Source organism: Telmatherina bonti, assembly GCF_933228915.1.
Source record: "Telmatherina bonti genome assembly, chromosome: 3".
Lineage (NCBI taxonomy): Eukaryota > Metazoa > Chordata > Actinopteri > Atheriniformes > Telmatherinidae > Telmatherina > Telmatherina bonti.
This window is the reverse complement of record NC_136621.1, coordinates 36,043,568-36,104,515: the sequence shown is the minus strand read 5'-3', so window position 1 is coordinate 36,104,515 and position 60,948 is coordinate 36,043,568. Positions and strand designations below refer to the sequence as shown.

General features: G+C 41.2%; 2 protein-coding genes across 3 annotated transcripts; both read left to right on the top strand.

Annotated features, from left to right (window-relative positions):
* Positions 1-851: 851 nt before the first annotated feature.
* On the top strand, positions 852-30,390 carry atf7ip (activating transcription factor 7 interacting protein). 2 transcript variants are annotated; one of them, XM_079238153.1, is made up of 14 exons: positions 852-1,187; positions 20,514-20,566; positions 21,430-21,924; positions 22,044-22,473; positions 22,930-23,105; positions 23,217-23,354; positions 23,480-23,551; positions 23,662-23,741; positions 25,277-25,338; positions 28,028-28,696; positions 28,784-28,885; positions 29,007-29,084; positions 29,227-29,315; positions 29,429-30,390. In XM_079238153.1, the coding sequence occupies exons 3-14, from the start codon at positions 21,436-21,438 to the stop codon at positions 29,885-29,887; spliced, it is 2,844 nt and encodes a 947-aa protein (XP_079094279.1). In that variant the 5' UTR covers positions 852-1,187; positions 20,514-20,566; positions 21,430-21,435; the 3' UTR covers positions 29,888-30,390. The 2 variants fall into 2 exon arrangements, with proteins under 2 accessions (XP_079094279.1, XP_079094280.1); XM_079238154.1 differs by having other exon boundaries at positions 852-1,197.
* LOC306774803 (uncharacterized protein) lies at positions 25,881-27,063 on the top strand (the record flags this gene model as incomplete). The annotated part of the gene is made up of 2 exons (XM_079264976.1): positions 25,881-26,726; positions 26,818-27,063. 2 exons carry the CDS (start codon positions 25,881-25,883, stop codon positions 27,061-27,063), a joined length of 1,092 nt encoding a protein of 363 aa, XP_079121102.1.
* Positions 30,391-60,948: the final 30,558 nt, after the last annotated feature.

Below are 60,948 nucleotides of genomic sequence, written 5' to 3'. Positions count from 1 at the left end.
ATAATGTCAGAGGAAAGTTAAAAGTAAGGCATAAAAACAACAAAAAACCTGCTATTCATTACCAAGATGAATCAGAACGTTAAAGTTAATAAAAACTTATTCTTGTCCTCTTGTTTTGCTGGAACAATAATTAAAATCAGAGCGTGATCACATGGTATTAACCTATATCCTGTGCTTTAATGAATAATCTTTGCAGTTTACTACATTTGCTGATTTACTAATCCCCCTCTGTGAGTTTTATGTGTCCTTAAGTCATCTGTCCCTTGACTCTGAAAAACAAAGTTTGTGTTAAACAAATGCAGCCTTCTTAAAACTCAAATGTTGAGTATGTGACCACAGATGGGACAACTCAAACTTCTATCATAACAACAAGGCATAACCTATAACTCTTTAATAACAAACTACAGATACATTCTAAGGCTGTTGTTTTTCTGACTCCTCCTCCTCGATATAATCCCTCCCACTTCAGCCCGGGTTTTAGTCTGTCGTGGCCAAATCACACGCACCACCCCTCCCTTTCCATGCTAATGTGCAGCTCTACTGTTGTCTGTACTTGCAGCTGGGCTCTGCGTGGCTGCTTCCACCATACTGCAGCGCGGCTGCCTCCAAGCTCAGGTGCTGCTGCCAGACCATCCATACAAACCGAATTGCCGCGTCCAGGAGCCGCTCACACGCACACTGCCGGCTTGGTGTACGGACCCCCAACAACGCCACCACAAGGGGAGCCTGAAAAAAATAGCGGAAAAAAAAAAACTAAAGAAAAAGTAAAATTCGCGACTGGCGATCAACGCAGCGACGACTTGGCGTCACCTAACCAACAACCCCCCCAACCGCGACGGACGGCTGACGTCACCATAGCCGTTGGAGCTTTTTTTTTTTTTTTTTTTTTTTTTTTTTTTTTTAAGCGGTCGAAAAGAGGCGGAGCCTATCAGCGAGTCAACCGTCGGGTTTTAGTCCAACACAGCAACACACACAGTTGTGGCACAACTTGGTCATCCCGCTGCATGCTAAAGCCGGTGGGCTGCTGCAGCTCCCTCATCCCAGACGCAACATAAAGCTGTGTTTGAAAAGAACCGGGCAGTGTGGCAGCAGCTGGAGGAGAGAGAATCTGAAGCAGACGGAGGAAGAAAGAGAAGAAAAAGGGGGATCGAAAAAGCGGGAACATCGTCGGCGAACGCAGACAAGCGGTGAGTTGAGGTACTGCATGTAGCATGCTAGGTTAGCTTTTTTCCCCTCTTGCTCTCTTGAATGCAGATAGAAAGCTAGACTTTATTATTATTATTATTATTATTATTATTATTATTATTATGTACTCAAGATTGAGACATGCAGTGATGGTTTTGAATGATACTGTAAATTTATATATATATGCTAACTTGACGCAGTGAGTTAACCAAGTTGTGGTTGCAGCATGCAGAAAGAATTGCACGGATAGCTAAAGGAAATTGCAACGATGCTTAAATATTTTTTCTTTTATTCTGTTATGTTGGAGCTTCAAACTCAATCAGTTGGTTTCCTAATATAGGCTATGATGAATTGGCTTTCATTATGTTTTCTTTTTTTTCCCCTGTGTGTAAAGCATCTTAACATGGCATTACCATAATTTGACGCTACATAAATAAAGTTGAATGGAATTGAATTACGTATTATTAATAATAGTTTTACAAGCTGGTTTTTTTTTTTGTTTTTTTTTTTTATGAATAATGCAGTGTGGGTTGCTATTCTGGAGGTTTGAAAGATTTTGTGTTTCATGATGTTTTGATTTCGGATCATCCGCCAAATCTTCTGAAAACAATTTCAGTCACAAGCTGCTGCGCATCGTTACATTTTTTAAATATAAACCTTTGATTAAAGTTAGTTTAGCATAGTCTGATCTTGTGTTAGCAGCCACGTACAGCATGGTGAATCATAATTTGATCGCCATCGCTGAAATTCGCTAGCTACTTCTGATTTTGTACTTGATTTTAGAAAGTGACTCTTTTAAAACTGGTAATGTTAGCATCTGAGTCCAAAAAGTTCGCGATTTACAATTCCGATATTTAAGTTTTATGTATTTAAGTCCAGATTTTAAAAAATTACATTTTAACATGGAAAGATGTTTTTATTTCACTTTTTTTTTTTCAAACCCCCCCCCCCCCCCCCCCCCCCAACCCTAACCCCCCCCCCATTACTCAAATTGTACATGCAAATCTTCTTCAAGGCATCAAATGCGTTGTTTTTCTTGTCTAAATTGCGACAACCTGATTAATAAATACAGTTGCAGATTGCATACATAATCATATTGACAATGATGTAATTTCAGTCATTTCTTTAAAAAAAAGAAAAGAAATCTCTTTGCCATTAAATGAATGCTATACCTTTAACACACAACTTCATAACATCACCATTTAGCAACTGAAAATATAGAATCAGCTTAAATGTAGTTGTGCCTCACTTTGGTGTTTTTAACAAGTTGGCATAGCGAGTATTTTGTTGGTACTAAAAGGGTTTTAAGCTTAATCAACACATTCCAAAGGTGACAGTATGGAGAGTTGGCAAGGAAGGCTAGACATACACAAGCATACACTATATATGTGTGTGTGTGTGTATATATATATATATATATATATATATATATATATATATATATATATATATATATATATATACACACATATATGTTTGTGTGTGTGTGTAAACTGTGTTGTCCATCAAAATGTTGTCCATTTTGAAAGATTTATGGCAATCTGTGCCTTTTATAAAAAATACTGATACAGGAACTCCACCAACATTAAATGGAGGCATGAACGTGACTGAGAAGAAAAAATGAGCCATGGAGGTAACTGAATTCCTCACATTGTGTAGCTAAACCCCCTTCTGGTCAACAGTGGTACAGTCCAGTAATTTTCCATGAAGCACACAGCCCTAGAATGTGGGTGTGGCCTAATGTGAGTGGAAAAACAAGAGCTGTGCTCTTATTGTCATCTGGTAGGGTTATAAACTAGAAAAAGTAAGTTTTTTTTAAAAAAAATTAATTTAACTGAACTTATGTGATGGCAAGTAGACAGGGGAGTGCTGAGTGAAAAGCAGAGCTACAGGAACTGCAGAGCCATAAATAACCCACACTTGATGGGAGAATTTCAGTTTGAAGAATTATATTTATTTGTTTATAGTTATGTTTGATTGTTTTTGAGAGTGCCCTCACATGAATCAATTTAAAAATGAACCTGGTCAGGTTTGGTTTTTATCTCTGTAGAAGATGGTACAGCCCTGTTCCTACTTACACCTCCCCCACACCTCTCAGTTGCAGCGCTCACATGACGCGCCTGTAATTGATTGCACATCCCCCTTTTTCCCTGTAGAGGAGGAAGCAGCCTTTAAAAGCACCGCCCACACTTGCTCTGTTTTTTGTTTTTTTTAAACGTACTTTGTTTGGACTAGTTAACCTCTTACTAAACACATATTATCAGAATTTCCTAAAAACCTCTGAAGAGATTTTGGAAGTTTTTTTTTTTTAATAGAAATGAATATTAAATTATAACATATTAAGATGAATTTCTTCCTAGATATCTAGCAGATTTACAGATGTTCTTTAAGTAGAGAAAAGTAAAGCTTGTGTTGCTAGCAGTGGTATCTCTCTGTTCAGGTTCATGCGTCCTTGTTCTGACATGCAAGTGGGTGCTGAGCAGCTGTTGGCCAATGGCCACCATTTGCATGTGGACATCTTTAGTCCTTAGCATTACTTGTCAGGGGTTTATTAAGTCACATGATAAAAATGCTTGTAACTGTTGAATGTATATGTTCTATGTGTAAATGCTTAAATAATGAACTTGGATTGATTGCTATGTTATTTAGATTTTTTGGTTATAGAGTTTTGGTAGAATATAAACAAATCATAACCTTGCAGGGTGTTCTGTGACATGAAGCTTTTTTTTTGTCAAAAGAGAAGTGTCAATAAAAGGATAACTTGGCAAGAATGATCTGTTTGCATGTAGTATCCAATGCATTTTTGCAAGAGGCATTTGGAGGCTTAAATATATTAGGATGTTTACTCTTCAACATTATTCATTAATTTTACAGAATAAATTTATTCATAAATACATGTATAATACAGCGGAAACATGTGGATTTTTAATTTAAACACAAGTGTTAAGCATGGTATATTTTGGAAATGCGCATCTTTCAGCTTGCACGTGGTCTTTGAAATGCTATACGATGCAGATTTATTTTTTTCACATATCGATATGACTTAATATACAGACAGAATTTCTTGGTGTTCAGTTGAAACATTTGTGGTCTGTAATGTCTTTTTTCCATCTAGTAATAAAAAATTCTGCATTTAAATGTTATTTGCCCAAAAAGTTCTGATATCAATTTAGTTAAGTTTAGCTGTGATACCAGGTTTTAAACTAGTATTATCAAGGTTTTATTGTGGAAATCTCTTGATTTTTGCTCAGTTGAAACCATGCCAAGGCTGGTTTCAACCGGTTACAGCTGGTTTTTTGCTTCAAGCCAAATACGGGATAAGGTGGAAAAATCTCAATGTGCCCACACTCATTATCATGCTTTCTCATCATTTATCATTTTTATGTTACCATGCACTTATTTAGCAGGACTGGCTTTTATTTAATTAGTTTTTGCATTTCACACATGAACCCAAAAAAACCTGTCAGACTTTCAGCTTTATGTTGATTCAGGGGGACATTTTACCTACATTTTTATCTTAATATTTCTTTTAGGTATTAGATCTGTGCATATCAACTACCATTAACTACCATGACAAATCAGCAATGTAGGTAAACACTCTATAAACCTATGGAAAACTATTATCTTTTGGAAGAGATTACACTGAAAGGTATATTAAAAAAGCAATAAACAAGACATATCTTCAGTCACGCTAAAACATACATGTATCCTTCCACTCCATCGCTCTGTCTGTAATGCTATAGTGCATTGGTACTCCCACTGATTTAATCATGGGAGATGTCACTAGTGTTTGTACTGAAGGTATTGCTGTGCGCAACATTACCCATTTTGCAGCCACTTATTTCCTTCCAGGCTTGTAGATTTTTGTAAACATGATGTAAATTGATTATGTCCCATATCTGGACTTACCAAGTCAAGGAGGCAGGTTTTACTGGTTTGATGCGGTAGCCTTAGCAGGTCATTTCATTGATGACTCATGTTTGAATTGGTGTTAAATGAATGAAAATCCTCATCTTGCTTGTTTCCTCTTTTTTGCTTCTAGTTGTAAACCATGTGTAATTTTATCAACACGCTGGTTTCCTTTTTCAAACTTACTCTTAAAATATTCTTAGATTTTCCCAGCTAAATAAACTGAAATGAACATACATGAGCCCAACACCATGTGCTACAACCATTGCACACAATAGTTCCAGTAAATGTTTTTTTTTTATGTTTAAGAAAATCACTAAATCACTGGTTAAAAGCTTTTTAAAATAAATTCTGTAACTAATTTAGTAGTTTGAAATCCATTCAAATAACCTAAAAAAAAAAAAAAAAGACATTATCCAAGAGGAAAAAAGACAAAGAAAGTGTTCCCAGAAAAAGATAGTCAGTTGTAAGCTTGGGTAACAATTGTCCAAAACAGCAAAATATTAGTTGCTGTGGTTAAAAGCTCTTCATTTGTCAGGTCTGATGAAGCATGCTGAAGGGTTTTTGTATTCCAAGCAGATATTAAGTAACAATTACGAACGTATTATTGAATGATTGTCACATTATCAGCCTGCTTCAATGCCATTTTCCGACTACTGTATTTTCCAGACCATAAGGTGCACTTAAAATCCTTAAATTTTCCCAAAAATTGACAGTGCACCTTATGGATAAATTAATTCTGTTTGTAAATAGTATACAGCGCTCACAAATCTGTCTAAATGTCTTTGTACGACTTTGGTAAACTATGAAGCCGCATAGCTTGTTAATGCCATAATCTGAGTGTTTTCTGGCTAAACTGTTCATCTCTGTAGAGCTAACTTTTCCTGAAAACCAGATGCCTCTGTACCATGGTTAAGAGCATCAGCTCTGCAAGGTAATAATACAGACGCATACTTTCCATGCATTAAAACCGCTGTGTACCATGGTGCTCTAGATTTGAGTTGTTTAATCCGCTTATTCCATGGTCCCACACAGTAAACATTTTATTGCAAATATTTATTTCGCTTTTACTAAACATGGTAAGTGTATATGAACTATTATGTTGGCCTTGATTTACTTTTTATGCTAAATATTCCACTGTAATAAAATTCTCTTTATGGAACTCAGATTATGTGTCAAACACCGGGGCCAGTTTGAGTCTAGCTGAACAAACAGGACTGATTTGACCTCCTCTGCCATATCTTGCTTTGTTATTTAGTCTGGATAAATTATATTTTGAAAACTCAACATGCATCTTGAAATGTTGGTTTTTGCCGGGCTACACAACCTTTAGTGTCTTCAGGTATGTTAAGGAGCTTTGTTTCCATATTAACTGCCTGGTGACAACTCAGGTTGGCTGGCCTGAAGCAAACTTTTGACAAAAGAAAACAAGCCTACACACCTACATCAACAAAATGGGGCATCTATATTGGGGGTGACTGGAACAGCCCTGTGGATAGACAAATCAAGGTTGGGTTTCGACTGTCTTGTTTATGTTTATCATTAAAGGGATAATTTTTGGATCTATTAGTACATTTGGAATGTATTGTTTCAACATTTGCGACAATTTTTTTTTCTTATTTGCACCAAGTTGGCATTGGCCAGACTTCTCATTTTCAGTGTTTACTTGGAGTTTTAGATCAAGGGGGTGGCATCGCTCAGGTGGTAGACCCGCTTGTCTTGTAATCTGACGTTGCCGGTTCAAGTCCTACTGTTGCAGCCCGGAAGTGGATTGTTCTCTGCGAGTCTAAGCATGGATTAATGTGGAGGGTGGGGTCAGGAAGGGCATCCGGCCTAAAACGTACCAGTTTAACCAAGTGATGATTTGCTATGGCAACCCCTTTATTGGGACAAGCTGAAATGGACAAACAACTTGGAGTTTTGGTTCTCACTTAAACCCACATGCTGTCCAAGTGTTGAAGGAAAAGATGATTTATTCGAGTTCAACTTGTGTTCCATTTTAGAAACTTTCACCAGTTGTCCATTGTCTTTTTTACTTTGGTTCCTTTGGACTACATACACAACTGAGGGGGAGAAAAAATGAACAAAAAAACTTTTTACGCCTTGTATGGTCCAAGTCATGCACATAGTACAAGTATATTGTTTTTGGACTAAACCGAAGACCAACAAGTTTGTAATCCTTTTGCTATGCTGCATCATCTTTCTACTGAGACTGCACAATGTACCACTTCTGTATGAATACTGTGACCTTGTAATGTTAAGCAATGGGAGAAAAATTATCTTTATTGCACTAAAGCATGATTTCTTTGAAATAGTCTTCCGCACAACGTTTCAGTAGCTATTACGTAGCTTTGTAAGCTGGTTACTTTCTTGGAGATAGTACTCAAAGTTAATATGGTATTTTTTATTGGAAGAGAGGTCTGTTTTTTGTATGCAATGAACAATTGTGGTTTCATACTGGACGAGGAACTTAGTTTGTGGCAAGGCAGGAGTGTGGACCCAGTTTTGTCCATGTCCATATACCACATGTGTTGTATTTATTTTATGTACTCTCACCACTTTAATAAGCTGTTATTTAAAGCTATTTGTTTAAACTTGCTTCAGAAATACAGAAGTTCCAACTTTCTGCTTCAGACTTATAAGCATTGAACATGGCCGCCTCAAATGTCCAACCAATCACACAATACTTTTCATAGCCTCATGAAAAATAAAATTCAGCATTTAATAATTAATAATAATATTTTGTTCTGATGGCCTCAATAACAAGAAACTGGTTATTGCTTCTTGAGGAGTATGTAAAAACGGCTTATGTGGGCTTAGTGGGCTGAGAAGGAGAAGAAAGATAGACCACCGAACACAGTAGGCAAAATAACGCGTGTCATCAGGACAGGACAAGGTAACAAGCATGCGCATAACGACCGGAATTAACTTGGAGCGGAATTAAGGTTTACATGACAGATGAATTAAAAAGATCAGAATTATAATGCGAATAAATCAGCCACTTAAATTGGGATTAAGTTTAATTCCGAATAAAAATGTGTATTAGGAATTAAGTGTTTACATGGTCGTTGTGTCCACCCGAGTGTCCAAGGCCACATGCCTTGGACACTCAGGTGAAGAGGGGGGCGGAGCTGTCAACTGATCACCACCTGGTGGTGAGTTGGCTCAGATGGTGGGGGAGGAAGCCGGTCAGAGCTGGCAGGCCCAAACGTGTTGTGAGGGTCTGCTGGGAACGTCTGGCTGAGTCCCCTGTCAGAGCGAGCTTCAACTCCCACCTTCAGCAGAGCTTCGAACATGTCCCGAGTGAGGCGGGGGAGATTGAGTCCGAATGGGCTGTGTTCCGTGCCTCTATTGCTGAGGCGGCCAGCCGGAGCTGTGGCTGTAAGGTAGTTGGTGCCTGTCGTGGCGGTAATCCCAGGACTCGTTGGTGGACACCAGCAGTGAGGGATGCCGTCAAGCTGAAGAAGGAGTCCTATCGAGCCTTCTTGGCCTGTGGGACTCTGGAGGCAGCTGATGGGTACCGGCGGGCTAAGCGGCATGCAGCTTCGGCTGTTGCCGAGGCAAAAATTCGGGCATGGGAGGAGTTCGGCGGGGCCATGGAGAAAGACTTCCGGACGGCTTCGAGGAGATTCTGGTCCACCATCCGGCGGCTCAGGAGGGGGAAACAGTGCTCCATCAATACTGTGTACAGTGGAGGTGGGGAGCTGCTGACCTCAACTCGGGACGTTGTGGGTCGGTGGAGGGAATACTTCGAAGACCTCCTCAATCCTACCAACACGTCTTCCCATGAGGGAGCAGAGCTGGTGGACTCAGGGGTGGACTCTCCTATCTCTGGGGCTGAAGTCGCTGAGGTGGTCAAAAAGCTCCTTGGCGGCAAGGCCCCGGGGGTGGATGAGATCCGCCCGGAGTTCCTTAAGGCTCTGGATGCTGTGGGGCTGTCCTGGCTGACACGCCTCTGCAGCATCGCGTGGACATCGGGGGCAGTACCGCTGGATTGGCAGACTGGGGTGGTGGTCCCCCTTTTTAAGAAGGGGGACCGGAGGGTGTTTTCCAATTACAGGGGAATCACACTCCTTAGCCTCCCTGGTAAGGTCTATTCAGGGGTCCTGGAGAGGAGGGTCCGCCGGATTGTCGAATCCCGGATTGAGGAGGAGCAGTGTGGTTTTCGTCCTGGTCGCGGAACAGTGGACCAGCTCTATACCCTCTCTGGGGTCCTGGAGGGGGCATGGGAGTTTGCCCAACCAGTCTACATGTGCTTTGTGGACCTGGAGAAGGCATTCGACCGTGTCCCCCGGGGGCTCCTGTGGGGGGTACTCCGGGAGTATGGGGTACCGGACCACCTTGTACGAGCTGTCCGGTCCCTGTACGACAGGTGTCAGAGCTTGGTCCGCATTGCCGGTAGTAAGTCGGATCCGTTTCCGGTGAGGGTTGGACTCCGCCAAGGCTGCCCTTTATCACCGATTCTGTTCATAACTTATATGGACAGAATTTCTAGGCGCAGCCGAGGTGTTGAGGGGATCCGACTTGGTGGCCTCAGGATTGGGTCCCTGCTTTTTGCGGATGACGTGGTCCTGTTGGCTTCATCTGGTCGTGATCTCCAGCTCTTGCTTGAGCGATTCGCGGCCGAGTGTGAAGCGGCTGGGATGAGAATCAGCTCCTCAAAATCTGAGACCATGGTCCTCAGCCGGAATAGGGTGGATTGCCCTCTCCGGGTCGGGAGTGAGGTCCTGCCTCAAGTGGAGGAGTTTAAATATCTCGGGGTCTTGTTCACGAGTGAGGGAAGGATGGAGCGCGAGATCGACAGATGGATCGGTGCGGCGTCTGCAGTAATGCGGACTCTGCGCCGGTCTGTCGTGGTGAAGAAGGAGCTGAGCCAGAAGGTGAAGCTCTCGATTTACCAGTCGATCTACGTTCCTACCCTCACCTATGGTCATGAGCTGTGGGTCGTGACCGAAAGAACGAGATCTCGTATACAGGCGGCTGAAATGAGTTTCCTCCGCAGGGTGGCCGGGCTCTCCCTTAGAGATAGGGTGAGGAGCTCGGTCATCCGGGAGGGGCTCAGAGTAGAGCCGCTGCTCCTTCGCATCGAGAGGAACCAGTTGAGGTGGCTCGGGCATCTGGTCAGGATGCCTCCTGGACGCCTCCCTGGTGAGGTGTTCCAGGCACGTCCCTCTGGGAGGAGACCCCGGGGAAGACCCAGGACACGCTGGAGGGATTACATCTCTCGGCTGGCCTGGGAACGCCTCGGGATCCCCCCCGCAGAGTTGGCAAATGTGGCTGGGGAGAGGGAAGTCTGGGCTTCCCTGCTTAGGCTGCTGCCCCCGCGACCCGACCCCGGATAAGCGGCAGAAGATGGATGGATGGATGGATGGTCGTTTTTCATCAGTTTAAAGCGGAATTAACTTTTATTCGGAATTAAATGGTAATTAAAACTCCCTAGTAAACGCATGGATTGCGATACAAGATGCATATTATAGATGTCACTGTGTCATCAAACAAGTCCAGTAGTTTTAGGGCACATTCACATCAGCCTTTTTGATTTGAAGACTAGTCTGCTCGAAAAGTTTGCTCCGTTTAGGGAACAAGCAAAGAAGCAGACTTGGTTCACTAACAAACACTGGTCTCAGTCCCCTACTAGCGGAACAAATACAGGAAGCAGACTAAAACAAAAAACAAACAAAAAAAATTACTTCCTGCATTTGGTGTATCTTTGCATTGTGGGTAAATACATAGCAATCGTCTTAAGAGTCCTCTGCCTCGTCTGTTGTTCATACATGCTTGCTATGGAGTTTTCTTCTTCACGTGGGTTTTGTCCTCTCTTTTGTTAGATATTAGTGCAGAATCATTTTTGGTGAAAATAAAGTTTTAATATTGTAATGGTTTGGCTCGTTTGACCAAAGTGCAGCATGAATGCAATCTCTTTCCACACGGATACACCCTGTTACAACTGAGCCGAGTCCCCAACTGGACCGAGTGTAGCGGATTGTCCTGATGTGAATGCACCATTAAGGTCAAAAAGTTACATAATGCGTCTTTAATGTGTGTTATTTGGTCCAATTTAGTAAGACCTTGCAGATGTTAGCTCAACGCAGCAAATGTAGCTGTATCATTTACCCGAGAGTGAGGGGTCGGTATTGTGCAGTACAGCAGACATTTGACTAGCTAAAGAAACAAAGAAGAAGAAAAGGCAACACTCTATTTAATGGCTGATTTAATCTCATTAACATTTATCTATGTAACGGACACCCTCCATCTACTGCGCTGCCTCTTTTGTGTTTCATTCTGAAAATGTTCATTATTATAATCTTTATCTATGTTGACATGTTTACATGAAGGGTAAAAAGATTAATGATAAGGACCAAGACTTCAAATGTGACTGCAGTAAGGTGTTCTGTTAGACATTACTATCACGACTTGATAACTGGGAGTAATTCACACATCTACGGCCATGTCGGACATGTGTCATTCAAAAAATCGCAAGTTACATCCAGTCTATTGTCAGATTTCTTTTGGGGTATATACTGTAGGTGTAGAGTGACCTTACCTTCTATTATCCTAACATCCGATCTTTGTTGATCATGTTGGCATCCACAGCCTTGGACTTGGCTGCATTAAAGTTTAAGTTAGTTTATAATCCTGCTGCACGGCATCGTGTTTTTCATTCGTGTTCTACTCATGCTGACTACGTCATTTCCCTTTTTTCTTACAGTAGCAACAAAATTCTTTTGCACATGCGCTGCAGATCTTTACAAAAATGCAAGAAAAATCTAAATATATCTAGGTCTACTCAATTAAACTTGTATTGTATAGTGCTACCACACAACAAAGTAATCTCCGAACTAAACATCAATTTGAGCAAATTCATAATAAATAGCTCAGAAAAACAACTTTTAAGTCAAATCTTGACTTCGATCCAATCCCTCTTCGTGAGAGTGTTTGACCCAAGTGTGCAAAACCCCTTTCAGGACGGGCAGCCATCTGCCTCAACCAGTTGGGGTGGAGAGGACAAAGACATCTGACATACTTTTCTGTATTCATTTTTAATTCTGAATTAAAGGGGAAAGAAAACATATCTATACGTGACCAATAATTGGTGCAGTATAAAATAGTTTGTTTAAAATGGATCCAAGTATTCAAATAGTGGTTTGTTTGTTTTTTTAAGTAGTAAACATGGTCACCGAAAAAAAGAAATCAATGAAAAATACAAAGCTTTTGAATAAGGGAAAAGACAGACAGCCACAAGTGGTTATGGTACTGTTTAGTTACCATAGCAGAGAAGCCTCTGTAGCTGCGGCAGCCATTTTGTGCTGTAGCTTTCACTGCAAGCAATCAATCAAAATGAGAAGTGGGGGTGGGGGCAAAGTGTCGAGGAGGCTAGCCTGTTTACTAGTATCAAGTGATGAAGTCAAAGTGTTAGCTGTGTTTCATAGAAAATGGTCAGTATGTCTCTCTCGTTTTACTTTCAGCTCATGCTTCAATGTGTTTGAAGCAGTGAGGCAGAGAGCAGCTTTATGGTGTCCCAGATGTATTTCCATAAAATATGCTTTTCCATATAAACTTGAGTGAATCGTCTTGTTTAGATAATCGAGTTGTTGAGAAAAAAAAACAAAACTTAAAGAAAACAAGTTTTTTCTAGGTCAGAAATATCTACCAATTTAAAAGAACTTCAACTCACTTTTTTAAAAAAATGTCTTCCAGTTTGATGTTTGCAACTTAAATCTCAGACAAATCTTAAACAAATAATCTCAGACCAGAATCGTTAAAACTGCTTGGGATTTGTCATGCACCTCTAGAGCTCCCTCCCTTCGGCTGCAATGGTTTAGTCCATGCTTGGCTGTAAAACTCCAGTGGGGAACAGACTGCAGGTGTGGGGGAGGGGTATTGCCGCTCTGTGTCTGGCTGTGGACTTAGGCTCTGACTGTGTAGTGCTAGCTTTAGGTAGAACAAGCAGTTTGACTTGTTCAGTGGATTCTCCAGTGATTGTTAAGGCTAGATAGAGCTGCACCAGCTAAAAATGAGCAGCTGCATGAATATATTTTAGCTGTGCAATTAACCAAGTGTTTTTATAACTGTATCCTAAAGGAACAAAGGTTGCATTTATGTTACACCATTGATTTTTATATTGTGTTGATCAGGATTCATAGTTTTTTGGGGTTTTTTTTCTGTAGCTATGATACAAGCCTCCTTCAGCAGCGCATGGCGAAAGAATAATCACCATGTGCTTACTTGCTTCACATGGAAACTCCTGGTTTACCCACCCAACCCCCACCCCTTCCTAGTTTTCTTCCCCTTTTTCCTTCTACCCAGCTCTTACTGGTCTCCAGTTCTGTAAAGGGAAAGAACAAGCAAATCACGCGTACAACACTTGGGCAGTCTTTGGCTAAGAAGCTGTGCTTTTCTGTCTGTTGCTGAACAATTTAACCTGGTTTTAAAAATAGGCTTGTTTTCAATAATTTCTTGTGTATGTTGCATTTGATCATGCTTACATTGATTTCATAAAAAATGATGACAAATCCACTTGTAACACTTCATTTTGACCCAACTGAGGGGATGTGATGTATAGTCCACAGATTGAATTAAGACTAAAATTGGACATTATCTGTCTTTCAATGCAGGGTAATTTTTCTATAACATGCATGCAATTATATTTGAGGGTTTTTTTTTTTTGTTTTTTTTTTGCTAGTTTGAAGTCCGATGGGCAAAATAGAAGCCAGACTGGATGGAAAATGGGACACAAAAAGATGAACATGAAAGAGCGCTACAGGAAGGATAGAAAAATCTGGTGCTGCTTAGAATAACCCAGTCTCAGCTCCATCATGCTTCCTGCCTTTCAGGTGGGAACAAACTCAAAATGTCTGGTCATGTAGGAAACCATAGAATAAAAAAAAAAAAAAAAAGAGGCACATGGTAGATTGTACATGATGCTTAATTTTATTACATGCAATGGCAGAGCTCAAATGAGATGTTAGCAACACGAGTGAAGGCATTTTCAGAGCATATCTGCAATGTTTGACTTTACCTATTGTGCTGTTTTTGGAAAATAATTTTCCTTTTGAATTCAAATTCAAATTAAAATCACTGATTTCTTTATCAAACTGCTTTTAATTGGTGATAATTGATGTTTTCTGTACCTTTCGTCCACTTCAGACTATTGAAAAGAGATCTTTTCCTGGCTGAGGCAGACATACCTCTCCTCCCCTTCCGAACAGGTTGTCTGTCCATGACAAAGCTAACATCCAGACAGCGCAGCTTCGCTCACTTTCATGTCTCAGCGCTGTTTTCTGGTCCACATGACTTGCATGTTCCTGAACAGTGAATGAAAAGTGCAGATCCAAGATGAAATGCACAAGAGGGCAGAACTTGCTGGTTCCATGTACAAAAAAAGAAAAGTCCCAGTGTGATAAATCTAGGTATTGATTTTCTATTTTTTTAATAGAACATACAGCTAGCAGATCCTATGGTCAGTGCTTCAGTCGTTTCCATGCAGACACAAGTTGCACATCTTTAGATTGTTGCAAAGATTTATTTGATTTGTTTTACTAAATGACCAAGTAATTTTGTTGGTCTGATAATAAAACATCCTTGTTAGAATTTTGCACATGGGAATTTTTTTCCCTTTGGTAGGGTGCTGCTGAAACTTGATATCTTTTGCAAGATGTAGCTGCAGGAGCTCAGTGGAGCTGTGCACAGCAGACCAGGTGGCCATTTTGAGTCTCAGTGAATCCAGATGCAGGCAGCTGGGGTGGCTGACTTTTTTTTTTTAACTTGGTATTTAACCTCTATAGAAAATATATGGCATTAGATATCTGTTATTATGTGGAGGTGAACATGCTTACCTAATTATTTAGACCTTCTAGATAGACTATAACTCTTAATGAAATGAGGAAGAAAAGGGAAAAAAATCTTTCCTTTTTTTAAAAAGTAAAGAAAAAACTCATGTGAATTATTACAACAATAAGCTGTAAACAAGGATTTAGAGTTGGTCACTGTGACGTGCAAAGACAACGTTTTTCTTTGTGCTTGTTTTGTGGGTGGAGTCTGTTATATGATCTGCTCCTCTATGTGCTCAGCATGCCGTTCGCAGCAACACTGGTGGCCATGTTGTGTTTCTGCAGTGGCAGAAAAGTGGTGGTGGGGGGGTTGGGCAAAGAGAACGCAGCAATTTTTTTCTCTTAGTCCTCATCACAGGGCTTTTTTCAATCAAGATATTGAGGCTAGTGATCATTAACTAATTTATTTTAAATGGAAAATAAATTAAAATAGTGCATCATTAGTATTTTGTGTTCAATGAAAAGGGAAGTAATGAAGTATATATTATTTGCAAACATTTGACACATGAAGTTTTGATGACCCAGATATATTTTTCACTGTATTCTAAAACTTAATTTTTCCACTTATGTAAAGTGAGCACCCCCGTGTTGGAATGGTTTAGTCTTTTTAACACCCCCTCCTCCTCCCTCCTCCCTGCTGTGGGAGAGGCTGGGCTGATTGAAGCTGCTTAGTGTGTCAAGCTGTGCTCTAAATTTGTTGGAATGCGCAGCTAGCATAAAACAGTACTTAAACATTGACCCCTTTTTTCCCTCTTTTAATGATTTTTAAGCATATTCTACAGTATTGTTTACATATCTGCTTGTTAAGAGAGTTTTATAAATATCTACAGAGATGGTAGCGATTTCACTTCCTTGTTCTCAGGTTTCACACTTATTTTTTGTTACTTATTCACCAGATCTTGGTCTAATATTAGTTTTATTTATTGTTTACTTCGATACAATAACCTTTATCTCTTTTCTTTTTATGGCCCCTCCCCCACTCCCTCCCCTGAGGAGAGTGGTTCAGCCCATGTTTGAGCAAGCGAGGCTGTTCCAGAGGCAGACTGTATGAGTTTGTGTTTGTGTGTGTGTGAGAGAGAGAAAAGTAGAAAGGGTGGGGGCAGCTGCCTCGAGGTTGACTGCTTTCTGGTTGTGCAATTTAGCGCAGGCTGTGCGCCTCTAGCTAGGCTCTCACTGAGGTGTTTGTTGCGCTGCTTTGCCATGATAAAAGTGATGTATTGTTTTTATTCCTGTTGATATTTTTCTAACTTTTTAGTGGCAAACTTAATGAAAAAGCAAATGAATGAAACAATCTTGGTTTTGAGTCAGACAAAGTGGTTTGATCCAAACTCCTCCCTTTTTACTTCTCACCTTTTTGTAGCTTTTTGGTCATGTGACTAGGTCACCATATTATTTATGGAACCTCCAGGTGATAGACTCACGTTTTCTAGTGAAAGATGAGCTTTTCATTAGAAAAAGGAATTGAGAAAGAGCTTAGGAATCGACTGTGTGGGTGATTAGTATTTTGTGGAGGATATTTGTGCTGAAACTGGGATATGTAGTTGGAATTAGATTTGTTGTTTACAGTTTAAAGATAAGACAAATAGTGCTGATTGTGTAATGCCTTAGTTTGTTATAAATACCTTTTTTTTTTTTTTTTAAACAAAAGATTGTTGCTTTTTATGTTAAAGGAACACCTTTTTCTAATCCAAAAACAATCTGGCCATGGTCCATTGAGGTGATACAGTAGTGAGTGCTCGTAGCACATAGTTCCTAGGGTGATCATATTGTAATTATGCAGTTCAGATACCATCTCTCAGAGATTCAACTGAGAGACAAGAAAGGCAAAGTCATTTTCCACGAAAAATGTTTCTTTACATTTTTAATTACATGAAAAAATATTGGATTGGAGCAAAGCTAAAAGCCTTCAGCTCAGGAGATGAAGAATCCTGAACATGAAGCAGAAGTGTTAACAAACCAGCAGTGTCCCTATGTTCTCCACTGTTGACATTGACCCTTTTAATTATGAGACATCTTTTGCATTCAGTATCTCTTTAAAAAGACTGGGACAGACAGATCCCCCCTCCCCTTTTCAGAATGGTATAGTCCGTGCTTGCTGTAGATTTCCATTCTGTGTACTAGATTGTGCTAGAGTTGGGGGATGGGTGTTGCTAAGCAACAGTCTGTGCAGTGTACTTCCCCTCTGTCTGTGCGCAACTAGCTAGAGTTGTAAATGATCACCACTGGTTTAATTAGTTGTTGTAATTGTGGGATTTGTGAATGTATGTTTAATTTTCAGCAGAATTGGGGGGGGCATACTCTGATTTTATATGATTTTTTTTTTTTTTTTTGTATTACCTTATGTCACACCCACAGAAACACTGAACCTGCTCATCTTTTAAAGGCTTTAAATGATATCTAATAAAGAATCTCTTTAGCCACGCACCCTTTTTCCAGAGTCAACCTCTGCATGTGACAACATGGACTCTTCCTACCTCCGCCCCTCCTCCTTTCTTTGACGTTCTGGTGCCGACCTCTTAGCTCTTCCCTTCTCCCACAGTCAAATGTATGGAAGGCCAAAACCCACACATCCTGCTCAAGGTTTACATGCTTTTCTTTCTCATTTCCTCATTAAGCATGCTTGACATTCCTCTAACTGAAATTCATCTATTTTTATCATGTAGCTGCATATTTCATCTTTCAAAAAAATATCTTTATCAGATAGTTTTGCTGATAAATGAAGCTTGGACTTTGAATTATTGTTTAGGTTTGTGGTTTTAATAGCAACAATTTATTTTTTGCCACTAGGAGGACTTTGCTGTAAACTCTCACTCACTAGTTAGTTAACAATGTGATTTTTAATGGCGTCAGTGGTGTACATGCTGCTTGGACATTGTTTGTTCCTGTTGACTCGCATGTTTTGCCAGTTAATTAAGGTGCATTCACTTCATGGTTGTGTCAGCTATATTGTCAGCACTTTGTAGGTGGCTGGTCTGTAATACCACTGTTAAAAGTTTACAAAAATAAAAGTAACCATTAAGTTGTTGTTTTGTTTTTTGTTTTTTTGCTTTATTTTTATTTAAATTGTCTGCATAAGAAACATGGGGTTGTTGTGAAAGAAATCCAGAGTGAGGAGTGCGATCTTTTTGCCGTCATAGAGGAGAAAACATTTTACTCAGCTTTTTGTGAAATTTGTTTGCAGCCATTTTAACTACTTGCACTGAATTACAACCACAGATAACGCTGCCTACACTGCCACCTTCTGGCAGCTTGTCTAGCCTGGTTCAGTCGCTTAAAAACAGTCAATGGTATCGCGCCTTTTTTACATTTAATTTGACCTTTTTAAAAGATGGCTAAGTATTTTAATCGAGTGGCGACATAATCAGAAGCCCAAAAAAAACCAAAAAACTTTTACGCGTCTCTTTACACAAGACTTCTAATGTAATTTGATGCGTATATGCAGATCAGCCGTTGCTAATTCCAGATTACCAGACCTGAGATTAAGTCTGATCAAATAACATGTTTAAGCATTTCCGAAGATCATCTTTGCATGCAGCTTATCTACAGTTTATACAAGGTGTGCTGTGTAACATCTTCGGCTGAGAAGATGCACATCTCTCCAGATTTTGACATGTAAAATGATTTTTGTGATTTTAACTTTGTTTCTAGAAAAGTTGAAAAACACAGTTAAATCCTTCGATTTTGTGCACCGAAACAAAAACATCTAAGATTGGAATTTTTGTCACGACAAAAATATTTGATGTCGGTCATCGGAAAACAAAACGAATAAAACATATCTTGCTTTAAAAACCTTCTTTTTGCCTGAGTCGTTGGAGTTGCACAACGGTTTCTGGGTGAATTTAAAAGGCTGCTATTTCCAGTTTTCAAACCGAGCTGTGTTTTCACACCTTGGCCACACATCAGACACACTCACTGACAGTTTTTATGTTTTCTCCTAGTCTAAAACCACAGACGAGTTGTTGATATGACTGCAGCCGAGGCTTGACAATGACTTTTTCTTTTATTTATAACACAGCAATTTTATAGTCTGTCTGTTATTAAGACCCCACAATTCAGTTATGACTTCTAACCAACCGTATTTCTTTTATCTGCGGCTCTATGAATTGATGAGTTGTAACAATAGTTCTTAGATAAAATCCTAAACCTGCCTTCTGAGATTCATTTTGCATTTGTAGACATTTAGCTTGTATGCCTACAGTTTGTTTACTTTGTGAAGCCTCAGGCTAAACAGAGCATCCTTATTGTGCAGGGTTGATGCTGCAACCTGAGACATCTGACAGAGTCCTTTTCAGCTAGCTACAGAGGTCTCAGCCTGGCAGCGAACAGCAGAGCTAACCGCCATTTTGAGTTTCTGCACCAAATCCAGGCGCAGTAATTGAGGCCGTAGGATGGGGGGGGGGGAGGGGGGAGCTCTGCGCAGTGTGCAATAACATTGGAATGTGGAGTAGAGCAGCGATGGTGCTCGCATTCATATCGCTGACTTTTCATGATGGTTTTTGTTTTTAAGTTTGATTAGATATTTAACAATTATCTGAAATGTACCCATTTTTCACTACAAGGAGTTTCTAGTCATTGCAAGACGCAGGCTTGCTGATGTGAGAACAGAGCAGAAATGGCTTTCAGTGCTTGAGCGTGTTCACCAGCTTCTCAGGGTGGTGCTTTACAGTGTAAAGTATACACCCAGTCCAGATCAGGCTTTGTATTTTTCCATATGCAAGTGAGAACATACTAAGTTAGAAAAGACACAAAGATAAATGAACATTTTTTTTGGGCCTGAGGAGGTTTTACAAGGCTCCATCTGTTGCAGGAATACAGATCAGCAATGCAGTAAAAGGGAAGCTAACCATCTTGACAGAGTCCAACTAAAGCACCCAGTCAGATCGGTTGTAAGCGTGACTAAGAAGTTGTTTGGAGTTTGTTGTTTTGTTTGTTTTCCTTGCAGCAAATCAGAGAGAATTAACTACAACGACTTCAATCTGAATACTCAGAACACAGCGGCACCATTGTGAAAAAAGTAGAAATGTTTATTCGATCAGATTCAGTGTAAAATGTCTGGTTTTAACAAGAAATTGATGCTAGTAGCTGATCTTAGCTGCCAACAGGTCAGTAAGCTGTATGACAGCCTCTTTTCTGCAGTTTGTCTCTAATGTCTGCTGTTCTGGCGAGCAACTTCCTTCTTCAACATGTCTTTTCCTGTCATGCATTAACACGCCATGTCTTTTATTAGCTTCTCTTAGCTCACTCTTTTCTCCAAATGGCTGAGTAACATTTCAGTCCATGAATTTTATTGTTAGAATTTGTTTCAATTCTAAATGCTGAATTGTCTTGATAAGAAAGGAAATAAACATTTTGTTGGTTCTTCAGTGTTTAAATAACTTGTACTTTTACTCCATACCCCTCCCAGCTCCCAATCCTAAAATAAACATCTGATTCTGAAGCCAAACCATGGAACAAGATTCAGATGGTGATAAACCACCTACTTTTGTGGAGCTAAACTTTAAGATTAGTCTACAATTTGCGCGATTTGTGTCTGTCAGGGTCGTAGGGTTAAAATTCACTAATCATGTATCTCTGTTCTTCTCCTTTCAGGTTACTGACAAAACCTGTGAAAGCTCCATGATCAGCAACCTTCTGGCTTAAAGGTGAGTCTCCACATGCCATTAACACCTTCCTTGTTTGTGTTTCTTAATGGGGGGAGCATTTTACTGCAGCTAAAGAGCCCCCTGCAACACACAGCTTTAATGCATTTATCATTTAGTGTGACTCCTATAAATAGATGTATATAGCTACAAATAGTACATGTGAAATGATTATTTATAAAAATGTAGCAACTAGCCTGAAAACAACCATGTATGCAACAATCAAAACCATGTACGGAAAGTCCATTGTGATTTGCATAACCTCTTTGCTGCTGCCAGCACTGCCCCAGATAGTCCGTTCTGATTCGCTGAGGACTGAACCAATAGAGAAATGGGGGGATGGGAGGAAGGTTTGGTTATTGCTGTTGTTAACTCGGTGTCCTCTCTTCTGCTCTCTGGATCGTGGCTTTGGTAAACAGGAAATCCATAGGTTTCTCACAAAACGAAGGCATAGAAGATCTAGAAAACCATTCATTCTTTAGACTTTTCTGAGTGTGAAAGACAGTCTGGCTGACTGAGGTGCTCCTTAACTGTTGTCTCTGCAGGTCAGTCAGAGCTGAGAAAAATCAGATAGTAATGATCTGGCAGATTTATCTTGAAAACTGAGACGTAGGGATCGAAGAAACAGGCTGTTGAGGAGCCAAACGGTTCGGTATGAAAATATCTGAGAGAGAACCTTCTGGAAGAGAGCAAACAAGTAAGCACAAGAGCTCTACAGTGACCTCTAGTGCTTTCTGGGAGGCTGTGCAGCCGTTATGATCCAGTGCAATGCGTAAAGATCAGGACAGGCTCATAGGCGGAACATTCTGTAGACTGTTGCAGCTCTAGATCACACTCGCCTCTTATCTGTCCTTGTCACCCAACAGGAAGCAATGGAAGTTGCCGTAGCAGAGGAGAAGAAGAAGATTTTCCGTGCTAGGAAAACTATGAAGATCAGCGATCGTCTGCAACTGGAGAGCCTTCACAGCACTTTGCTGACGTCAGCTCCGGGTTTGTCCAACCCGTCTCCGCCACCTCTGGTGAACGGCACGCATAAAGAGGATGGACAAAAAGTGAGTGACAAAGAGCAAAACAACATCTCCGACTCAAACTCCCCACAAGCGGCGTCACCAGCATCTGCGACGTCTCTGAGTTCTCCCGCACCATTCCTGTCCTTAAACTTGTCGCCATCCCCTGCTTCCTCACAAAGTCCCAAAGCACAAGATGAAACTTCTTCTCCCAATTCACCATTCCAGTCTGTATTCTTTGATCCAAAAAAGATGGAGGAGGAAGACAAGAGAGGTTCTCCGCCACCTGCTACACCAGCATCAGCTGAATCTACCGACCAACCGGACAAAGACGCCAATGTGGACAAGAACAAGGTGAACACTCAGGAAATCTAGAAACATGCATACACTTGTTACTAAGAAATGTAACTGAACATGATGGTCATGCGTAATATGTTAAGATCTCTCAACCATTTATTTCATCTTTACCATAGGAGAAACAGACTGAGGAATCAGGCGTGGATGTAGAAAAGGTTTCTGGAGAAAGTTCGGCTGTGGCCTCTGCAGCGTCTGAACCCGACCACACAGAGCCAATGGAAGCAGAAAGTGACACTTCAAATACCGCTGATCCGCAGGCCTCCACATCCAGAACAAAAGACAGGAAGCTTTCCTCTCCCAAAGACCTTACTTCTGATTCCACTTGTCCATCAACCTCTTCATCATCTTCTGGGATGGATCACAAGCAGAAAAATGAAATCAAAGATGCCCACTCTGAAGATAAAGACGACAAAGCCGACGTGAAGAATGGGTCAGCATGTGAGCAGAAGATGGAGGTGGACTCAGTAAAAGAGGAGATTAAAAAAGAAAAAAGTGAAGGCAGAGAGAAGCAAACTCGACCCTCGTCCACTCCACCTTCTAATGCAGGTAAGACGGCAAAAAAGTGGTTCGCCTTGAAAACAAAACAATCTTTCCTTTTGCTAATCAATATTGATTTTGTTCTTGTTTCACTTCCTTCAAACTGCAAGATGTTAGTGTCAGTATTGTGAAGTACTTCAGTTTCTGATCTGGACCGCTACAAAAATACAGATTTTTGTCTGTCATTTATCGCCAAAACTTGATTTCAGATCAATTTTAAGCTAACAATGAGGTCGTCAAAGGTAACATTGAGCAAATTCGTCAGATTTTTTTTGTTAAATAATGAAAGAATTTAGAAACTTCAGACACTGATTGCAATCTCAAACTTCCAATCTGATGCAGGAAACCTGTTAAAGTTTCTACAGATTACTACAGACTGTTATACAGAACTACCGGAAAGCATAAAATGAAGGACAGACTTATATAAACAAAGTAACTCTAAGCGTTTCTTTGTTCAACACGCAGCACAAGAGAAGAGCTCAACCTCCGGACTGAAGCGCACTTTATCAGAAGGACACGAGAAAGACGAACCGCTTGTAAAGAGAGAAGGAAAGAGGCCCAAGGTGGAACACGAGGAGCTGGAGGCCCAACTGGAACTTAAAATCACTGCAAAAGCTGGGACTCATCATAAACTTGAAAAGGTTTGTATTCGTACACATGATGTGTAATGACGGTAACGACATTCTCTCTCTTTCTTCAGCCAAGCTTGACTTTATTAACATTTGGATTCTTTACGCAATGTTCCTCCTCAGATTGTGCAGCAGCTTGTGGATGAGCGGTTGAAGATGTTGGAGCTGACTGTTTTTGAGAAGCATTTTCAAGAACTTAAGGACCGAGTTGACAAAATCAACTGTGCCACTAAACACCAAACCGCCATTAACACACTCCAAGTAAGTCCACAGTACCATATAGCTGTGTCGAAGACAGATTTCCGCTAGAGAACATAGTCAACCTTGCAAAATGCTCCCTCCACAGGTAGCTAACGCACATTAAGTCCTCTTCTTGTTTCTTTCAGACAAAGATTTCCCGATTAGCAAAAAAGTTTGGAGAAGCTAATCAGGCCTCTGAAAACAAAAGAAAACAAGAGGTAAGACATGATTTCCCTTATTTTCATAATTTCTTAATTTCAATCTTTCCACTTGGCATGCTAAGAAGTTTCAGATAGTGTTTTTTAAAGGTTTGTTTTGATTCATACAGGCGCTCGCTGCTGCTGCTGCAGCCGCCGCCGCTGCCGCCAAGACAGCAGCCGCCGCTGCAAGCAGCCCTCAGGCTCAGCGGTAAGTGTGGCCAGTTTCTTGTCTAAATTACTTTTGAGTTTCTAAAGATTTGTAGAGCTTATTTTTTACTTTTATCCTTTGAATCATGTCAATTCAAGCTCACATTTTATCATGTGACAAAATTATTCTGAGTTCTCAAAATTCACAGCAGCTGTGTGTTTATACCTGCCGCAGCCTGTGCACAGTGATATTTTGTGTGAATATAATTTGGCTTTTGTATGAACGTGACAATACCGGACTGGTGCCAGCACTACAACACGAAACTCACAGCGTCAAGACATGACATTGTCCCGGGTTGCTAAATGTAATTATTAGAAACTGAATTTAAAAGAAATGGTCAATAATGAAGAATCTGTACATCCTCCAAATCCAAAACTTTTGTTCTATGTCCCATGTTCGGTTTGTCAGGATCAAGTCTTTGAAACTTCTAATTTCACTACAAATATTTCCAAAGACTTTTCTTGGGATAAAACACATGCCCCAGTGTTTTGTACCTGCACAGTTACCCCGCGTGGGTCCAGGTCCTGAGTCTTGTGACGTTCTACAATATGAAGCCTGAGCGTTTCTTCAGGCAGTGCAGAGTGTAGTTACAACTGCACCTCTCCTCCCAACAGCGTGCTCCGTGGGCAGACAGTAGAGCCGCGGCCTGAGGCGCCCAGAGAGAGAGTGGCGCCCTCTCTCGGTAAGACTCCTGCACTGTCTGCCAAGAAGGAGAAGGAAGAAGAGAAAATGGGGGAGGAGAAGCAGGCAGATATGTCACGCCATATTTCCATGGCAACAAAGCTGGCAGAATACAGTGAAGGACGATGCAGAGCCGATGTTAAACTCCGCACAATTTCTGGCCACTTGGAGAGCGTGCTGTTCCACAACTGCAAGCGTAGCTCAGGGAGCCCCAGGCCTGACCGCTACGCCTCTTACATATTCCGCTACTTAGTCCCATATGACATCTACTGTGACTGGGTCGCAAAGGTCAATTACGTGGGATTATTGGGCAAGGATGCGCTGCCCCTAAACTTGAGGAGGACAATGAAGATGTACGTTGAGCGCCGGTTTCCTCTACTGTCCACCGATAAGTGGAGAGAGATCCGTGACGTTATCAATGAAATACTCCGAGTTAAGAGAAAACCGGAATTTTTCAGAGAGTATGACGGAAGGACTACGATGCTGTTGTGACGCTGTTCTGTTGCAACAGCAGAAGCATACTGGGACAATTGTCATTAGTCATGATAGAGAACTTTTAGATGTTTTGCCAAAACCTTGAACCCTTAACATTAATTACACGCTGAAAAGGACACTGACGCTGACCTGGCACCTTGAAAACAATGAAGAATAAAAAAAAATCTGACACTATTAAGTATAACTTCAACATAGACTTGTAAGCTGGGATCTTTCTGCAAGATGTTAAAAGCAGACTTATGATGCAATGGAATAAATTTGAATGTCCACACTTCACCGCACTCAGTCTCCATCCTGTCATGGACATAAACGGCTTCCATATATCAGCAACTCTAAGAATAAGTAATCTTTCTGAACAGGCCAGTCCGGACTTCCATTGAAGTAAAGCAGACTCCAACCGTCTCTTCATCTAACACAGCTGGTGAGTAGCAGAAGTTTCTGCATTGCATTGTGTTTGACTGTTGTTGTTCATACAATCGACAGTGTTCAACAATATGTTTGAACCGTTCAATTGAGGCCGTTTGTGTCTTTGTCTTGTGTCTCTCAAATTCAAAAGAAAAAAAAAAAAAAGACCAAAATCAACAATTAACTGCAACCAAATGTAAAGGAACTAGTTCATTCTCGTATTTAATGCTTAATTATTATTTACTAGTATACCATTGCTGGTTGGCTGCAGGGTGTCTGTATAAAAAGTGTGAGAGACACCTATAAAAAGTTCCTGTCAAACAGCCTAATTATTCTAAATAATTGCGTTGGCTCAAGTGCTAGTTGGTAACCGTAGCAACAAAAAATCAGAACATTAACATACATTATTTCAGTTTATATATCACAACGACAAAAAAAACAGACAAAAAAATGAGTGATTTTTTTTTAGTTTCCTTTAACCTATTTGGTGAATTTGGTAATTTTGAAGACTGGGATGCAGCGGAGGAGAAAGAGAGAAGAGAATATAAGAAGAAGGAGATGCGACACAAGGAGATGACACCAGAGGAATTGGACAGTTTAGAGGATGACAAGGATGAGGTGAACACACTGAAAACCACGAGATGGGCCATTAAAACATTCAGAGACTTCCTGGCTCAGAAAAACATGGACACCAACTTTGAGAACTACACTGCCACTACTCTCAATGACATTTTGAAACTGTTTTACGCATCTGTCCAGTCCACTAAGGAAGGAAGAGAATACAGTATTGCCAGTTTGAGGTGTTTGAGAGCCGGCATTAATCGCCACCTGAAAGACTTTAACATCATTACCGACGCTGTGTTCAAGAGCAGTGAGGCCGTTTTTAAGGCAATACTGAAGCGCTACAAAAAGAGTGGGAAACCCACCAGCTTCCACCATCCTCGCATCCCAGAGTCAGACCTTGAGATAATCAGATGTTCATCTGCGCTGTCTCCCGATACGCCCCTTGGCCTCGTCAGAAAGGTGTGGTTTGACATCCAGCTGTGTTTGGCTCGGCGTGGCAGACAGGGGAACCGTGAGCTGACCATGAACTCCTTCAGCATCCAAAGAGACCAGGATGGCATCGAATACATCAACCTAGCGCATAACCCTGACACTAAAGATCAGGAAGATCCAAACGAACCACACAAGCAAAACCCAAGAGGTTTTATGTTCGCAAGGCCCGGAGATCCCCTCTGCCCAGTAAAAAGCTTCAAGAAGTACATCTCTAAATGTCCCCCAGATGCAAAGTCTTTTTATCTGCACCCAAAGCGCTCCGTCACCATGGCATCTGATGTGTGGTACTCCAGGGAGCCGATGGGTGTCCACTACCTGGGAGACATGCTAAAGAAAATCAGTGAAGAGGTCTGTACAACTTTAATAATAAGCCCTGTGTAGTATGCCTAACTCCTCCTCTGCCCTCATTAATAGCCTGTGTGTTGCTGTTTCTTTTAAGGTGGGTTTGTCGCGAATTTATACCAACTACAGTCTCCGGAGCACGGCAGTGGGTCGATTGTCAAATGCCGGGCTGGAGACACGCCAGGTCATGTCTGCGATGGGGCATTGCAGTGAAAGCAGCCTGCAGGCTTATAAGACTCCGTCTGTCCAGGAGAGACGAGAATGGAGCGACATTTTGTCGTCCCGCAACATCCCAACCAGCAGTGGTTGGGGTCCACAAACGTTCCTTCAATTGTCACTGTGATGCACATGTACAGTATCTCTGTCAAGTTTCTTGATCAACTGCATTGTTGGATTTTATTTGAAGTGGTTCGTCACCTGTCTTTGTCTTTCTTATGTTACGTACTTCATAGAGTAAATGGTTAACATTTATTTAAAAAAAAAAAAGAAAAAAAAAGATTTAGGATTGACTGACTTGAATGGTACACATTTAACTGAACGGTATATGATACTTTTTGCAATAAAAATGATTAATGAAACCATCTGTGGACTTTGATTGTTTGAAACTAAATTTTGCATTGCCCTCTGGACACACACAAGCAGGAAGAAATACGCTTGCCCTTTGAAATGATACTCTGTATCACATAACATTATGCAATCATCTCAGTTCCATTAATCTGGCTTGATGCAACTTTAGCGGCCGAGCGAGCTGCAGGTTCTGTGGCCAGTGCCGGTTACCTTGGCAACGAAAGATACTAAATAGTCTACTCAGTTGCTTGTGAAAAACTTTGGATTTTAATGGTAAAAAAATCAACATTAGTGATTAGTGATAGTCAACTGATTTCTTATTTCTTTCATAAGCAGGATAATGCCCTTTGAGGTGTCCGTTATCAGAAATTAACGGACCTCGCTTACCGTCGGAACGGTTCATGCCTTCGTATCATCCATTCATTTCTGATAATGGACACCTCGAAGGGCAATATCCCTTATTAAATCCTGTTAGCTTTAGAAATCCATGGCTGTTCTGCAATGTTGACACTGTAGGAAACAAAAGTGTCCCAGCCCCAATTAAGTTAAGATGAGCTGATAAAGCGAAAAGGCACTTATTCATTGTTGATTTTGGTCTTGTTGGCGAAAGAAAAGATGAGAATACCCTTCTCTTCCTGCATATTGGTGTTTTTACACGTGTTTTGATCTTGGTTAGGTGTAGTCTTACATGATCTTTACTACCAGCAAACATTGAATTAAAATTGTTTCTCCCTCTCTAGTTGTTTCAGTCCCAGCTTCCCTGTCAGCCTCCGCTGCAGTTTCAGCTCCAATCCCAACTTCCACCTCCACTGCTGTGGTTCAGCAGGGCTCTATCCTCCAGCTCATCCCCACCACCTCAAACGCTGCTTCTACGTTGGCCACTGGCATCACCACTCAGAGTCAACCTGGCACCCTGGTGCTGAAAACGGCCCCTGGCAGCGGCATGATGACGACAGGCCAGCCACTCGTCATTCAGCTGCCTCTGTCGGTGAACGGTCAAACAGGGACGCTGGTCAACTTCCCTGTCTCGTCGTTGTCTGCAGCTGGTTCGCTCAACAAGGCCAAAACGACCCCCTCCACCACCACCTTTATACTCAAGTCCTCTCCTACAACTAACACAGCATCAGTCTCCACTCCAGTTGCTGCCACTCTCCCCACTCTTCAGGCCTCCACCGGTCAGGTGCCCTCCACCCAGATCTCCCTGGCCCGTGCTGTGTACCAAGGGGGTGCAGGAGGAATAACTACACCCAATGCTGGAGTGTCTGTGACCACAGCCAGGACGCCAGTTCAGTCTGTCTCAGTTATTGGTGCCATGTCTTCAGCCTCTGCACCTGCAACCTCTGGGCCAGCTGCGACAGGTTCCACCGCTCCAGGGCCCCCACAAGGGACGTCTCTTACATCAAAGACAGGTGAGGAAGAAGTAAACTTAACGAGACGTTGCTAGCATTGTTTTCCTTTTATGTACATCTCTCAAAAAACATGCATTTCTTTCTTAGACAATCAAGCTTCTGGAAGCACTCCATCCAAAACCGCTGTACCTGTTGCACGACCCAAGGGCTCCGTCATTGATCTCACCGAGGATGATGATGATGTGCAAGGTGAGTCTCGGCTACATACCTCACGTTATAATAGATTTTCACTTGTCAACATGTTATTGAAGCAACAAATATGTTGGAATATAATCTTTATGTTAACGATCCTGCATTTATTGTTCTTCAGTAACGGGAGTGAAGAGCGCCGCTGCTGCAACTCCTTCATCTGCTCCACGCTCCAACCCAGTCGTCAGCATTCCCAACAGTAAGGCTTCCATATTGCATTAAAGACATGTATAGGTGATCGTTTGCATGCATGGTGTTTTCTTTTTTTCAAAAGATGTCTTTATGTTCTGTTTGCCCTTTAATGTACACTTGTAACACTACTGTGTGTGCGATCTGTACAGGTGCAGGAGCAGGAGCCCGATCATCCCCTAAAAGCAACCAGAGCTCCTCCAGTAATCCTCAGATAACAGTTCACCACCGCCCTCCACTGGTGAGAATGTAGAACTGCATCTACATATTTGGCATTCATGTAGCTTCTCAGTAGCAGCTTGGAAGCATTTATTTATTTTAGCATGAACTGACAAAAATTTTATTTTTCGATAGGTCTCTCCTCTAAAATCTGGCACTGCAGCCACTCCGACACCAGCGCGGGGCATCGGTGTGACTCTCCCTCCTCTCCCCATTGCCCCTGTACCATCGCGTTTACCCCTTGAGGCTGAACGGACCTCGCCTCCTCAGCAACTTCAGCTGAAGCTGGTGCCAGGCCAGACTGGAATTGTGCTGTCCTGGAGTGTGAGTGAAGTTGATCGGACCTGCGCGCCTGTAGACAGCTATCACCTTTATGCCTTCCATCAAGACAACTCAAGCGGCAATGCTGCTCAGCAGCACTGGAAGAAGATTGGAGAGGTGAACGCCCTTCCTCTGCCTATGGCCTGTACCCTGACCCAGTTCCAATCTGGCTCCACGTATCACTTCGCTGTCCGAGCCAAAGACATTCATGGGCGCTTTGGCGCCTTCTGTGAACCTCAGTGCACAAACGTCATCAGCTCCAACTCTACCTAAACCGTAAAGGAACAAAGACATTTTTTTATTATTATTTTTTTTCTTTTGCCTTTGAACTTTCATGGTTTCTTTAACTTTTTTCCCGTAAAAACTCACATATTGTATACTGAACTCGTGCAGTATCTGTAAATATGTCTACACATAGAGACTGGACTACTGACTGACTTGGAGATTTGAAGCAACCGCTATTGTCTGGTTCATTGTATGTGTTGTGTTCTTTTGTGACTCAAGCTGTTGTGTATATTACAGATTTTTTCTTTTTTTATGATTATAAATATTTTTTTTTGCCCGTCTGCCAAGTCAGATATTTATGTTGTTGACTCCTGCTAGTCAGAACCCAAATCTGTTTTTTTTTTTAAGTTGTTTTTCTGAATACAAATTGACAGGATCATCCATGTAAATTTGGTTGCACAACAATGTATACTTGTGTGGTAGAAACAGAATGATAACTTTTGTAAGTTCTGTCTGGCAACCAGACTTTGACAATGTAATAAAACATTTTATTAAAGTCTAGGCTTACCCTACGTTTTAACATTCTGTCACATTACAGACACCATTTTACATCTTTGCCAACAGGATACAGATGTCTGACTGTCAGTGTTTTCTCAGCTTATATGTATGCAGACTGAAACATTTTGGTTTGAGGATGATTTATAATTTCACTTCTTTATGTATCAGTCAATTATGGACCATAATAAGTAGTTTTTAGGCATAAATTATTCGTCCAATCCTTTAGCTGTTCAACACTGTATAGGAAGATGAAGCTTCAGTAGGACACAACTAAAGCATTGAGATGAGTTTATCTTATGTGACTGAACAGAAGATGGCATGAGGTTAACTTGGAAAGAAAAAACAAACAAGTAAAGTGTTTATGTATTATTCAGTCTGATTGTGCTCTGGGACTAACAGTGACCAGATTTAGTGTCTCTATTCTGCACATTTCAGTCTAATTTATTTTAATATGCAACTCCAGAAAGGCAAGAAATAATCAAGCATTATTTCACAAATTCCTACATTCATTTCTTTTATATTGATCCTCTCAGATCAGCCTCTGCCAGAAACAAGCAAGCAGAGGAAGCTCCGCCCTATGTCCTGCAGGCTGTGTCTGATTGGTCAGCTGCTAGGAGTAGTTATAGTGAGCAGTGAACGTGGGCGTGGCTTTCTTCTCATGAACATGCACAACCTAGCGAGGATGACCAATCACTAAGTCTCTCCTTTGGGACATCACTAAGATTTAAAAGTAGAAAAAAAACCAAAAACCAATCTCTTCCGTCACCATGGAAACCGAACGCAGAGAACGCTGCAAAACTCAAACATGAATTTAGGTGATAAAACAAATGGCGCCACTGTAGGATACTCAGAAAACTAGAAATGGCATCATAGAGCTGCTTTAAAGTATTTTGACACATCTTCCTAAACTTATAAAGATCATCGTGACTGATTAGGGACAGGTGGATTTGCTCAGATCTAGAAATGCAGCACTTGCTCAGGAAGGTGATGAGATTCTCCACAAACTGGTCAGTGCAGTTCTGAAGTGCACTTCTGGTTCAGGCAAAGTAAAGGCAGGACAAATGTGACTGAGTACTTCATCTGGATACCCTAGTTGTCTCAAAGGAGGTAAATTATAATGAAAAGAATGATTCTGAAAAATGGAAGCCCAAAAAATGAGTCTTTACTGACCAGTGAAGACTTCTTGATAGTTTCTAAACACAAACATCTAGAATTTGATTTCAGCAACAAAAGAAAAAGCTGACATTGATATAAGTTTTCATTCAAACCAAGGGGGTCCAGCTCCAGTCCCCGAGGACCACAATCCTACAGGTTTTCCATGCATCCCTGCCTTTAACACACCTAACTTCGATTAATGAGTCATTGTGCAGAACTTCATTGACTGTTTGATCCATTTCAATATATGCCAGGTGTGTTGGAATATAATAAATCTAACACCTGTAGGACAGTGGCCCTTGAGGACAGACTTTGGACACCCCTCATTTAGACCATGCAAAACACAATCAACTGGCATAGTGACAAGATAGGGTGTCAGGGTTTGGTATAAAAGGAGCATCCAGGCTTTTTGTCTTTCCAAACATAGTTGGTTGTTGTACGCCACTCAGTGTGCATCCACACCAGAATCCTGGTCCATTTTCTCTGAAAGTTCAATTGGTTTGGGGAATTGTGAATGTGCAAACAAACTCTGATTCAGATGCGGGTTTTTTTTCATGGACTCTGAGCAACCAACACATACAGGTCTAGGTCTGCTATAAAGAGAGGAACACAACATGTGAATGACAGCTTTTCTATCATTGCCAAACAGTCTGTCCAGCATGCTCTGACATTATAGCATTGCTCACCTCATACTGTAGACCTTACAGTGTCAAACACAGTAGTGGCGTTTCCATTACATTTTTTCACAAAATAAAAGTAATATTTTTAAGTTTCAACAAACAATTGTGATTTGCAGGTGTTTCCATTGATCAGTGTTTAGTGCATTAGCCTGAAGTCTTGTAAAGTCTTGTTCCTCTCACGAGTTTTAAGAAAATTGCAGTTTATGCAAAGTAGCCATGTAGCATTATTTTGGGGGTTTTCTACCTGCTGAGAGAATTTGCTACAGTTTTTTACTTTTAATTCTTTCATTTTCTTTTCTAAAACTGAAATTAGCTGTTTGTTTCATACTGTGCCATCTTTACTGGAAAAAAACAGGTAATGACCCCCCACTTCACATCTGGGGACACGTAAATGCGAAAAGCGTGTTTCCATTACACTTTTGCAATACACTGCTGTATCAAAAAATCTGGAAAAAAAAACACCTCATGAGACTGTAAAAACGATTTTTTAAATGTTTTTCAAAATGTAGGTGTTTTCATTAGCGGGGTTTTTTAATTGCGATATTTGGTTCTTGCGCAATTCATGGTGTAATGGAAACGCACCTAGTGTGCACTGAGACAGTCAGCTGTGAAAATGTGCTGCATTGTAAATAAGTTTAAAAGGCCCCAGAAAGATTTTGCAGATATAAAACTCTGGCATGAGAAATAAAATGAAAATCGGTGGGTATTGGCTCCGTGACGGGTGGCCGTGCCACTGCGGGGTGGGCAGGGCGTGGGCCCTGGGCTCCGGTGCCCGGGGCTGTCCCCTGCTTCTCGGGGGTGGGGGTTTGGGCTGACCTGGACTTGCCGCTGCAGTGCGGGCAGGGCCGTGCCCTGGTGCCCGGCAGAGGGGCCCAAGATAGTTGAGGATGGGGGAGATGCCTGTGTGTGTATGGGGTGTGTATGGAGGAGTGTAGTGGTACATGAATGTATGGGGGAGGGTTTAGGGGACTGTGATAGTACATGAGTGTGTGGGGTGGTTTATATGAGGGGGGTTTATGGGGAGTGTAGTGGAGCATGAGTTCGTGGGGGGTAGGGTCGTGTGTAAGGGGGAGTGTGTTAAGGCATGTATGTGTGGGGGTGGAGGTTTGGGGGAGTGTGATAGTACATGATTATGTGGGGGGTTGGGGGGTGCGGATGAGGTAGTGGGTGGTGTGTGTGTGTGTGGGAGGGGATAAGGGCTTGTCTGTTGGGAATCTGGTGTTAAATGCATGAGAGGTAGGGGTGTGTATATAGAGGAGTGTCGAGGTGCATGTGTATGGGGGGTAGTGGTCTGTGTGTAGGGGGGAGTGAGGTGATGTGTGAGTGTGTGTGTGTGTGTAGGGTAGGGAGTGAGTATAGGAGTATGGAGATGCATGTGTATGTAGGTGTATAGGGGGGTGGAGGGTTGTGATTAGGAAGGGGGTAGGACTTAAGTGAGAGAAGTAGGGAGCTGTGGTGGTTTGTTCTAGGGTAGGTAGAATGGGAAGGGGTGTTTTGTGGTGGGCAGGGGGGTGAGTACGATGTAGGGTTTTGGAGGTGGACTAAATGTTTGGTCCTGTATCTGTTAGAATGGGTGTGTATGTGTATAGATGTATGTGTGGGTCTGTAGGTGTGTGTGTGTGTGTAGATGTGTGTGTATACCAGGCTGATGGTGAGGGGGTGTGAATGTATTGGTGTGTAGAGGAGGGAATGCAACGTGTCTCTGGGTGGGGGCGTTTCCTGGGGGTGTGGGGGTGGTGGGCCCTTGGTCTGTCTCTCCTTCTGCCACCCCTCCTCTTCCTTGCCCCCCCCCCCCACTTTTGCATGTGGTTCGTTGGTGCCTTCTGGGGCCGGTGGTGGCTCCTTTGTTGGTGTTGCTGAGGGCCCTGGTTGTTGGGGCAGCTGCCCTTGGCCTGTCCTGGCCTTCGGGGGCCCCGGGAATGGGGGACGTGCCTCGTGCCGCAGGTGGCTCATCTTCTTGAGGGAGGCGCGCTTCCCTCGGGACCTAAATCCCCGGAGCCCCCTCCTTCCCTTCTTCCACCACACACAGGCAGGGTGTTGGGAAGTGGACACGTTGATCTGGATGGTGAGAGAGGCCATCAAGGTGGTTTCGATCGCTGCACCCAGCATCGGTTCACCTCCCAGTTTTAATTACACTTAGTCAACATAACACAAAAAACACACACTGACAACACATGGACATATTTTAGGGGGCAGGCCATGCAGTGTGTGGTGGGCGGGGCTGCTTTGGTGGTCCCACTCCCAACATGATGTGGTTACTTCTTTCCCTTCTTTCTCTTTCTGTCTTTCGTCTGTCCTCTCTGGTCCAGCAGTATAAACTCTACAATTCAAACAATAATACAAAATAAACATAAATAAAAATTCAGAAATTCAAGGGGATCATTATATCTAAAAAGCTTCCCTTGGCGAAGAAAATTTGCTCAGCAGAACACAGCATCCAGATCATGAAAAAAGAACAAAAAAAAAAGAAATAAAATGAAAAGCACCAATTTACTTCTCAAGAGGTCCAGAGAGCAAAAAGAAGAAGAAGAAAGAAAATATCCCAACTAGTTAATGTCTCTTCTTTCTTTGTGGGGGGAAATACATCATGATATTAGATATCAAGGGCCTCATTTACGAAGCTGTTGCACGCACAAAACTTGGCGTACGCCCATTATAGTCAACTTTTGGGATTTATAAAAACACGACTTGGCGGTAAAACGTCCCTACCTCCACGCCAACTCTGACCCTGCCGTACGCACAATGTCTGGAGATATGGCGACACCAAAGGCAGAAAATAAAACCAAAGAAACTGTGTGAAGTTTGAGACATTGGTTCAAAATCAAATATAAACCTTTACACAGAATATTGTACATTAACAGCATTTGCAAAAAAAAAAAAAAAAAAAGAAAAGAAAAAAAGCCGCACATATGATATTGTTCCTCCACCACGTAAAACATCAACCACTAAAATGTGTTCTGAAAGAAGCTGTTCTACATGTTATAAAAGCCATTTCACATAATAAGTCGTACATAAGCTGCCATACTAATAAAGCTCTAAATGAATAATGGCATTAAAATGACGTGGTCACCCATCATCAGGCTGACCAGGGTGTCTCCTCCACCTGCAGATGTACAAAACATGAAGTGATGGTTGGATATAAAAATGCACCCAAATGCGTAAAGGCGCACAGTGGCTTTTCTTTTCCTGCAGATGAGCTTGGAGACTCTGGAGTCGAGCCGGCACAGGTCGGGCTTCTCACTCATTTTCCCAACCCAGAACGCAGAACAGAACTATGTTCTCCACAACCAGACACGCCGTGGTGTAGCGGCCATCGGGCAGATGGAGGCAGGTGGAGGTGCATCGATGCACAGGAGGAAACTTGTTGTACAGCTGTAAAATGTGTGCAGATAGTGGAGATGCTACTTAACATGGTACTAAATGGCGTCAGTGCTTCAGCTGCGTTCACCTGAACAATCATCCAGTCTGAATGATTGTGTTGTCAATCATCCTCTCACGTTGGAACCAAACGCTGCTGCTTTACATCTAGAAGTGATGCAACACATCAGAGGTGGAGAATTCTGATTTATTCACAAGTTTATCTTCAGTGTAATTTCTGTCAGGGTGGTGTTTATTTCTCTCCATCTCCTGCACTTCCTCCTTGATGGTAATTATTGTGCGAGGACACTGCAGCTAGGGGACAAGGTGGAATCACCTTCTGGATAAGTCCGGTCTCTGATGAGACAAGCTGACAGCATCTTCCCCCTGCTGACATTCCTCGGCCTTTCTGGTGGTACTGATGTCCAACCGTCTCCACCAGATAAAATATTTTTACATTTTACAACCTCATCGATTCGAATTTCTTCCTCATTTTCCAGAAAATTCCTCTTTTTTGTTGTTTTCCTGCTTCCTCATGAAAATGAGATGGATTAATATTTATCAGTGGTGTTCACCTGACCTTCTATGGCCAACATGTGGGCGTGACTAGATGCTCCCTGACGTGCGCAAAATTTAGTGTTGATTCTGATTTATGAAGCGAAACAGGCGTGGGACGTGCGTGCGCACTGCTTTGTAAATCGTGAAGTCTTTTTTTTTTTTGTGACCTGTAGTCAGCTTTACTACGCACAGTTTAATAAATGAGGCCCCAGGACACCGCAACTTTTCCTGTTACCACCGCCATGTTTCCCAACCAGGACCAATCAGCAACAAGGGCTGCAGAAACTGGAGGTTTTAATACAACTGAGAGTAATCAGGAGTGGATGCAGCTGTGCTAATTGGGAAAGAAGAGGAATGAGGTGAGTAACAAGCTGGAGACAGAAGGACAAGACAATAAGAAGCTTCTCTGAAAGAAAAAAGGAATAGGAATAAAAAAAAAAACAAAAAACAAAAAAAAAAACCAAAACAAAAAAACCCAAAACAAAGTAAGATACACTACAAAACAGAATGAACAGCTAAAATGAAGACAGCAAAATAACAACAAAGCTAAGGCTGGAAAAAAAAAAGGTGGTGGTGGTGGTGGGGGGGGGGGGGGGGGGGGGGGGGGGGGGGATATATTTATCTTTTCAGGCTAACTGTATCAACAAAATCTTGCGATCTGGTAGTGACGAGGAGGGAGGCTGGTTTTGGATAAGTTAAAAAAAAAAAAAAAAAAAGGATCAATATTAATAATGGCCAGAGTCTCATGAAGCATTAAAGTTTTCTTGCAACTTGATTGAGAAAAATGATCATTTGTCACTTTGGCCTCCTGTTTCTTTGTTTTTAATCAGTAAACATTTTTACAATAACATCGGATATAGAATAGTTCACGTAATAATCTGTTGTAATACTTTAAGTCACCACAGAGTGGCGCGCTACCAAATACTTTAAATAAACAATTCTTATTATTAGTATTATTAGTATTAGTATTATAGAGCAGAAGAGTGAGGTAAAGCTATTAAAACAGTGTATATGTATTACTGGGCAATTTTGTAATACTATTAATTTTATTTGAACCATTTCTTAAAATATCAATTTTTCAAACAAAATAGAAAAAAAAACTTTCTTCAGTACATTTTTTTTTTTTTTTGGTGTGAACTTTAAAGGATTAAAACTAAAATGAGCTGTCAAGTTACAATAATTATTGCAGTTTTGAAGTAAATATAAGAAAACAATAGCTATGAAAACTACGATTGAATAAATATCACTAATCAATAAATCAGCTTGAAATGGACCCTTTTTTACTTAATAAGTGCACATAAAGTTTTTCCTGTATATTATGGATGCAACCTTAAATTTGGACTAACTTTAAATGGTGTTTTCACACTGTGATGCTGCTGTCTTTGAGGATTTAAATCTTCCACCATCGACTGATCCATTTAAAGAACCGCAGAAGGAAAACTTTGTTCATTCAGTCATGTTTTGGACTTGTTTTTTTAAAAATTTTTTTTATTGATCTGGATGATTTTTTCTGTTGCGAAACCTGGCAACACTGCAGCCAACCGTTCTAAGGGTTCACAGGTTAAGGATAAAACAGGGCATGAAGGGACTGGACTCATTGACATGGACTCAGCACTGAGTTTACAATATGTTGTGCAGAAACGTGGCCAGTAAGGACCCAAACACTGATGTAGAGTTTAATTCTGGGATGGTAAATGACGCTGCAGGTTCGTTTTGCTAATCCGTCTGAACCACACAACTTTGTGAAACGTTACTTTATCTGTAGTTTTATTTGAATTGAAAGTGCTTTATATAAAACATTAAAGACTTCACTGCAGGGTGCAGAAAGCATTGCATACAAACTTTAGAAAAAAATAATAGAAATTCATTAATTTTCTTAATTGCTTAGTCTAAAAAAAAGGTGGTGGGGAAGCTGTAGCCTATCCCAGCAGTCATCAGGTGAGAGGCAGGGTCCACCCTGGACAGGTTGTCACTCCATCGCAGGACATTTAGAAGTTAAAAAGAGAAAAAGCTCAAATAAAGCAGATGAAGTGCATGAAGTCAAAGTTCCAGTGTGAGGAACTAAGTTATTTTGATAAAAGGCAGAAAATAAAAAGGTTTAAAACTTGTTTTAAAGCAGCTGAGAGTTTCAGCAGATCTGCAGGTTTCTGGAAGTTTTTCCTACATGTGAGGAGCATAAAAATGGAACGCCGCCTCCATGTTTAGTTTCGACTCTGGGAACCGAAAGTAGGCCTAACCCAGATGACCTGAGAGATCTGGTTGGTTCAAAAGATCCTGAGTGGTCCCGCCAGGTGTGTTAGAAGTCAGTTCTTGTGGGCTGCTGTCCTGCAGGTTTTCACTGTATCCCTGCTCCAACACACCTGGCTTACATTAAATGGATCCAACAGCCAATGAAATTCTGCTCAGTGGCACATTAATTTGAGTCAGCTTGGAATAGCAGCAGGATTGTGGCCCTTGAGGACCCTAATCTGGATACCCCTATCCTAAACCAACCAGTGTTTTATAAAATAACAGCAGGAAGACTGCAAAGATCTGAGGACTGGAGTTCTATAATCCAGATTCTTGGTCTTAGTGGTCTTATTTTGGCCTGACTGCAGCTGTCTCTTGTCAGGAAGACCTGTAAGAACTGCGTTAGTACTCTAGTCTGCTTAAGATTTCTCCTGGAGAAATGAAGATTTGCATGAATGCCACAATATTTGTAAGAGATTTGTCCATAGGACTCAGTCATTCATTATCCAAACCTCTTAGTCCGATTAAAGGTTGGGGGGAAGCTGGAGTCCACCTCAGCTGGCCCTGGGGAAGAGGTGGGGTACACCCTGGACAGGTCGCCAGTCCATCACAGTGTAAGTCGGACTGAAGAAGGAATTTGTTAATGAGAACGGTTGGTGAATAAGGCCCGATGTTCCAGTAGATTACAGGTATCAAACAACCCGAGAGGGCCGGTATCCTGCAGATTTTAGTTGGCTTCACGCTCCAACACACCTGACTGAAATGAATGAACAAGTCGACAAGAAACTGCTGGATCCGTTTAATCTGAATCAGATGTGTCACCGCACATTAAGTTGCGCTTTACTGATTTTTAACTAAAGCGGGGCTGAACAACCGTTTTGTTTTGAACAACTGGTGACGTAACGGAACATAATGGACACAACGGAGCAGTCACGTGACATGCACGTCTCGATTCAGATCACAGAATATTGTTTCACATCAAACGTTCCACAACAGTGTGGACTGAACTCTGTTTCGATCTTGCTGTCAGTTTAGATTATCTACAACTGTGTTTCTTGCAAAGTTTTTCTGGTAAAGTGATGAAATAGGTCTCAAACTGTTTTCAACTATGTTTGAAAGTACGTTAAACTATTCAACTATCTTTGAAAGTACAAGGTGACAAGCAATGGCACAACAAAAATCTGTTCCGGGGTCCAACAGGGAGGTGGAGACACGAAATGAAAAAAACCCATCAAGAGCCACAGACCAAGAAGCAGATTTCCTCTAGTTCCTGTGTTGTTGTAGAGCTTGTCACGCACAACACTGACCTGGTACCAAATTGTCATGGAAAAGAAATAGGACCAATCTGAGATAAGTTGAGACAAGCTGATACAAGGGCTGGGTGAGATAACCAAAATATTATGTTATGATATAGCTCAATTTATATTCCCATAACGATAAGGGATAATGCCTGACGAGGTGTCCATGATCAGAAATTAATGGACAACGTTGGTTACTTCTGACAAACCAGTGAGAAGTGGACAAAATGCACAGTCAGAATCAAGTGTAAAAGGGCAAGTTTTATGGCAAAAATAGTTAAAAATAAACTAAAAGAATAGGCAAATGTCATCAGTGCAGGTGTGCCAGTAGGCAAACTGGGGAGAGTCACTAGAGGAGGTTGGGTTTGTTATGCAGTTCCTATCCGCGTGGCAAAGCCCTACATCAGGCTAACAGTACTTAAACTTATGCAGGTGTTGGTCTGTCAGCCGTGAACCACCGACTCAGACCTCTGCAATTTCTCCTCCTGAGCAGAACCTGCAGGTCTCCCTCTGAGTCCACCTGGACACAATTCACCAAGCCACAGAGAGTTCATATCCAGTTAAAATACTTCCATATAAACAACAGCTACAAAAGATCAAATGTGTCAACCCATGTGTGCAGTTACCTGGACATAATTCACCAAGCCACAGAGAGCCAGAATGTTGTGTGTCTGCCTCTTAAATAGGACAATGATTTGCTAGCAGATGGAAACCACATGGTTCACCACATCCACACACAGTTCCAAAGCAACCACACAAGAACAAAATGGTGATACAGCTCTACCAAGTTACACGCAAAGTCCATTAATTTCTGATAATGGACACCTCAGAGGGTGTTGCCACGGTTACTAACTGGTGTTTGAGCCAGCGCAATGATTTAGAATTATTCGGCTTTTTGACAGAACTTTTTTTTAACTGGTGTCCTATATCACTTTTTAATGGACATCCTGCAACCAATCAGAATTGAGTATTCACCCAGACCATGGTATAAATAACTATATAAATTGCTTGAATAATTTGTGTCAGTCATCAGTTATGTGTCAGATGTGCTTGGTAACGGCAGCAGTGATCTCCTTCCATCTGGGGGAACTATGGTCGTATGGCATTTCTCGGGTAAATGCCTGTTGCAGCGTTTTCCTCTGGAGTTTATTATGATCGCTTTCGCCTCCACTTGACGCTGCTTTTGCAGCTTTTGTTCATTGACTCTATTCTTTATTCTGTATTCTTTATCCTGATTCTTGCGCAGGTGATAAAATGAGTTAGTTGTGTCGGAGTCCTTTGTTGGGACTGTGATCAAGTCTGTTGTCAGTTCCAGGTCTGACTTTTTTTTTTTTATCTCCAAACCGCATCCATGTGACAGAAATTTCCCCTCTTTTATGCACAATCTCATCAGTTTGGGTTGGCTGGTCATCTTTTAGTGAATTATCCTGCTTTGAAACGTGTCTGCTACTGTCATCCTCCATGTTTGTTTTTATATTGCAGCGTCTTGATGTAAAATACTGCGATAAAGCACCTTATTGTGGCATAAACGATAGAGCCTTATATGAAACAATAGACGTTTTCTATTGTCCAAACAATATATATCGTCACATCAATCAGCCCTAGCTGATACTAATGAAAAAGAGGCAAAAATCACAACAAAGTCTGGCTGAATTTCATGAGGCTGGACTAAAACTTTTCCACATTATTCTAGTTGAATCATGATCCAGAGACGCTGCACAGGGAAACGTGTTTTTATATACCCTGTAAACTTTGTCAGTTTTACTGTCATTCATTTAACAATTATTAACATATATTACCTGTTGTTTCACTATATGGAGTTTCTGAATACTCCCACTTTCTTCCAGCTCCATTGCCATCTATCTCCAAGTAAACCTCCCAGCTTTTCCCACCTAATAGATTCTCTTAGCACAGTTCATCAACAGAGGGAGCCATTGCTTTTTCTAAAAAAAAAAACAACAAAACAATCCCAGATTTTTCCCAATTGTTGCAACCGCCCCTCTTTACTGTAGCTCTCTGATTATCTCTCCTACAGAGGGACCCACCTCCACATATCCCTCGCTCTCTCTCTCTCTGTAGAGGGGAGGGAGGAGAGAAAGTGAGTGCAGTTTGAGCCGTGCTCTGTGCGCCACGCCAGCCAGAAGTGTGTGTTCGCTTCCACACACTTGTATCTCTGCATAGCAGCAGCCAGTCATGCAGCCTGCCTGAGCGCCATGTCCAACAGCTGTGTTGGCAAAGGGTCACAGCTCACCTGAGGGGAAGGTAGCATCTTGCTTTGAGGAGGACAGAAGATAAAAGAAGACTGACCAGTTGCAGAGAGAGAGAGATAGGAAGAGAGAGAGAGAGAGAGGGGGACATAACTCAACTCCCCCCCTCCTCCTCGCCTCACTAAACAGAGCAAAAACGGAAGGCTTTGGAGTATTCAATTTTTTCTTTCGTTTTATATTTTTCTTATTCCTCATCGCGGTGCTGGGAGGTGCTTCATCCTTTCATATAGTCTCTCTCTCCGTCATCTGCCTCCTCATCTATTTTTCCATCTATGTGGTGTATAATTTCTTATATTTATGAGTGAGAGAGAAGAGAAAGAAGAGAGGTGTTTTGTTGAATTTTTTTCCACCTGTTTCTGCTCTCCCTCTTCACTCTTCCTCTCTTTCACCAAACCACACCATCCTCGTCGGTCCCTTCTTCTCATTTCATGTCAAACTGCCTCTTGTCGGTTCAACCTTACCCCCCCCCCCCCCCCCCCATCATCTCACACTTCTTTCTGTCTCTAAAGTCTGATGTTCTATGAACTTGGATGAATTTTCTTCAGAGAAAACTAAAAAAACTCCTCCTGAATGACTTTGTTTTTCCCCCTTTTCCTTCTCTTCTGGTCCCTCAACACCCATTTTCTTTGCATCACACTCTTGCGGGATTCTTAAATGTTACTCTAGGTAGGTTAACTATTGTTTAGTGTCTGTCTGTCTGTCTGTGTGTATTTGTGTGTGCTTTACGTATACATAAAACACACATTAACACACACATGCACTCGCACACTAAACGATGCCAAGAAGAAGCGTGATCAGTGTGTCCATTTTGGTCTGGTCTCCAACCAATTTGACGTATTTCTCATTTGTTCTGCTTCACATGGTCAAGTTTACACATTTTTAATTGTTGTCTTGGAAAAATCTTCCTTTTCTTTGCCCATGTGTCATCCCCCCCTCCCCCTTTCTGTTGTAGGAGTAAAATTTTGCAACTTGTTGTGGGGGAAAAAAAGAGTTTAGCACTGAAATGAGTCATTTCCAGTCTTGTTTTTGACTTTTTTTTTTATGTTTGTTTTGTTTTTCTTGGCAGAAATTTGGCAAAGTTGTTTATATTTCGTCTCAGGGACATGATAAGTTATTTTCTGAGCTGCATGCGGATATTTGATTAAATTTCCACCTAAAGTCATCAAAAGTTGTCCCCATTTCAGCCTTGATTTATTTTGATTCTCCGTCTGCAAGTCCCTCAGCAGCCAGTAGTTCTGGTTTCAGCTTCTTCCCATCCCATCCGCCACACAGCGGAATATCTCACGGAAAATGTCACTGCTCCTGCATGTTTCCCAGACATAGACCTTCTCTCTGTTCGCTTCCTGAAGCTTCTCACCATCATTTTTGTCTCCATCCTCATCCTGTTTCAGGCGAAAGAGAGACCCGGCACCGTTAGTTGTTGCTGATCTGTGCATCCAGCAGGAAAACGGTGGATTTGAGGTGTAATAGAAAGTGTGTGCAGTTTGTAGATAGACAGACTGATAGACAGATCAACATCTAGAAGTTAGCATCCAATTTCATCACCACCTCTCTCCTCTCCTCTCCCCCCCCATCTTCACGTTTCGTTTGATGCTTCTCACTGCCACACCTTCATGTGAGTACTGTTTAAGACATCAGCAGTGTTAGACTGTTATCAGTTAGCCTGCATACACCTGAAGCTGCCTGTTTGCTCAGCCTTAAGGTGGCTGAGTAGCTTAGGCCCACACCAGCTACTTTAGTCTCCACGCCAGCCCCCCCCGCCCCCCGCCCCTACTTATGGACCACTAAAGGGGCTTAATAAATCCCTCTTTCCTGCTCTGAAGGGGGGGATGTCGTCATGAAGGAATATGAAGGACCACTCGTTTTGCTCTGTCTTTGCTTTTGTGTCTCAACTCTGCTCCTCTGTAAACCATCTCCACTCCAGTCTATAAATTATGTGTTACAGAAAAGAGTTAATTAGGTGAGTAGTGAATTAATAAAGCACCCACTACTTCTCCGCAAGTGAGTGTCTGCACATGCATGAAGCAGAGGGTGTGTGCGCCCTGGATGTGTGTGTGTAAGAGTAGATCTGGTGTAGCAGGGGCGTGCATGCGTCTGCATGATGGGGAATGTGTTCTGCATGAACTTCCATCAGCAGGTTCTCTGCGAAGGGTATTTTTATATTTTCCAGCAAATTTGCTTGCACGGTTAAATGTGACTTCACTTTACTGTGACTAACTGGTTGTTTATCAGAGCGTGCCTTTGATTTTTATCCATTTTTTTTATACACTTACCACTGTATAGGCATTAATTTCACACCTCTTTCGGTTATCACTTGGCTCAGTGGTGTTTTTGAGCAGGAGGCTTCTCACTGAAACGCCATGTTTAATTCATGGCAGCAAGCAGCCCCCCAAATACTTTATGAATTTGGTTAAATCTCCCTCCATAGCACTCATGCTGTAGTGCTGTGTGCAGGTGTATGCATTCACACCCGTTTTAGTCCTTTTCTCTTCCTTCTTGTGCACATGAGCTCTTTTTTTTAAAAAAAAACAAAAGATTTTTCTCAGCTTCCATCACGTCTTCTAATTATTTTTGGCTCGATGGATCTGCAGCAGATCTCTGAAAATAATCTGAATAAACCTCTGTAAATAAACCTCAGATTTAAATGTGACTCATGCGCCGGCTTTGCTGTGCTCGAGTCTCAGGCATGACCTTAATGAGCACTATGAACGTAATGGGCTGTATGTCTCTGAAGGCGTGGTATATTATAAGACCCAATACTGCATTCAGCTGTTCACAGGGCTTAAAAGTACCTTGTTTAGTTTTTAAAAAAATCTAAGTCAAGTTCTGCAGGAGTCCTTTCTATATTATTTTAAATGGAAAAAACATAACTTTGGCTGAAATGTAAGATGGAACAAGCATCCTGCTGAGGATTCCTCATAAAAATGTTATCAGACTTGGAAACTTCTGCTCTTTCTTAAAAGTTTCGAGTTGATTTTCACGGAACATCTCCGAGCTCAGTCTAAATGATTAAAGACGTCTTTCACAAAGCGGAGAAAGTTTCTGTGCTGTGGGCTTAGAGTTGTTTTTAAAGGGCAAGAGTTGGAATGTGATGAAGGATTTATGCCCAAAAGTGGAATCATTTAACACCTGAATGACTTAATAGAAAAATAAGACACTTTATATCAGACATGATCGTTGCCATGAAGACAACACGACTGTTGCATTAAATATTTGTTTCAATCTGTTAATCCAAAAGTCAAAAAGTTTCAAAGCTACTTCATAAAAGCACAACTTTTTTAAAGTTTTTTTTTATGGAAAACCTTTTCTGTATGCATCACGTTAAAACTTCAGTCAAATTAAACTTTGGCTTTCAGACTTCCAGATAAAAGTAACAAAATACTTAAAACAAAGCAGCTGGATGCAAACACAAAGTTTAGCACAAAGATCATAACCGCATGCAACAAGGTGGCTTCTCCAACCATGAAAATATGAGTTAAAACAATAAATACAATCTAAAAACAAGATTAGTTAAGATGACAAAGATAATGACACCAGAGTCAAAGAAAAAGATGGATTTCCACTTCTTTTTCCCAAGACTTCGCCCCCTGCATAACCAACCCCATCAACACACACACAGACTGTATGGACGCACACACTTATTTATTATGATTTTATAAAATTGTTTTCTGTAAACATTTTAAAGAAATAATCAAAACAATAAACTAAAATATCAATTCCGTTTTTTTCCCCAAACATCCAAAATCTACAGATATTCAGTTAATTATGCATTTAAAAAAAACAAACAAAAAAAAAAACTTCACACAAACTAACAGTTTAATTTATAAGCTGCTGATATTTCAGCTGAATTAGAAAATAAATCAAGTCTTTTGCTAATCTGGTGAAAAAAAAAAAAATCAAACTCAGACTTTTTAAAATCCTTTGGCTGTTACAGAAAGTTTATTTTGCAGACTTTTTTTTTTTGTTTATTTTAAAGATTATTTAGCATTTTATCATTTTGGATGTACAACGCACAAAGGTGCAAGCAAGTTTCTATCACTGATAGAAACAACATAATTTAGAAAGACTTAAAAATATGCATAAAAAAATTCACATTTTACAAGAAAATATGGACAGAAAATTGGATGAAGTTTAGAGCAATCAGTAACACATGTAAAGAAATAATGGCATACCAAATAATAACAAAAGAAAAGAAGATACTGGAAGAAAATATGTCAGATAAGCACATGGAGGAAAAAGAAAAGACAAAATTTTAGCGGCTTTTTAAAAAGTGTAGATGAGGATATGGATCTCAGTGAGGAAAGTGGTTATTTCAGGTTGTCAAACTAATTAAAACAACGCCTTCATTCATTTACTTATTTGGTATTTTCTGCAGTTTATGTGCTTTGTACCGTTTTTCATGATCTAAATGAAAACATACAAGTTTCAGTTCTAAGTTGTGGAATTACATTTCTTTTCAATGAAATATTTCAAATTGTTGTTATTTGGTCAGTTAGCTCTGATATATTCCCTGTTTTTTTTTTTTTTTTCCAGATAAATGTCTCATGTCTTTTGCAGCCTACATCGTATCTGTCCCCCTTTCTTCATTTATTTCAGAGCATGAACAGCAACACAATGCATCTGCATGACTGCATCAACTACACGGGACAAACTGGAGACTATAGCATGATCCTGATAATGATAAATGATTGTTGTTACATTATTTATGATTTCACACGACACAGGCAAACTTAACTAACATTAAAAAGATTTATTTGAACTTTATTCTGTTTTTAAGCATTTTAAATCAGCATTCAGTCGTTGTTTTAACCTCCTTGAATGAGTTGACACATAAGGAATGAAACCGTGACCGTCTCTATGAAACTTTATTGTAGGTTCAAATTAAATCCCAGAATTGCTGCAGTCATATACAGATTACACATCCTCCAATTAAAACAAGGTTGTTTTAAGATTTTAATACTCTAAATATTTTACAGAATATCAGAAAATCCAACCTGTAGGAGCTTTTCCACAAAAAAGCCATTAAATCTTTACAAAGAAGAGAAACAGCTGCTTGATTTTTACTTCTGAGTAAAGTTTAGTAAAAAAAACCAGGTTGGGATTAGTTGAAAACATCCCTTAATGTTTGCAAATCATCATAATTTAGACTAAAATATGCAGTTTTTACAGCAAGACTGGTGGTTGTTTTTACATTTCTCATGTAGCTGCTGCTTTCTCAACACCTGGTTGCATAGTCCAACGTAATTTTACGTTATTTTATGGCTCCATGTGGTTATATTTCAGGACCACACAGACTTGAGTTTTAAATTCAGATCTAGATTTTTTCTTTAGTTAATATCATAAAAGTTAAAACAACCAATGTCAGAAACATCACAGATATTTTAAAGAAAAGCCTCTAAAATACATTTAAGTGAATAAATGATAATGCAGCACTGCTTGTTAAACTGCAACAAGTGCTGGAGTAGTTATACTACCAGACATGATGAATAATAAATGCCTCTGCAAAATCTCCTGTGGCTGGTATATTCTCACATCCCGTCTCAAACATTTCCACATCTGCTTTGGCTTTGGACTCGTAACTATTGACAAACACCAGATGAAAAGGAAAGGAAATGAGCATAAAGAGCATCTTCTCAGGAAAGAAATAAGATTCTGCAGCGAAAGGAGATCACCGCCTGTATGTGAGCGAAGCCTTGACCTCAGAGGCAGCTGACGTGTGCACACTGTGGCATTCAGCCTTCACCAACATCACTTTGATCCACCGCCGCTCTCTGCACACTCACTCTGTCCTGCTTTTTTTTTTTTTTTCTTCTTTTAAACGTATTTATTTTCTCCCTTTCAGACTGAGAAGAGCGGGCCGACAAGCTGACGATCATGACAGGCTAAATTAAGCAAAAAAAAAAAAAAAAAGGCACAGAGTGACAGAAAGCTGCAAAAGAAGAGGAGTACGTATACACTCACTGCTGCTCATCGCCTTCATCTCCACGGCAACAGCGCTCACACGCTTGCAGACTTCTGGAGGGAGACCTCGGCAAGCTGTTTCACCAGCTTTGGTGGGAGGGGAGAAGGCAGTTGGATGGAAAGAGACGAATGAAAGGACTTCCACTCACCCCCCCCCAACCCCCCACCCCCACCTCTACTTCTCAAGTTTCAGTTTTGACATTTTCAGTTAAATGCTGCTCGATTCGCCTAAAACCTGAATCAAAAGCATATTTCAACCAGTTTGGATCTGGTTTTGTTGCACATTAGTGTTTTTTTTGGCAGCAGTTCCTCCTCCCCTCACTCGTAGCAGGCCAGTACACCCCCTCCACCCCCACCTCCACCACTTTGATTCAGCCCAAGCCTGCTCTTCCCACCTCAGACACCTCCGCGCGCCTTCATCTGTCTGCATCCCTTCATCCGGGGCTATGAGAGGAGGAGTCGAACCCCAGACCGCTCCATCATGCCGGTTCTGAAGAGCAGAGAGGAGATCCGGGCTGGCAATGTTCAAGGTAGGCCTCTGGATTTCTGCATGCGCTCATGAGGGTTTCCTCAAGCTTCACGCCACAAATCTGCTCGCTGGGATGGATTTCTTTGTGTCAGATATGACATGAAACGTTCCGCTGGTCGCTACAAACCATGTAGTTTGATCAAACCCAGCATTTAGTACATTTACTACAACAGAATCCAGAACTGGAGTCGTACATGTGAAAATGCCACCTCTTGACTCATCTGAACAGTTGCTTGCTGCTCTGTTGTCCATTAGTTAAAAGAGCATAAATTGTCCTCACTCATGATCATTTCAGGCTGTGTCAACTCCCAGCAGAGGTGGAAATAATTACTGATACAACAACAACACCCACAATATTGCTCTAATTTGTCCCGACGCGTAATGTGTCTTTAAGCAACAGCCTCAAGGACCTCCGGTTGAGTTTTCTATCACTTCATAATATCATGTCTGAGGAGTCAAACTGTGCAGGTTCTTCTCTGAGGATGACTTGAGCTGTAAGTGAATGAAGTTTAAACTTACACCATCGTGCTTGATGGACAAAGCCCATCATTTGCTGTTAACCGGCTGTTGGAGGGGTCGAGGCGTCTCTGCGGCCACGCAGGAGAAAATAAGGACGAGAGAACGACAGGAAAGCCTTCGTATTCCAGAAGAATGAAAGACAAAGTGGTGTTTTCTCTCCTGGTGATTTGTGAGGCAGCATGGTGTTGAGATAAGGGATAACAAGGCTCCGGCTTCAATAAGCGCATCAAAACGAAGAGTTGTGCTGCTCCACAGGGGAAAGCAGGTCTAGACAATATGAGTGTGGAAGCTGCAGCCTCTTCTTATTGCTGAGCTTGTGCTCTTTCCAGCTGCTGGTGAGGAGTTTGGCTAATAAGTTAGGAAATAAAATAATCTGTTTGCTGTGAGAAAGCAGATGTCGCTCAGGTGTTTTTCCTCTTGTACATAAAACAGCTGTGAGACAGAAAGGGAGCAGAAGACCTTCATCTTCACTGTGTCCGGATTCTGGAGCAGCTCCAGGATTTTGTCTCTTGGTGGCGTCGCAGGATTAGATTGTTGGCTGAACCGTTTGTAGCCTCGGGTTAAAGACTAGTTTCCACGAACGTCAAAACCGCCCAGACGTGACGCAGCTGTCTAATTGTGGGACGCGTTTTTGTGGACTTGTGACTTGAAGGAGGTGTGACGGCTGCTGTGTCCATCCTGAACAACACAAGAGCTTCAGCGGCGACGAGCCGTTTGCTACAAACACATGGACACTTAAAGTGTCTTTATTCTGCACATTTTAGTCTAATTTATTTTAACCTGCAAGTCCAGAAAGGGACAAAAAAATCAAGCATTATTTCACAAACCTCTTCATTCATCTTGTATTGATCCTCTTAGATCAGCCTCTTCCAGAAACAAGCCAAAAGAGAAAGCTCCGCCCTCTGTCTTGCGTCTGATTGGTCAGCTGCTAGGAGTAGTTATACAGAGCACTGAGGGTGGGCGTGGCTTTCTTCTTGTGAATGTGCACAACCTAGAGAAGATGACCAATCATTAAGTCCCTCCCCCAGGACATCACTAAAACTTGAATTAGAAAAAACTCTGCAAAACCAATCGTTTCTGTCACCATGGAAACCGGACATAGAGCGCGCTGGAAAACTCAAACATTCGAATAGGTGATAAACGGCACCGCTCATATGTCTGATGAGAATTCAACACTAAAGCGCTGTAGAATGATCAGAAAACTAGAAATGGCATCATAGAGCCGCTTTAATATTTCCCCTCGCAGTAGTTGGGTGTCACCTGCCATGGGAGACGTGAAACGGTTGCAGGTGAGCTGTGTTTGTAGCGGATCTGAAGAGAGGAGCTGAGAGATGATGACAGAGAGAACAAGCAAAGGTGGTTAAGGTGTGGCGGGCAGAATGAGAGACAGACGGGCGGTGAATCCTGAGGGACGCTAGATGAAGGAGTCAGCTTTGTAGACAGATGCAGCTGTGAGTGAATAAGCAACAAGGCCTAGGAGGAGTGTGTCGCTGCGTCGTGATGCTGCATGTTTTTTCTTTTTTTTTTCTTTTGTATGAGTGGGGCTGGGTGGAGCGGATTACTGGATCTGAATCTGTTGACAGGCGAGGAAGCATGGCCCCGTTGTGATCTGTAGACCGTGAACGGCGTGGCAGCAGTGAATTGCCACGAAGCGGAGTGCGTTGGAGATGACGACGCTGGAGCTCGCTCACACACACACACACACACACACACACACACACACACACACACACACACACACAAACACACTGCCGGCTGAGTCAGTTTTGGATGCGAGCCTCGTGCAGCCAGCTTTACAAATGTTGATTGAGTCGTCGAAGGATTACAGGTGCTGAGCAGCCTGGTGTTTATTGTTTACTCAGAACCAGCGAAGAGACGCGCAAAGTAGTTGCACAATGTCAGAAAAATTCCTCTGCAAGTCGTGCAGTTTTGATTTCTTCGAGAAACGGTGCACATTGCACAACTTGGAAATAAAAGTTTATCTTTATTTCTTTATTTTAAGTTAAAAATGTGTTTTTTGTTGGACTATCCCAGCTGTGGTGCTGCTTTCTAGCAGGAGTGAGATGTACCAGAGGGTTAGCAAGAGCCTTCTAACATCTCACACATCTTATTTATTCAATTTCAACGTATACAGTGGGATGGCCGAATGACTCAACAGATTTATCCAGGTTGAACAGTTCATAATGAGGCATATGAAACCAAAAATCTGAAAATGTGCATGGAAAGCCATGACAAATGCAGATGCATACATACAATTGCACAACATGGTGCAGCTAAGCAGCAGTCATCCAGTCAGGCTCTGCGGCGTGAAGATTTCAGATGGCAGGAGCTTCAGCTGCAGCGACTGCTCATCTGGCAAGTGTTTCAGTTTGTGGTCATTACTGTTGTCAGCGGCGCACGTTCGATGACCTATGCGCTCATGCATGAGCGATATATGTTCAGACAAACAGAAGAGTGAGTCTTCGTGTGATTGGGGATGTTGACAGGAAGGGTAGCGGTGCATAAACAGAGATGGACTCGCATTCGCAGTTCCCAGTGACGCACCATGTGACATGTTCATAGTTTTTATCCTCGAGGTTCTTTGGGAGGGTGAAGACTGGACACCGAACCTTGGATTTACAGCTCTACTGGATGTGTGTGTACCTTGTGGTAACAGTTGTGGTCATGCCATAAACATGCATGACAAAAGGATCAACAGCAGATTGTCATCCATCGTGGACACAGCAGTAAATCCTCCATTGTTCTGAGGATTACCCATAACCAGGGGTGTAGTCCAGGGTATACGCGGGTATACAGAGTATACCCACTTCTTTTTCAGTCAGCATTGAGTAAACCCACTTCGAACCCCCCTGTGATGCTGCTTTTACTGTTACAAATGTCCCTACATATGTAGCTACGTCGCTCAGCAGCTCAGCTAAGGTTGCCTATGCTATACTGGTGCAGTTAGCACTTAGCTTTGTTTACTTTAGCCTGAACATAGACATAATAAAGATATATGTCTATGAGTCTGTCTCTCACCAGTCTGTGTGCCAGTACTGGTTTGGTCATTTCATAACTTATCCTCCATGAAACCAAAGAGCAGAAATTTTGTGACAATTAGCAAATATATAAATGGATTTTTTTGGGGGGTAAACTGAATAGAGTAGTCTCATTTGTCTTTTTTTTTTTTTTACTGAATCAATGTTTTTCTGGACTACTTGTTATCTGCGTTTTTTTTTTTTTTTTTTAAAGTAAGAAATTGAGAGTATGCCCACTTCTTGATCGACCACTACACCACTGCCCATAACATTTACAGTTTAACTAACAAATGACAAACTGCGACACTGGGATTGTATTGTATATTTATTAAAATGACTGCAGACAACTAAAACAAAATGAACCAAAACACAATGATCCTGCATTTTATAACATACCAGTGTTCATGACAAAAAGGGCAACAGAATATCATCGTATTGTATTGTCAGAAAAGAAGTTAGCATGTTTTAGTTAGCGAGCTACGCTAGAAAGTTCTTCAACAATAATAAAACATGTAAAACTGAAAATCAGCTTCACAAACATGACAATGCTCACTCTACAACACATCAAATGTAACCAAAATAAGACATGTCTTTTTTATAGTGTGTCTCTAATGGCTTTTGCTGTCTACAAACATATTTAGCAGTGAATCCTCCGAGGGTTTGTCTTCATGTAGCAGGTATCTCACAAAACAAAGATATTTTTCTCTGATTTGGCCTGTCAGCCACACGAAAATGCAGATTCTTTTAAAAACTTCCGACCAAAGTGAAGATGTACAAATACTCCATTTCCATATCTGCATGAAGACATAAATAACCGAGGTTTTAGGGTTTGAAATGTCACCATCTGCGACAAAAACTACCACGATGTCACATGTGCGACCTTTTGTTTTCAACAGCTTGGACGTCCTCAAAACTGTATTCGGGTTGTCCTGCACTTTGTGTGTGTTTCTTTTTTCACTGCTGTCAGTACCGCTCCACATAGACGACCGAAGGCGAAGGACAAGATTAAGGACAGATATTTTCCGCCACCGAACCATATCACGTTAGAGGCACGATTCGTGTTTTGTGGAAGTGACATGGTGAGACGGAAGGTTATTCTGATTGGATAGGATCAGCGGCGCTACTACCGCCTAAAGGTTTGATATGCTTATGAATGTGTTTAACAACGTGGTCATCCGGATATGTCTGGATGGATTTGTTTTGATATTATTGTTTGTTTGATATTAAGATATTAATAAAAACACAGCTACATGCGTACAAGGGGTGAGGATTACCCACAATCCTGTGCGGTACTATTAAATGCAGATATGCACCCATACCACTAAGTGGCAGTATTGTCCCATTTAGCGGGATTTTATTCGGTGCCATTGTAACTTTGTTACAAATGGACACCCAGTCCCAGAGTAAATCACAAGTTTAATTGCACTATGACATATCAGTTTGATAATGATTTCTGTTTTTAAATGTCACTTTCTGCATATAGACATGTATAACCGGGGTTTCAACGTTCTCTGAGCATCACCGCTAACTTCATCAGAACTTCAGTCAGTTTCTTTGTTGGTTGTGCATGTCTGCAGCTGGAACGTCCTCCGTTTTATCCACACAAAACATTAAACAGTCATCATTACTCTGTGGTTATCTGCTAAGGAAGCGACATGCCAAAGATGCTGTACAATCATCTGTAAAAGCCATTTCTACGAGGGTTCAAGCCACTCAAAAACCCCATCTCTGTCCCAAGGCTAGTCGAGCTTGACCGCAGTCTTCCCTGCCCTTCGAGATGGCAACTTGCTCAGTGTTGACCAATAGACAAGAAATTGCCCCCAAGAATATGCTGTGAAAGACCGCCTACCTCATTTAAATAACAAGACAGAAATGCAGAAAATAAAAAAAATAAAAAAACAGGAAAAAATAAAGAAACTTGGAGAAATAGGGGAATAGGAAAATAAAACAAAGATTCAGGCATAAAAATGAAGCTGTGATGACATTTAAAAAAATTTATGAATACATAATTAACTGAACATTATATGAAAAGTAAATACAGAGCAGAAAATGTACAAAACTAAGTTAAAACTATTGAAATCACAACAGAAATAAACATTTATTTCACAATATATGCACTTTTATTAGAAAAACAGTTTCTTCATAAAATTTAAAAGCCATATTTCTGCATTCTCATTATTATTTTGGCTGTTTTAGGGCTCCGTACTGGAAGATTTGTATCATCTTTGCAGAGTTGAGGTGGCTTCTCTTCTGTGTGTGTGTGTGTGTGTGTGTGTGTGTGTGTGTTACTAAGCGCGAGGTTCGAACGGTTGCCTTTCTGTGTGAAGTTTGCATTGTCTTCCCATGTATGTGTGTGTTCTGTACCCCGCTTCCTCCCTGCGTCCAAAGACCTGCATGTTTGGTTCATTTGTTACTCTAAATTATCCACGTGTGTGTGTGTGTGTGTGTGTGTGTGTGTGTGTGTGTGTGTGTGTGTCAGCATGGTTGTTTGTCTCTCTGTGATGGACTGGCGACCTGTCCAGGGTGTATCCTGCCTCTCCAGTGACTGCTGGGATCGACTCCAGCATCCTTGTGTGCCTGAATGGGAAACTGGATGGACGGATGGCGTTACTGAGCTCGTAAAGCTCAGGCTTGACTTGGCTTGGAGAGGAAAGTTGACTTTTTAGCATGTTACAAGTTTGAACATCAACATGTTCGACAGCGTCTGCCTCTTCGGCGTCAACGGTGTGACGCTGACAGCCGGTCCACTCAGGACCCAAACAGCTGAGTGCTGGTCTGAAAGGCTTCCTTTTTCCTTTCCTTCATACTTTACACAACCGTTCACCTAAACACTGAAACAAATTAAACATGTCTCCCAGGAAACATTGTTTTCTAACTACGCTGTTGCTCCTCTCGCTCCGTCTCCCTGTCACAGTCGGCTTCTCACTCCACCTTCCAGTGAGGCACTGACATGGTTGTTTACTGGCCCAGATTTAGTTGTTTTTTTCCCCCCATCTCTCCTCATTATGTGTCTTATTTCTACTTCATTTTAGCCATATTACGTCTATTTGTGGATTTCCTGGGTCTCTGTAATTATTTCACATCTAATTTAAGTTGTTTTTTGTCATTTTGCTCTTTGTAGATGTTCTGTCTGTCTGTGGCAATTATATAAGGTTGTTATTATGGCTATTTGAGACATTTTTTGTTATTATTTGCACATTTTTTGTATTTTAGGGATTATTTTGCATCTCTTTTTGATTGCAGTTCTTCCATTTTCCCTATTTCACGTCTTATTTTGATCATGTTACACTAATTAGTGGCAATTTTGTGACCAAATATTGGTTTATTTTGCATCGTTGCTTTTTTCTTTGCTCGTCAAAATAGTTTCATTTTCATTTGTGCTAATACCTGCATCTCTGTAACCATTTTTTATGTAATCCATGTAATTATGTAATTTTCGTGTGTCTTTGTTTCCTTATGTTAGTTGGTTTTTGTTTTTATTTCTGGGTTATAAATCGTGTTTCTTATTTGTTGAACTAGAAGCAGAACAGCCAAGAGCTCCAATTTTCTGAAAGTTAAAAGCTCAAGAAGCCTCATCTACCTCTCCTTTTCAATACCTAGTCATGTGTAACTGTGAGAGCATGAGGAAGAGCTAAGAATAGAGAAAATGGGGACCAGCGCTGTGATGCCGCCTCTACCCACGATGTTCGGCTTCTTAATGTGCTGTTCTGTTTCTGAACAAGCACTCTGGCAGGTTTCTGCTGACATGTTTGTGCAGCTTCTGCTACAACAAACTGCTGATAATGTCATATTAGTAATTTTTCTTTCCATTGAGGCATCAGATGCAGAAATTCAGCTACATATGGTTCTTTTATCCTGCATGTATTCAGTAATAACACGAGCAGAAAATCACATGCAGGGATTTCATCAGAAACTGTCACTTTTTATTTCATGCCAAAAGGAGCCCGTTTGAAGCTCTCTCTCTGACAGTCGGGGAACAGACTGAGAGGTTTTTTTTTTTTTTAAGTATAATTTTACCACAGATAGAAGAGCTTGATGGGTCTAAAGGCAAAATCTGGAGCTGAAAAGAGGGTATGGGTGTAGAGATGAAAAAGGAATGATGGAGGGCTCGGTGGATGAATTTTATACCATTCTCAAAAGATACACGAAGGATCGTTGCAAGAAATCCTGTCAAACAGCTGACTAGGATGATAATCTTATGGTTTCAAAGGCACATAAAAATGATGCAAGGACAGAAAATAGAGGAATAAACAGGTTTCTTTTAACAGGACCCATCAACAGATCTACAAACCCAACTTAGACAGAAAAGGGACCATACAGAAAACTCTTTAGAAAAAGGATTATTATACATCCACGTCTGCACATGTATGAAAAACAGGACAATGTAGGAGAGGGAGACACGGAATTATCAACAGGTATTGGTGCAAAAGCAGAAAAGATATGCATGAACAAATAGTTGAATATCATGAAATGATGAAAGAAATCTGCAGGTATTGAAGGATGCAAGCATCAGCAGGACACTTATCTGCATCGAGAAAGAGCTGTCACTCATCCTCTCCTGTAACAACTGCTGGTTTCTGTGGGAAACACTGCAATACCGTTGCATTCACAAATGTCACTTAAGACTTTAGTTGCACAAAAGAGGGCTTTTGTTTGCCTTGTCCAGAGGTAGCTTGGATTTTTCTTTCCTTTTTTTTCTTAAAGGGAAAAGATTGCTGAGTGGTCTGAGATGGAAAGTACCACCCAGACTCTTACAGCAGCATGTCCAAAAGCCGTGCAAGCAGAGTGATGTGGGGGTTGTCGCAGTTGCCTCTAGTGAAGATAATTTCCACATCTGTGATGGCAGCATTTTGTCATTTTGAAACAACATGCAGCTTTCAAAATGATGTATTTTCCAAGAAAACAATGCAAAACCACCTTCTGCACACATTATGACGGCAATGCAGATAGACAGGTTAGTGGTACTGGTAATATTACCAGTAAACCCTTGTTCCCAACAGCGTCAGGTCATTTTGCATGTTTAAAGAAAAAAAGTGGGAAGAGTAGCACATCCTACTTTTTTTGGGACCCTTCCTTTCAAGATGCTCATCTACCTGATCCGAGCTGAAAGGGTGGAGCTTGAGACACTGCAGTCCTCTGATTGGTTGGTTTAAAAAGTCCCGTCATGTGCGACATTACAAACGAAGCAGGAACGGCTCTTTCTTTGAAGCAGCAGATCTTCTTTTGTTTTATTTAAAACTCTCTTTAAAGTAGAAAGATGACAAACTGCTGGAGGAACGTCACTGTCCTCGTTTGTTTTGGTTCTACTTTCATGGGAAGCGTCGGGTTTGAGTTGTCCAGCGTTCTCTACGTTCAGTTTCCATGGCGACAGAAATGTTTGGTTTTAGAGAGTTTTTTCTACTTGGAAATTTTAGTGACGTTCTGGAGGAGGGACTCAGTGATTGTCATCTTCTCCAGGTTGTGCATGTTTATGAAAAGAAAGCCACGCCCACCTTCACTACTCAGTATAGCTACTCCTAGCAGATGACCAATCAGACACAGCATGCAGGACAGAGGGCGGAGCTTCCTCTGTTCACTTGTTTCTGGCAGAGGCTGATCTGAGAGGATCAATACAAATTGAATGAAGAGGTTTGTGAAATAATGCTTATCATTTTTTTGCCCTTCTGGACTTGCACATTAAAATAAATTAGACTGAAATGTGCAGAATAGAGACACTTTAACATTAATATGATATCTGAACTCTGCTGAATAAAAAGGTTTCTGTCAGGATATTTAAAAAAGTTTTTTTGTTTAATTTTGATGAGATTTAAATCCTTTTTATTAAGCATATCTGACACTAAAGAGTCAAAACAGACTCGTTTTTACAGGATAATGTGTGTGTATTAGCTCTAAAGTACCTGGCAAGTTTGTATTGGTTTTATTTCCTGTCTTCATGGCTTATGTCTGCTCAGCCTGTCCAAAGTGACAGTAAATGCATCTCCATTTGAACCGCCGAGTGGGCAACTTGTCAATTAATTATCCGTGACCTGAGACTGGGAGTGGGTTTGCAGAGCAGACAGCTGTGGAAGTGATGAGCAAGAAATCAACTCAAACCCTCAAACGTGATGGAAAACCAGAGGCTGAGTTGGAGAGAGGCGCAGAACAAAACGGAGAAACAGCTGATCAGGATGAATGGCCAACATTTCATTTGTAGGTAGGAAAAGGAAACGAGACAATGCGGCCAACTGTCTGCGTTTTGGCCCGTATGTGAAACGAATGAACGTTTAATTGCTGCAGGATAAGAAAGATCACGTCTTCATGATGAGCGGGAAATTATTTTCTCCTCTTTCCCTGATAGTCAGTTAAAAAACTTGGAACTGTCAGAAGAAGGCAGAAGAAGGTGGTAAACCTTTGACTTTGATTTTAGATTTGTGGCTTCACAAGCTGCTTTTCCATTAGTTTTTTGCAAAATAAAAATGTCTAACATTTGACACAGTACAGTTGCGATTTGCAGCTGTTTTCCACTGAGTGGTGTTCATTGTAAAGGCTTGAGTTCTTGAAAAATCTCATTCTGCGAAGAGGATGGAAATACAAAACCATTGGTGTTTTAGAGCAGGCATTTCGCTTGTCGCCACCACCGTTCCTTCTGCTCTCATCAGGAGATGAAAAAGGTCTTGTAGAAGCCATCTTTACGTAAACTGAACTAGTCATGTGACCCTGATGTCGCCTCTGGGGATGTATAAATGCAAAGAAAATGTTGCCATCACACTTTTGTAATATACTTCTATATCAACACGTCTGAAAAGCCTCTTTATGAGAGCGTGAAAACCTTTTAGCGATGTTTGGGAGTTTTCCAAACAATAGGTGTTTTTCCGATTGTGATAGGTTGAACAGTGAAGGACAGTCAGGCACAGGTTTAAAGTTCAAAAATAGGGTTTTTATTGTGACTCAAAAAAAGTTATTTTAACACAAGTGAATAAATCAGGCCTTAAAAAAGAGGTTAACTTAAAAAAAACTATAATCAAAGAATTTGTAACAGAAATAACTCAAGCAACAAAATGAAACAAATTGACCTAACAAATGACCCACAAGGGGAAACTTAAATAGTGGCTGATCAGCCCAAACAAAGAGACAAAAACCTAAGTAAATGAACAAAAGAAAACCTTGAATTCCCCCTCCCATTTCTGCCACTGGTTTGGTCCAATTAGCTGGCCACGTGGCCAGCTGCCGGTTCACAGCCAAGGGACTGGAGCCACTGAAACTTGAAAGGAAAAGAAAATTAAAAATCATACCATCACAACACAAACTAAAATACACACTTTTTCAGAATAGTTGTGATGCTACATGAAACTAATGTAAACCAATGTCTAACAAAAATATTGCTCTTTAAATTAAATCCTTGTTGAACAAAATAAGTCTTTGTGTATGTGTGATGCATTTTGATATCACTCGTATGGCTGTAGACATAGCCATCACACAGCTTTTTATTGCAATATTTAGGTTTTGCACAGTTTTAGAGTTAATGGAAACCCCGTTGCTGACAAACTGAATTTATTTTTACTGAGTTAATTTGAAAACTGCATCTGTTGTGTGTTTAAGTGCGGACCAGTTTATACTGGTGTCATGGGAAGAGAATGGTGCAGGAGCCAAATAAAGGCCAGAAGGAGGCAGGCGGGATGTTGTAAATTATTTGAATTTTTATTTCTGGGAAACCCCCTTGAGATGTGACATCTTGTTTGCGAGGGGGACCAACATTACAGAAATCACAAACATAACAATAACAATATTACACACATATAACATAAATTGTGACACAGGACATATTACAAACTACACTAGAGCAAGACAATCATGATATAGATCAGGGGTAGGCAACTCCGGTCCTCGAGTGCCACAGTCCTGCAAATGTTAGGAGTTTCCCTGCTGCAACACAGCTGATTTAAATCAATTGCTAGTTAACAGACTTGTGCAGATTTTGATGTCAAGCTCTGCACAAGTCTTCTACCTAGGTCTGATGTGTGCCAGGTGTGTTGCAGCAGAAAAACTCCTAACATTTGCAGGACTGTGGCACTTGAGGACCGGAGTTGCCTACTCCTGATATAGACTGATTCAGTTCACACAACCCACCCAACTCACTTCACCACCTCCACATATTATAACATAAGAAATAAACATTATGAACAATTAGATATTGAACATAAGTAAACTTACAGGCAGGCTGTTTTAAGGTGTATTTAAAGTGAGGTTCTAAAGTAGCTATAAGACAGACTCACTGCGCGGCTCACTGACTCTTGACTCGTGAAGCAGCCACTGGCTTTCTGAAAATGCTCTCTAAACAAGTCATCATGATCCTCAATGTTACAGTTCTCTCCACAAACAAGAGCTGCAGGCTGCTTGCAGAAACTTTGCTGTCGTAACGGCCCTAAATGACCCTGTCAGAGTTGCCAGTTTTGGATGGATTTCTGCTGCACCAAACTCTGCCATAGAGCCACTCCATTGGTAGCGCTGTATATATATTGAATTAAGGAACGCCCACATTCCGGAGGCATTATTGTATTTTCACTAAGAATGCCATTACTCCGTGCAATATTTAGGATTACAATTCCTTGCTAAAAAGCTGAATTTTGCTGATTTGGCAACGTAGCAGGATGCATAGCATGGTTTTTTCTTTTGAAAAAGTGATTCTCCTCTTGTCTTAGTACACTGGATATGGTTCTTGTTGAATTAACAGTGAGGATCACTGCTATAAGATGTTGTTGCCCTGAAAGATGCTGGTAGATGGTCCAGTTATTAGGAGCCTTAAAGGGAAAGAAGTGCCGGCCAACCTCTTTCCGATTCAGATTTCCTAAGTAAGCAGGTATGAATGGAACTAGGAAACATCTTAAATATGGAGGGACATCAAAATGGACACATTTGAATAAGAATTCTAACCAGCGCCACTGTTATCCTGTTTGGATTAATTATGTTTGAATCAAATGGAAGGACAACAGGAAAGACTACTG

Bases quoted from the DNA above. Each gene is read 5' to 3' on its own strand.
- atf7ip (XM_079238153.1), top strand. From the start codon at position 21,436: ATGGAAGTTGCCGTAGCAGAGGAGAAGAAGAAGATTTTCCGTGCTAGG. The intron at 28,697-28,783 runs GTGAGGAAGAAG...TTTCTTTCTTAG, and splicing joins GTCTCTTACATCAAAGACAG to ACAATCAAGCTTCTGGAAGC. The intron at 29,085-29,226 runs GTAAGGCTTCCA...CGATCTGTACAG, and splicing joins AGTCGTCAGCATTCCCAACA to GTGCAGGAGCAGGAGCCCGA.